Source organism: Melozone crissalis, unplaced genomic scaffold (genome assembly GCF_028551555.1).
Source record: "Melozone crissalis strain CALT ecotype California unplaced genomic scaffold, PUWL_Pcris_2 ptg000272l_1, whole genome shotgun sequence".
NCBI classification, from domain to species: Eukaryota; Metazoa; Chordata; class Aves; order Passeriformes; family Passerellidae; genus Melozone; species Melozone crissalis.
In genome coordinates, this window is record NW_026536026.1 from 992,522 (window position 1) to 1,064,067 (window position 71,546).

The following is a 71,546-nucleotide window of genomic DNA, read 5'->3' on the forward strand; positions in this document are numbered from 1 at the left end:
TTTGAGGAGCTTCCTGATATCTCTGTTGATTCTGTCTATCACTTATCGTTTTGGGATGCTGTCGGGGAAAAGCTTTATATTTTACAAACACAAGGGGTTTTAAAAGTTGGGAAATTTTATCTGTTGTTTCATTCAATTTATAGGATCATTTAAGGAGTTCATGGTTCCAACCCTTTTCCCTGGTTTATTCAACCCGCCCTTCACGTTCCCGAACCCAGGTTCCCTGAGAACAGGATGGGAGATGGCACCCGCCCTTTGGCACAGACAAGCCATCTGCTGTCTGCCATCTCCCCTCCTTTTCTTTCCTCTCCTCAGGGTGGTAGTGGCCATACTGCCTTGAGATATTCCCTCACCCACATTCCTTCATTCCCTAGTTCTAATCCTCCTTCCTATAAATCACAAGACGGCAATACTCCTGTTAGAGAGACCACCATTTTAGATTCCCTCCCACCTTCATCCCCATTTCCCACCTTTGCTTCAGGTGCCTCCTCTGTGACGGGTCTCACCTTAATGTTGAATTCCACCGCTGCATTGGGTCCCTCCCCTGTCATCAGAAAGCTCCTCCCCGGCGCAGGCTCCACCTCTCCACTTCCAGACCCCTTCTCCAGTCCAGCTTCTTCCAGTTCCCACATCACTGGAACCGGACATGGGGCCAACTGGAAGGAAGCCATTTGGGCTACCAAAGGCCTTCAATGCCAGGCATTGCCAGTCAGCAGAAAGGCCTGTGCCTCTGCCAGCAGACCTGCCTCCTCTACAGAGGAAAAGAGTGATAGCTTATCTGAGAGTGAGGATGAGCCCAAGGATTCTTGGCAGAGGATGCGGAGAAAAGCTGCAAAGGAGGGGGATTGGGAGGTGGTATCCAAGATTCAGGTGGTGTGCAGTATAAGCAGGGGCCAAAACCTAAATGGGAATCCATAGGGAATAGATTCCCATTTAGGCTTTGGCCCCTGGGAATCCATAGGGAATAGATTCCCATTTAGGTTTTGGCCCCTGCTTATACTGCACAGGTGCCACCTGAATCTTGGATTCCCTACCTCCATAGGGAAATGAATGACTTAGTAAAGGCTGCCAAGGATTATGGGAGGGGTTCTCCCTATTTTAACAATTTGCTGGACGTGCCATTTACTGCCCACACAATGGTATCACAAAATTTAAAACGGTGTATGAAAATTGTATTTTCACCTGATGAATTTATTTTCTGGAAAGGACTTTGGATAAATAAAGTTCATGAGTTACCAAAAGGTTATGTTGAGGAAGAAGGGCGACAACACCTCACAATGGACCGCATTACCAGGGAAGGAGACTATACTAGACTGCAGTATCAGGCTGAAGTCTTCCCCCAGTCAATACTGGAAGATCTCAAAGGTGCTGCATGGTCCACCCTCCTCCAAACACCTGATAATTCTACGCCCCACACTGACTTCACTGACATTCACCAGGGCCCGGATGAGAACTATATCAAGTTCATAAAGCACCTTATGAAAGCCCTGGAAAAACAGGTAGATGATCAAAAGGTCCAGGATGATCTTATTAGCAAATTAGCTTTCTATAATGCCAGTATTGACTGCAGAAAGGTTCTTCACAGCCTCCCCCTTGACCCTGAGCCTACCATTGCTCAGATGGTTGATGCTTGCATATTCCAAGCGGTCTCAGACCGTGACTCCAGCCTAGCCAAGGCCACCAGCCAGGGTGCAATTGAAATGCTGGTTGCAGCAAATGTGCTTCCCCACAATACAGAATGTAATAAAGGCAGTGGAAACTGTTATAACTGCAGGAAAACTGGACATGTAACAAAAGATTATAAATACAAGAATACTGTTCTGGTTTTTTACCCAACCCTCAGTCCTACAGCCATTACCCAAACTGTTCCTGAAGCCAACAGCACTACCAGCCCTCGGGAAACTCCCAGCAGAGCACGAAATGACACCAAATATGAAGTTATTCGGTCCTACCCTTCCATCGGTGAGAGATGACCTAGGTTACAATATAAAGCTGTACTCTATTCCCATCCTCAAGACCTGTTGAAACAGGAGGGGTATTGTTTTATTCCTTATCTCCTGTTAATAGGCCTATCAATGCCTTTCTGCATGACTCAGAGATAATGCCCTCCAGGAGCCATTTCTGTTTAATGGACCCACCTCATGACTCATAGAATGATATCAGCCCATTGTGAGATGCTCCACCCAGGGGGGAAGAGCTAAGCATGCCCCCCTGGATATTATCTGGGCTTTGGGACAAAACAAGCTGCCTTTCCACTGGATTCCCCAGAGCAACAGCTGCCATTTCCACTGGAACTTCAGAGGTAGGCTACACCCTGCTACAGGATCACTGCTCCAACATAACCACATCTGCCACTCCAGGAGGACTGCAGCCACCATTCCAACTGGACTGCTATCAACACCCTGACCAAGAGAGTGACAGGTTATATTCTGACTTTATCAGTGTTTTTTCTTATGTATTATTGCATGATTTTTGATTTTTTTTTCGTAATAAATCGTATTTCTGACATTGAGTCTCTCTCTGGTTTTGCTTTAAAACCAGAACAAATGGAAAACCCTGAGTGGGTTTCCTGAAAAACAAACCCACCTCAGAAACAACCTGCTCAGTCCAGGCTGCCTGGAATGATGTCACCTTTCTAGGAGGGACAGTGTGAGCAGAAATGATCTCTGGGAGCAGAATTGTCTGAGTCTTGCACCTGAATTCTCTGTCCCTGTCGTTTCCCTGGATCTCTGTTGCAGATGAAGCTGCTCCTGCCATCCTCACCTTTTACCTCTCTCTTGAATGCAAACAGATGTTCCCAGGTGTATTGATTTTTCAAAGTTTCTACAAAACTTTTTTGTTCCTCATGGAGCGAAGGGACCATTTTGGCACTGAGGAGGTGACGTGGAAGCAAGGAGTCAATTATGACCCTGGGGTCCCATGGAACCAAGGGGCCATGGTGACACAGCAGGGCCACGTGGATCCAGTGGTCCATGGTGACACTGTGGATCCAAGGAGACAATGGAGACACCCCCAGAAGCTCATGGAACCACAGAGTCCATGGTGACCCAGCGGGGCTGCATAGAGCCAATGGTCCATGGTGACACTGCCCATCCAAGGAAGACATTGTAACACTGCGGAAGCTCATGGAGTGAGGGAGGCCATTGTGACACTGAAGAACTTCATGGCACCAAATATCCATGGTGACACAGCAGGGCATCATGGGAACCAAGGAACCGCTGTTGGCAGTAGGGAAACTCATGGAACCAGGAGCCCTTGTGGCACTGCAGAACCAACAGAGCTGCTGGACCTTGTCCGCTGGCCCTTGTGAAGGTCCGCCCGAAATGAACGGGTGACGAATGATTTTTGGGTGCAAAAATAACCAACAAAGGCACAGGGGTTTTGCAGTAACAAATCAACAAGATGCAATTTTATTGATGATAACCACAGCTAAATATGCATTTGGTTAGGGGATCTGGGGAAGAGAAGTGTAGGACAAGGGAAAAAGGGAGGAAAGAAGGTTAGGGAATGGGGTATAGCTACCAAAACGTGATGTCTTCAGGGTCCCGCCGCCGAAACTTGCTGGTACACGTCTTGGGGAGATCTCAGAGAGGCAGTCGAACCGAACCCCAAGAAAAACTGTTCTTGGTTGGGGGAAGGGTGGCCAAAATTAAGTTTCCATGGAGGGGAGAAGAATAGGACCAGGAGGAGGGGGTGAGACTGTTCCATTGTTTTCATGGCCGAATGCTCACAGGTATGTTTTACTCTGGGCAGGTTTTCCCCCCTCCCTGAGTTGGGAGGGGGTACAGTCCCAGTCTCTGGAAGGAGGTTGCCATGGGGGTGCCATGGGGGTGCCAGTAGGGCGCCAGAGGGGTTCTTGGTTCCTTGATGAGGGGATTAGCATCTCTGTTGGTCCGTCACGGTGGTTGAAGACAGGCAAGAGGGGTCTTCTCATGGAGGGGGGGGGAGCCACCCCAGAGCTCAGTGCAACCAAGCCTGGAGTTTGGAAGTCCAGTCCAATTGTTCAGAAAAAGGGCAGCATGCCCCCTTCGAGTACAGCATGGCATGTTCTGCAAACACCACGTGTGAACACACGAAATAAGCATAAGACTTTCTTTCCCAACTGGCTCAACAGTTTTTAACCCTTCAGTGGTCTTTTTCTCATGACAATTGTGAGGCAAAAAATGAAGGATTTTCGGATGGACTTCCACACGACCCCGTGACTCACGATTGTCTTGAGGAATCTTCATCAGCAGTGCTCTAGAGTGTCTTTGAAACTCGTTGCACGTCGGTAGCATAACCCCGGAAAAGTAGCGGTGACAGGAGAGAGGGGATAAAAGGGGAAGAGAAGGAAAAGAAAGAAAGAGGGAAAGGGGGAACCAATAAACATAAACATAATTAATATTGATCATCATAACAATTTCACACGTGGTTATTTGTTATAACAATTTCAAAAAATTATGATTAATTTTACCAATTTCAAAAACATTAATCAATTAAAGCAATATCATTTGTTTAACAATTTCAAAAATGATTAAAACAAATCACAAATAATCAAAAAAATAAGCAAATCACAGTATAATCATTGTCTTTTAAAATTATTTTCTCAAAATTAAAGTAACTTTCTGTAAATCATACTTTATAATTAAGAAGTTTCTCTAAAGCACATATGCTTAATTCATAACTGTTTCGTATCAAGTGTTTTGGGGACATCTCTTGTATAGAGTACATCAGTTAAGCGGTGTGCATTGACTACAGTTGACAGTCTCTTAAGCTTTTTCATCATGTTCCAATTCAGAATGAATAGGGCTGCTGACAAGATAAAGCCAAGCGTAACTAGGATCAAAAGAACAACAATTGGATGGCACACACTGTTCAGAATACCTGTGGCAGTAGATGACCACCCAAAGAGAGTATCCCACCACCTATGCTCAGCATCTTGCTTTACCCTCTCCATAACCCGGTGTATTTGTCTCACGTTGTGATGAACAGTCACCAGAGTCTTCTGTCTGTTCTCCTTGATTTTCTCGAGGATGTCAACCAGGTCCCGATGGAGTAGCAGTTGTCTCACGAGGGTGAGGTTCATTCCGATAGGAGTGGGCATCAGCTTCTGGATCAGTGTGTAGTTGGATTGCAACAGGTGGTGAGAAGTAACTGGAGCTTCGTAAGAGAAATCACATCCTACTATCTTAGTAAAGTTACAAGCACAAAAGTTTGAATGATTCTTTGTATCTACCACAACATCTTCTACAAAAACAGAATCACATGTCGTTCTAAAGCATGCACAGCCATTGCCTATGTATATAAGAACTGTCTGGGTATCCTCATGTGGACGAATCTCAAAATGACAGATGTTTTGCTCTGTGTCCAAACAGATATCCTGAGCTACAATTGCACTGCTTTCACAGATAAACCCTTGCTGTTCTCGGACAATACAAGTTTCCAGATTAACAGTTTGCCATTTGTCATCGACCTGACGGGCCCATCCCCTATGTTCAGTAGGATAGAGAACAGCTCCGTCATGGTTTAATCCTAATGCAATAACAGGGAAGACCAAATGTACAGAGGCATTGCGTATGGTTAAGACAAAAGCAGTGGCTGTGTTTGAAATGGGGTTATAGGTAAAGTTCACCAGGTTCCACCAGGATTGGAATTCTCTTTCAAATTCAGTGGCACTGTCCCAGATTATCTTCCGAATTTCTGTGGGGAAGGTGCCTTCCTCACCCTCTCTTATAATTGCAGCAGAGACTGATTGCATCCACAATTGTGCCTGGATACAGCTGAGGGCTAAGGAAACATTGTTCTGTGTAGCACTAAGTGCATCAATTACCAATTTGTGATCATTCACATTCACTCTTTCCCAATTTGGCAAAATGTTTGACAGCAGCCACTGGTGCGTCCCTAAGGCTGACAGAGATGACCTCAGTGGTTGCTGCAATCTGGTCAGGTCTCTAGTTGTAGTAGCCAATTTGTTCATTAGTACTTCAGAATACATGCTATTCAGAATTCCCAATCCTGTACCCACAACACCGGTCACATCCCTTGGTGTTCTAGTTTTAAAGGAGCTTCATTTCCGAAGTCAAGTGGTCCAGCCTTCAAAAGAGGTTTGCAGGAACAGAGAACAGGCTGGCTGAATATCTGAAACATTGTTCTGCATTAGCAATTTTGCCTGTTTGAGAGACCATGCCGGATTGAACAATATTTGTTGTTGGCCAGTTTTCCTGATCACATAAGGCCCAATCTCGAAAATTATCGGGATGAGTATGACCGGTGGTATGGGTGAAGTGGTAACAGTGGTAACAGTGGTAACAGTGGTTTCAGCATTTATTACAAATTTAAAAGAAAGGCCTTGAGTATCCTTGGCCCAGAGACAAATTACCTCTGTAGTGTCGGTTAATGTGAAGCTGTGCCAGCAATCCTCTTACGCTTGGGTGCGTACAGATTTGCTTCTGTTCGTTTTCCGATCTGTGGAAGCACTGATTGACATTGCTTTGCTGTAATTAGACCCATTAACCATTCAACACCCAACACTAATTAGTTCACCTACTACTCCTTGAAGCTGCCAGGTTTTGTGTTTCTCCCATTCTTGTCTGGTGTACAACTTATCCTCATGTGTGACTACTGTTAGCAAGTTAGACCCGTGACATCTCCCATAGATCCGGTACATTGCAGGAAGGCTTAAGACCAGGGCCACTCGAAGGAGTTCCCTGCTGCCTCTGCCAATTGGGGTGTGACGTTAGAAAAAAGGTTCACACTTTGGGTCTGAGAGAGTGTAATTACAGCACTCGGTGTGGGTTTTGGTGCAGTGTTTATCTTGAATGTGTAAACCAAGCCTCTTAGTCCTAATGGACTAGCTGTGTCATTCTCCCAACGACATGTCACATAAGTGGGTTTGATCAAAGCAAAACTGTACCAGCAATCAAGTGATTCATCATTACAATCTTTTGTAATTGCAACATTGGTGGTTTTGGTACTAGAAACATAACTACCAACATGTTCCTGGTGGCAACACAAAGTAAGGGGACTTTCTTTTTTGGAACACCCCCATTTCTTTGTGGGACACAATTTTGCTGAGGGGATATCCAGATGATTCCTTCCACCTGCTTCCATAAAATTTCCAGCAACTATGATGGAGGTGGCCTTTTCATGGAGGGTTCCTTCCACCTTTCTGCATGTTACCGTAATTGACTCACCAACTGTTCCCGTCAGGGTTCTCATCAACTCATTCTGATCCCACCTCCACTCATTCGGGTGGTACACCTTGGAGTCATGCTGCACTAGGGTTGCCAGGCTCGGGTAACAGCCCTTGGGATAGGTTCCAAGGACACTGGTGTGCTGAACGATGGCTTCAGGCCACAGCTGCTCACCAGGGGGTTGTCCATGAAATTGCGGTAAAATGCAGAAAAGTATTAGCAAGGTTATCATGTTTTCAGACGATTCTCATGTCCCTCGGGGTTCACCTGTAAAAGCAAGAACAACAAAAAATCCGGCCACTGACAGGCAGAAAGGAGTTTAAAATGAGGGGATTATCCAGCGTGTGTGTATGCGGTGCTCTTTTCCAAGAGCGTCAGAAGCTACCCATGCATATTTATTCAGAGGGGTTTTCAGCACAAGTGGTACCTCGCCCACCGTGGGCAGGTCCACTAAGACAGGTTGTCCAGGGTAATGCGATGGATTGTTTGCATCGTCGGGACCTTCCAGTGAAGGGATGATGCTTGGAGGTGTGGGGTAAAAAGCAGTGACTTTGGGGCAGCCGTTCACTCCCCACCTGCTATTTACCCCTTTAACAGCCTCCCACAGCCAACAGTCCCAGCTTGCTTTCTGGGGCTTAAGGAACCACTTTAAAAGGCCATTTGTCCTTTCCACGATTCCGTTAGCCTGAGGGTAGTAAGGAGTATGAAAGGTCCACTTTATGCCTTCGGCTCTGGCCCAATCCTGAACCACCTTGGCAGTAAAGTGAGACCCGTTGTCAGACTGAATTTCTTGTGGCTTTGGAAAAGTTCCAAACCATCCCTGCAAAGCTTTAACTGTATTTTCACCTGTGGCCCTTTTAAAAGCATCAGCTCGTACCAACCCAGATACAATTTCCACTCCTACTAACACAAAATGTTTACCTCCTGATTTCTTAAAAGGACCAATATAATCTACCTGCCATGCATCCCACAAGCCTTTACCTTTCCTCAAATGCAGAGGATCATCCTCTAAAGGATGCCTTTCCAGTCGCTTGCAGCACTGTTCACAGGCCGATATGCATGTTTTACACATTTCCCTGGTGACTGGCCAGCCGTGGGCGTGTGCTTCCTGATACAGATCTTTGGCACCTGTGTGCTGCCTTTTTACATGTAACCATTCTAACAGTTGATTCCAATCCTCTGAAATAGTTTCTTTTTTCAGGGGGCTAAGCCTTGCTAGTTCATCAACTCTGTTGTTCCATTCACCTGCTTGATTCCCATCAGTTTGGTGAGAAGCTACCCAACCAACCAGAAAGTTTCCTTTACTGGTGATTTCTAGGATTTCTTTCCACTTATCTTTCTGCCACACTGGGATTCTGTTAACTTCCCAGCCATTCTGTTGCCAGAAAGGGAGCCACTCAGTTCAGCCTTTGTATACTACATATGAATCAGCATAGATGTAAACAGGAGAAGTGTTTTGTGCCTCACGCTGGAAAACACTCCAGAGGGCTATGAGTTCTCCTACCTGAGTGCTGCCGTCCCCTTCTGTGATAATCTTTTCACCAGATGAAATATGTAAGGCAGCCACCTTTTATTTCCAAATTTTTCCTTCCTGCTTTGAGGAAGCATCTGTAAACCAACAGTTTGCTGCTATTTCAGGTGAGAATGGTGGTGCTATTTTTATTACAGAAGCAGGTTTGTCTTGGCTACTATCCAGGCTCTCAGTGTCTTGTATTGCCAAGAATTTTGCAGCACCTTCTGTGACAGAAAAGCTATTGCAGTAATACTCTATTTGAGCATCCCATTTCCTGACTGACGACTTTTGGGCTATGCCGTCAGGTGGAGGGGTCCCATTTGTACCAGCTTTAATTACCTTGAAGGGACCTCTCAAGATGATAGCTTGCTGCCTTGTGATTTTCTCTACTTCAATGAGAGCTGAGCTAACAACAAACAATCCCTTTTCCCAGGTAGTGTATCTCTTCTCAGCATCTTTAAAACCACGGGAAAAGAAGCTGACAGGCCTTGTTGGACCCTCAGGACCTCGCTGCCAGATGTGTATTGATAGCCCTGAGGAGGCAAATCCCCATTCCACTTGGAAAGGGTCTTTAGGGTGAATGGGCCCCAATGCCTGATGTGCAGTGGCTTCAAAAATCAGTAATTGCAGTGCTTCCTGCTGAGAAGGAGTCCAATCCCATTTGACTCCTTTTCTCAGTAAATTGTAAAGGGGCCTAGCAATGATTGAGAAATCTGGGATGTGTTTCCTCCAGAATACTAACAGTCCTAAGGCTTGCTGGAGGTCTTTTTTGTTTTCAGGCATTTTCATCTGCTCTAGAGAAGTTAAAGTGTCAGGTGGGATGCATGTGCTGCCAGATTGCCACCAAATTCCCAGGAATTTTACTTCCTGAGAAGGCTTTTGAATTTTCTCTGAGGGAATCTTTAAATCAAGGCTCTCCAGATGAGAGATTATATTCTGCTGGAGATCCCCCACCTCTTTAATTTCCTCTCCTCCCACCAAAATGTCATCAATGTATTGGTACACAGCTACAGTGTCAGGTTTAGGTATTTTTTCTAATCCTTAGCTAAAGCATGGTGTGCTAGTGTTGGAGTTTGTATCCCTGAGGGAGTCTAGTGAATGTGTACTGCTGTCCCTCCCATGTGAATGCAAAGCGATCCATGTCCTCTGGCTGTATAGGTATCATGAAGAACATGTCTTTGACATCTATGGTTGCCATGATTGTGTGAGCCTTTTCTTGTATTGATGTTATCAGTTCAGCTAAATTTGGCACTGCTGCAGTCAGAGGGTCAGTGTTGGCATTCAGCCTACAGTAGTCGACCGTAAGCCTCCACTTCCCGTTAGGCTTTCGGACTGGCCACACGGGTGAATTGTATGGGGAGCGTGTGTTAATAATTATTCCTTGATCACGCAATTCCTGAATAACTGGTTTGATGCCTTCTCTAGCTCCAGAAGGCAAGAGATACTGTTTCACATTGATTGTTTTACTGTAAGGCAGTGCGGGTGCGGTCTGAAGCAGTTTAATGTTAAGTGGCGGAGTGCCAAAAGACCACAGGAAACCCTCGGTGTCTTCCCACTGCCTTCCTGAGAGGACATCCATCTCTAGCAGATTATTTGGTATGTCCCCAATTATCATTTTGACAACCAATTGATTTTCTTCTCCAGGGAGTGTTACTTTGACTAAAGCAACATTCATGGGTTCTATGGTTCCTAAAGCATTAAGAATGCAGCATTGCCTTTTTGTTGGAACAACTCCACACTTCTGGGCATCTCTATGTCTTAGTGCAGAAATCTGGGCTCCCGTATCAACAATGTAGGCTACCAGAACTTTTTTAGGGCCCGTGATTGCTGTAATTAACATGTCTCCTGATTTATTTTTTGTGAGCATTCGTAAGTAAACCCAACTTCCACCCCTTCGCTCACCTGTAAGCGGTGGAGATACTAGTTTCTCGAAAGCTCTGTTGGTGAAGATTCACTGTTTGTGTTTTGGGGCACGGGCGGGTGGGCAGTTATGTTGCTTAGATTCTGTGAAAGAAGTTGCGAAAGAGTTACTTCCGGCTCACTGCTGGTGCTTTTCAGGAGACACGCAGCCAGGGTTTCACTGTCCAAGTTCTGTGAAAGAAGCTGAGAAAGAGTTAATCTTGGCTCACTGGCTGTGTTCTGAGGGAGAGGCTGAGACGCAGCCTCACTGCCCAGGTTCCGAGGGAGAAACTGGGGAAGGGTTAACTTTGGCTCATTGCCTGTGTTCTGTGTGAAAGACTGTGATGTACTGTGTGTACTGAACTGTGTATTGGTAGGAGTATTTGTTAGTTTCTGGTGAGGGAGGGGGATCGGGGCACTTGGCTGGGTATTTGTTCTTCTGAAATTCCAGTTAGTTATGATTTTCTGCAATTTTTCAAGTGGTAAACCATCCATTATGTCCCGGGGAACCCCTTTCTTTATTCCCAGCATCCACCAGTGTTGTCTGTTGGAAATCTGTTTTCCTGGTTCTGTGTTTTCAGTGTTAGGGGTTCCCATAAACCGGACACCTTTTGTTTTTTCTGATTTTTCTTCCAGGGTTTTTACAGGCCCATACTGTCTACAATAGTTTATTAAATCAACTGCTACCTCACCCCATGTCCAAGTCTTGCGGCTGCTGCTAGATGTGTCAGATGGTGTTGTGGGGGTCTGTGTTGGTGTATAGGGCGAAGGTGCAGTGTCAGTGGACTCAGACTGATGAGTGGAGTTGTTAGGAAGTCTTTCTAATCTATCTATTGGGCTTAGAGCCATAACTGTTTTTTGAATAGTGAATGCTGTTGATTTCAATGTTTCTGGAAGCCCACAAATTAAAGGGGTCAGAATTTCAGGCTTCACAGACAATTGCATTGGGGATTCAAAACCAGGAATTAATTTTTTCTCATGAATCATTTGCAAACATGCAGTCTTTTGTACACTTTCTAGGATTTGGTCAGGGGCAGTGGCAATTGCTAAGGGATCACCCCTTTCCAGGGGATTTATTCCCCCAAAATGAATGGGTGACGAATGATTTTTGGGTGCAAAAATAACCAACAAAGGCACAGGGGTTTTGCAGTAACAAATCAACAAGATGCAATTTTATTGACAATAACCACAGCTAAATATGCATTTGGTTAGGGGATCCGGGGAAGAGAAGGGTAGGACAAGGGAAAAAGGGAGGAAAGAAGGTTAGGGAATGGGGTATAGCTACCAAAACGTGATGTCTTCGGGGTCCCGCCGCCAAAACTTGCTGGTACACGTCTTGGGGAGATCTCAGAGAGGCAGTCGAACTGAACCCCAAGATATACTGTTCTTGGTTGGGGGAAGGTGTCGGATTTTGGTGCTGTCTGGATGGTCTGGGAAAAGCCCAAAGATGGCCTTGGGCCCCCGGGGTTCGAAAGGACGAGAGGAAGCTTCAGAATTGTTCTCGGTCTCGGTGTTTATTAATTGCTTATCTAAAAGATTTTCTCTTGGCCTGACAGAGTTCTGCTCAGCAGTCAGCCATGGGCACACACTGAGAGCCCCTGGGGCGGTCACCTATCTTTATACCCGGAGTTACGTATACAATATTTATCATTTTTCTCCAATACCCTCTACCCTTATTAACCAGTGTTCCCCTAGTAAGGTCCAATCCCGGAGTGCCAACTCCAGCACAGAAGATGGAGGCCTAGAGGAAGAAGAAGAAGGAGAAGGGCACGCCCCAATTCCTCCATCTTACCTCTCTAGACCCCCCTGTACAGGGATCTTAAACCCTGTATCTCACACTCCAATTAACTTGTCCCTTCACCATTCACCCCAGTGAAATCCTCCCGTCCTCATACTGATGTCATCTCCCATGTGGGATCAAAGTCCAGCCACCAGACATTTCTGGCAACATTCCAGGACTCCCGAGCCCCCAGGGGCAGTCTTGTTCACCCTGCACCCCAGTTCTGAGAGACTGAGATCCCACATCTCCCCCTTCTGTTTGCACCAAAAAGATCTTTTTCGCCATCCGATTCATTGCATGTTTTAAACATGCAAATATGCATGGGACAACAAGTATGAGGACTAGGAGAACTATTAAAACATAAAGCCCTATCTTTAAGATTCCTCTCCAAATGGGAGAGATGTCAAAGAATTCTGCCAGTTGATCGATCCATGATCCTGTGATCTCGCCAAGCTTATTTATGCTGTCCTTTATATTTTTGATATTTTCATGAATTGACTTTGAATGATCTGAGAGATTCATGCAGCACATCCCCTCGAACTCTTCACACCCATGTCCATGAGCGAGCAATAGATAATCGATTGCTGCTCTATTTTGAAGAGTCGCCTGTCTCACACTACTGACGTCTTTTAACATGTCATCCAATGTGACAGACACAGACCGCGCATGTTTGCTCAACCAACAACCCATGCGGTCGATCTGAGTCAAGGCCACCCCCGATGCTGTCTGGACCTCCCGTGGCATTAGCAGGAATGCCGTGCCAAATTCTGTCCCCGCAAATTAAGAACAGACCCCGCGGCAATTGCACCGGAACTTGGATCGATCCTTTGGTAGTTCTCTTTGTATATTTACACCAAGCTGAGGCATTCTTATAAAATTCATGAGTGGGAGTTAAATCAATAGTTTTCACCTTTGTGACTTTCGGAGCTTCAAACTGCATGCAGAGTCTCATTGTCATGGACCCAAAAATCTCCAATTCCTGAGGTTCTGTAGAAGCCACAGGAAGCAGGTGTGTCCAAGCACACCACTCTTTTATAGGATTTTTAATGACCTGCGAAATGTTAATTGCAGAGTGCCCTGGAACTGGCCATTCGTCCACTGGCAATCCAACCATGCATGCTGAAAATGGTTTACCTGGTCTTGAATGTGTCAGGCAGATACTATCTAAATTCGCTGCCCGAGCTAAAGCCTCCCATACATTTTGCCTTGGTTGACTAACAGGTAAATCTCCCCCACTGCTTACTGCAATGAATGAAAGAACGATGCACATAAGCATCGTGAAACCCATTACTTCGCTTCTGTGTGAAAAACCCCCCAAGGTCCTTAGTTTCTTTTTTATTTCTCTTCTGGGTCGTTTTTCGCAGTCTGAGTCTCGACTTCTGTCTGAGTACTCGTCTCTTTGTTTCTTGGATCAGCGTTCTCGTGCTCTCGTGTTCGGAATGGCTTCACGTGCCGTGCCGACACCCACTTCAGACCTCGATCTGTGGAGATACAAGCGAAACCCTTTCCCCAAGAGATTAGTTTGAAAGGACCCTCTATTTGACCTGTTTCTGGGTTTCTGACCAAAACCAAAGGATCTCCCTTTAGCTTTGCCTGTGTGTTGTTTAGAAAATGTCTCACGATCGGTGGATCAGATTCCGAGGATGGATAATCCCTTTGTTGTGTTAACATTGTCTTCTTCGAGGTGCTTTTCTTTTTATATATTGTTGGAAAAAATTGCTGCATTGTTGCAGTCACGCCACGAGATGGCGCTGTGGCTCCGCCGAGCCGACCCGGCATGTCGTGTACTTCCGCCCTCCTGCCACTAGGTGGCGCTGTCACCGGCCTCCCTGGCTTGGATGACGGAGCAAGCTCGACTGCCCCACTTCCTCTTCCTGCTCGGCGTCCCCTGTGAGGGGAAGGGACTGGGACTCCGAGGCTCTGAACCAAAGGCACCAGATCTGGAGACGGTGTGGAGCCCCGGGACGTAGAATCCCTAACACGGCCCCTCCTCACCCGCGACGTCACAGGGGACCGGGCTCGGGTCCGCCCGCGTCTTACTTTCTGCGCATGCGTACTCTCCGAGCTGCTTCCTGTGTCCCCCAAGCTGACGTCATCGTCTCCCCCCTGTACCACCTCCGAGGTCCCCGCCCCTCGGTCTGTCCCTGAGTCCAACCCCTCCTCCTCTGACGTTGTGTTCGCCTCTCCCGCCGGTACTCCGGCTCTCCCCGCGATTCGAGCTGACCGTCGCACCGGGTCTGACGTCACAACCGCGCGCCTCCTGCATCTCACCGCGGCGGCCCTTTGAGCCTGCACATTTTCCCTCAGCCCGCCTTCCGCGCTCGCCGCCCCCGCGCCCGCGTGTGAGTCTATACCCCAGTTTTTGCGAGTTTCGCCCTCCGCGCACGTCTCCTAATCTTCACCCGCGCTGCCCGCGCCCGCCGCCGCCGCGTCGCCGCCTTCGCCGCGAACAGGCCCCCCCCCCCATTCCCTTATCTTCCTGCTCCCCCCCTTCTGCTCCTGACTCCTCCACACTCTCTGGAGTTTCAGGACGCCCTTGGAGTTTGTTGCATTTTTTGATCGGGGGTTTTAATATTTTTTCCCGCTCTCTTTTTTCGAGAGCCCTTTCCCCCTGGCTTTTTAAAGCCAGAGCAATTTTTTTCCCGGAGCTTTGCCACTCCGCCCCCTTCTCTGAGGGTACCGCAGCTTCTCGCTGCTTTTCCAGTCTTTTAGACTGCACTGAAATACCTTGTAACATGATTCTTGCCGGCGAGAGTAGCTTTAACGCTGTCTCATCTTTTTTTGTTGCTAAAATATATAAATGCCTATTAATTTCTTGCCAAAACCCCACTTCGAACAGCAAACATGTCTCTGCAAGTGGATAATTAAGCCTTGCCCATAATAACAGCTGTTTTAATTCTTTCTTTGGGATCCCTTCTGTATATAATTCTGCTACACTTTGTAAGGTGGATAAGATTTCCCGTTGTTCCTGGGAGAGTGAGGCCCCCATGATTTTATTTTGGCCTTCTTACCGAATCTGTCGTCAGAGTGGTCTGGAGGCTCCTGTTCTCCGTCCAGCAGATTACAAGAGATGGATCAGAGGCGCCTTTCTGGTCCCAGTCCAGGCCGCTCTGCTACGAATTGTCTTCAGCAGAAGCTGAGAGATGGGATTTCTCAGTGACTGCTGATTTTTGCAGCTTCTCCCGGCCGGTTTTTTCTTTTTCTTCTTTCTTTCTTCAGGCTTCTCTCCTCTGGAGTTATCAGTGCTGTTCTCTTGGCTCTTCAGCTCTTCAGGGCTTTTCCCCCCCCCCGAAAGGTTTGGTGGGAGATAGCCCGCACAGCGGACGCCAGTTGTCGGATTTTGGTGCTGTCTGGATGGTCTGGGAAAAGCCCAAAGATGGCCTTGGGCCCCCGGGGTTCAAAAGGACGAGAGGAAGCTTCAGAATTGTTCTCGGTCTCGGTGTTTATTAATTGCTTATCTAAAAGATTTTCTCTTGGCCTGACAGAGTTCTGCTCAGCAGTCAGCCATGGGCACACACTGAGAGCCCCTGGGGCGGTCACCTATCTTTATACCCGGAGTTACGTATACAATATTTATCATTTTTCTCCAATACCCTCTACCCTTATTAACCAGTGTTCCCCTAGTAAGGTCCAATCCCGGAGTGCCAACTCCAGCACAGAAGATGGAGGCCTAGAGGAAGAAGAAGAAGGAGAAGGGCACGCCCCAATTCCTCCATCTTACCTCTCTAGACCCCCCTGTACAGGGATCTTAAACCCTGTATCTCACACTCCAATTAACTTGTCCCTTCACCATTCACCCCAGTGAAATCCTCCCGTCCTCATACTGATGTCATCTCCCATGTGGGATCAAAGTCCAGCCACCAGACATTTCTGGCAACATTCCAGGACTCCCGAGCCCCCCAGGGGCAGTCTTGTTCACCCTGCACCCCAGTTCTGAGAGACTGAGATCCCACAGGAAGGGTGGCCAAAATTAGGTTTCCATGGAGGGGAGAAGAATAGGACCAGGAGGAGGGGGTGAGACTGTTCCATTGTTTTCATGGCCGAATGCTCACAGGTATGTTTTACTCTGGGCAGGTTTTCCCCCCTCCCTGAGTTGGGAGGGGGTATAGTCCCAGTCTCTGGAAGGAGGTTGCCGGGGGCGGGGCCATGGGGGTGCCAGTAGGGCGCCAGAGGGGTTCTTGGTTCCTTGATGAGGGGATTAGCATCTCTGTTGGTCTGTCACGGTGGTTGAAGACAGGCAAGAGGGGTCTTCTCATGGAGGGGGGGGGAGCCACCCCAGAGCTCAGTGCAACCAGGCCTGGAGTTTGGAAGTCCAGTCCAATTGTTCAGAAAAAGGGCAGCATGCCCCCTTCAAGTACAGCATGGCATGTTCTGCAAACACCACGTGTGAACACACGAAATAAGCATAAGACTTTCTTTCCCAACTGGCTCAACAGTTTTTAATGCTTCAGTGGTCTTTTTCTCATGACAATTGTGAGGCAAAAAATGAAGGATTTTCGGATGGACTTCTACGGTCCTGCAGAGCTCCTTGGGAGGCACAGCAGGAGCAGCACCCTGGGAGCCTCGGGAATGCCCCTCTGGGATCCATGGCACACACTGCCAGGGGCTGGAATTCCAGTTCCCAGGCAGGAAAAGATGTTCCTGCCCTGGAAGGCAAAGTTCTTAAGAAAGAGCCAAAGGCCAAGTGGAGCACGATCTTACAGTGACATTTCACTGCCAGCCTTCATAGCTTCACCTCTGGTTGTTGTAGCTCCTGGAGTGGGAAATAAATCAGGGCAGGGTCTTTGGTGGGAGCTGCCCTGGGTCAAGAGAGACACTGAGAGAGAAACAGAGCAGGCAAAGAAAGGCAGGAGAGAAAGGAGGGCACAAACACAATCAGCTGCGAAGGTGGCACTCTGAAAAACAAACTGGAACTGACAAAAAATGAATGGGACAGAAATCAGTCATTCTGGAAGTTTTATTTACTATCAAAATACAGGCCACACACCCAGCCCCACACAATCCCAATCCCACACCCTCAAATTTGGATGCCACTTCTCCCAATCTCCTTCCAACCCCCTCTCACCCTGGACACTGTGGAATCCAGTAGATTTGTCATGGGACTGAATTTTTCCTAGATGGGAATAAGGCATTTTGACATGGATTGGTCAATTTTGGGGTAAAATTGAGGTGTTTTCAATGGGGTTGAATCATTTTGAGGTGACAGACCAATCTATCTGGAATTCTGGAGTGCAAAGATATAGAGAACTGTTTTGTGGAGAAAAGAAGAAACCTCACAACTTTGTAAAAGTTGTAAAGCCCGGTATGCTTTTATTACGACGTGCGCCGGACACAAGTCCCCCAAAAAGGCATGCGTACCTCTGAAGACCTCGGGTCTTCTTTTATCCCCCTTCCAAATGCATATGCATACAGTTTCACAATAAGTTCATACATATTCATTCTGCGTGACATTTAGCACCAGTTCTTCTTTATCAAAGGAATTTCTAAGTCGGGGGCAAATCGACCTTGTGGTCTTTCTGTTTTTCTTTCTCTGTCTCCTTGCTGTCTCCTTGCTGTCTCGGCATGCGAGCTTTTCCTTCAGCTTTGGCCTCACAGACTTTTCACCTTTCTTAGACACTTCACCTAATTCAGAATGGATCTTTACTCTGTCTCAGAACACTTGCTGAAATCCCCCAAGAACCCACAAATCCTACAGAACAAATGTTCTCAAACCATAAATTCCACCTCAAATACCTGTTAAATGGTGGGACTTCAGACATCCTTGATCAATTACTTTCATTTTAGTCCTATTTCAGGTGTTTTTAGGTGATAAAGACAAATCAGAAGAAAATTAGGGCCAAAAGGATAACCAGTCAGGTGTTGTCCCAACATGGATCACTGGGAATGTGGGTCACCAGTGTTCTGACCAATGTGGGTCCTCCCATGGGGGATGAAGCTGCACCAGTGCACAAAGCTCCTCCTGCAGTTGGAGCACGCACAGGGCTTCCCTTACCGGTGCCTCCGTTGGTGTCAGGACAAGGTAGAGCTGTTTGAGGAGCTCTTCCCACATTGGGGACACTTGTAGGGCCTCTCCCCGGTGTGGGTGCGCTGGTGGATGCTGAGGTGGGAGTTGCGTTGGAATCCGTCCCCGCACTCAGGGAAGTGGAAGGGCCTCTCCTCAGTGTGAATCCGCTCATGCAGGAGGAGATGAGAGCTGATCTGAAACCTCTTCCCACAATGGGAACACTCGTAGGGCCTCTCCCCAGTGTGGATGCGTTGGTTCCTGATGAGTTCTGAGCTGCAGCTGAAGCCCTTCCCACATTCCTCACACTTGTAGGGCCATTGCCCGGTGTGGATCACCTGGTGGCGGATCAGGGTGCTGCTCTGCCTGAAGCTCTTCCCACACTCCAAGCACTTGTAGGGATTCTCCCCATTGTGAAGCTGCTCATGCACCACCAGCTCCGAGCTCTGGCTGAAGTTCCGTCCACCTTCCTGGCCCAGGGTGGGTCTTTCCTCCTCAGAGCACACTGGGCTGGGTTTGCAGCCCCTCTTCCTGTGGGATCTCCAGGGCTTTTCCTCTCCATTGGATTCTTGCGCCATGGAGCTGAGCAAAACAGCCTCTTCCACGAGGTTCTGCTGTGGGGATTTGTCCACCCTGGTTTCCATCCTCAGCTCCTTGTCTGGGGCAGGAAGGACAAAGAGAGGATGAGATTTGCCTCTGTGACAGAGGGAAGGGGAAGGAGGTCTCCCCAGTGCTTCCCCGGCAGGACGGCATCGGCAGTGAGGTTGTCCTGCAGCCGGGGGCTGTGCTGGGCTGGGAGATGGAGCAGAAGAAAGGGGAAAAGGGGCACTGACTTCCTCCTCACTCGCCTGGGTGTCCTGGGGCATTGTCTCAGTTTGAATAGACAGGTGTCTGCTAAGGAAGGCAAGAGCCTCCCTTCAAATGGAAAATGTAAACAACCTCCTTCCGAACTGTTATAATTTTGAAATTATGGGGCTCTAAGGAAACAGATATGGGAATAGGCATAACAGCTATTTAGCAGGAAAATTAAAATATAAACACAATAGTACAAAGAAAAAACACTGACAGATTCAGAATACGACCTGACACCCTGTGGGTCACAGTGGCGGTGGCAGGGATCCTGTAGAACAGTGGGGTTTTCCTCTGAAGATCCAGTGGTGGTGGTGTTTGGCCTGGTCTTCCTCTGGCAATCCAGTGGAAAAGGCTGACTCTGGTCTTCCAGCCCTCTGATTATATCCAGGTAGGAATGCTTGGCTCCTCCCTCTGGGCAGAGCTTCTTACAATGGGATGATGGAATTTTATCAGTCATGCAGTGGCACTCAATGGCCCATTAACAAAAGATATCTCCTGGGAGGGAGGATGGGTTGTGAAAGAGATAAAGAAAACTGCCCAATTAACATAAGATAACTGCCCCATCAGATAGGAATAGAATACACCCCCACTGTCCAACCTAAGACAGCTGGGAAATGCGTTGCAGTATTCTGTGTCTATGTGTCTGTGTTCGTGTGTATTTTACACTCAAAGTCCCCCAAGTTTCCAAGAGGTTTTCTTTGGGGTGTTGTCTTGTCCCTGTGTCCATCTGTACCTCCCGTCACTCTGTCACTGTCACCTCCAGCCATCTCTGAGCCCACTGGCGCCTCCAAGGTTTGCACTGAATCCCTCCCTCCTGCCCTCCAGCACCAGCAATGACCATGGCAGGGAGCTCAGAGCAGGAGCAGCCAGGCCAGGGCTAACGCCAGAATCAGGAGCACCTGGCAGAGGCAGGAGGAATTCCCCATTCCAGGGGCTGCAAGGGCTGCAAGGGGAGCACCCGTGTCCCCTCTCAGCCCTAGGGCTACAGACCAGGGAGGAGATGCCTCAACTGCCTCAGCTTAATTGCTTCCCTCAGCCCTTGGCCCGGGAAGTCTGTGGCTGGAGCACAACCTCTAGAGGAGAGTTTCCACAAGGAAGAGAAAAGAAAGGAACTGTTTCTTCCCTTTCTCTCATCCGTGCCCTGTGTGCTCATTTTCTTGTCATCTCTTAGCAAAACCAGCAAAAAAGCATCTGCACTGAGGTGTTTCCCAGGGTCGGTTGCTAAATAAGGCCAAAGGAAGGTTTTCTGCCATGGAAAAAGTGACAAATGTGGGATTTGTTCAGACAGTTGAAAACATGACAGTTTCTAAGCACTGGAAATCCAAAGACTACAAAAACCAGAGTTTGCAGTTGTAATGGTCCATTGTCCTCCCTCTTCCCACTGCTGATTTGTCACATCCCAACTCCGGAGGAGCAGATTATGGAAAGAAGACCCGCAGGGAGTGTTGGAGGCCTAATCCCAGAGACTGGAAGAAAGAGTGAAATCAAGAAAAGATTTACAGTTGTTTTCTTATCATATTGACCACAAATAGCTCTATAGTCCATATGCAATATCCAGATGAAGAAGCACGTTCCTGGTTTTATTTCCAAATTGCAGTACTTTGGAACATCTTTCTGGATGAGAACAAACCACAGGCCAATAATTGACCCACTTTGGTTCCCAAATCAGAAATCATTCAACTTCTACCAAGATGTCTTCCTCTGCAGGTGTCCCAGATTGCAATGCAAAATGGATTTTATTTGCCATCTGTATGGCAGTTTTCCTTATCTCTTCCACAACCACTCCTCCCTCCAGGGGTGAAGGCATCTGCTGATAACAGCCTATTGGATGTCACTGCATGGCTGATAAGAATTACAGCATCCCATTGGGAGATTCTCCGCCCAGAGGGAAGAGCCAAGCATTCCTAACTGGATAGAATCTGGAGATTCTGGAATAGCAGCACAACTTCTCCACTGGATTTCCCAGTGGAATAGCAGCTGCCTGTTCCTCCACTGGATCCTCAGAGAAAGACTACACCCTTTTCTACAGGAGCCCCTGCACCAACAGAACCACACCTGCCACTCCAGGAGGACTGCAGCCACATTTCCAATTGGATTGCTACCAACAGCCTGACCAACTGGGTGTCAGGTTGTGTTCTGACTCTGTCAGTGTTGTTTGATTGTACTGCATTGTTGATTTTATCCTTTTATTTTCTTCCCTATTAAATAACTGTTATTTCTGGCTCCTATACTTTTTATTTTTTGCCTGAGAGCCCCTTAATTTAAAATTATAGCAATTCAGAGGGGGAGGGTTCACATTCTCCATTTCATGGGAGGCTCCTGCCTTCCTTAGCAGGCACCTGTCTTTCAAACCAAGACAGCAGGACAGAAGGCACTTTGATTCCTTATGTCCCAAGTTTCTCCTGAGTTCATGACTCATGACTTCAGATGAACTGGAAAGGCCCCGACTGCACAAAAGCAGCCACAATGAGCAGGATCAAATGCCCAGGTCACCATTAATTGCACTCGATCCACGCCTTGCACAGCCCAGCAGCAATTCCTGCCTGTGTCCCCAGCTCTGGCTCAGCCAGAGGGGCATTGCTCTGGTGTGTGCGGGACCGGCTCCTGCAGGACACAGCGCTGGGAGCCGCTCTGTGTCCCACAGCTTCAGCATCTCAGGCACCGCTCCACAGCTGTGGGGCTGTGTCACCACTGTTCCATGGCTGTAGCTCCTGTGCCATCACTGTTCCATGGCTGCAGTTCCTATGCCACCACTGTTCAATGGCTGCAGTTCCTGTGCCACCACTGTTCCATGGCTGTAGCTCCTGTGCCACCACAGTTTCATGGCTGTAGTTCCTGTGCCACCACAATTTCATGGCTGTAGCTCCTGTGCCACCACTGTTCCGCCTTTTTCATGCTCACTCCACTGCTGTTCAAAAGCTGTGTGGTGCAGTTTCAGCACGGTTCCTCAGCTCCTCCACCACTGCTCCACTGCTGCTCCAACACTGCTCATCTACCACTGTTCCACTGCTCCTTCTCTGCTCCTCCCCTGCTCCCCTGTTCTTCCACGGCTGCTGCTTCTGTTTTAGTTCTGCTGCCACAGCTGCAGTGTCACAGAGAGGGGAACGTTCGGGCAGCAACCGCTGTAGTGTCATAGAAGGGACAACTGAGGCTGCCACAACTGAGGCGTCACAGAGAGAGGAACGTTGTGGCTGCCACCACAATGGTGTCATACACATGAGAATGCTGGGGGCTGGGGGCTGCCTCTGCTGTGGAGTCATAGAGAGGAGAATGTTGGGGCTGCCAAAGCTGACTCTGGGCCTTCCACTGCTCTGGTGTCACAGAGAGGGGGACTTGGGGCTGCCACAACTATGATGTCACAGAGAGGGAAATGTTGGGGCTTACACTGCTAGGGTTCCACAAACAGGGGAATTCTGGGGCTCCCACTGCTGTGGTATCATAGAGAGAGGAATGTTGGGGCTGCCATCCTTGTGGGCTCAAAGACAGGGTAATCTTGGGGCTGCTGCCCCTGTGGTGTCCTACAGAAGTCAATGCTGGAACTGCCAACTCAGTGGTATCACAGAGAGGGGAATGTTGGGGGAGTCACTGCTGTGGTGTCACAGGGGAGCATTTGGGGCTGCCACCCCTGCAGTGTCACTGAGAGGGCAATGTTGGGCTTGCCACTGTGGTGCTGTCATAAAGAGGAGAATGCTGTGGGTGCCACCTCTGTGGTGTCACAGAGAGGGGAACACTGGGCTTGCAATTGCTTTGGTGTCATAGACAGGGGCACATTGGTATTGCCACTGCTGTCATGTCATAGACAGGGGAACTTTGAGGTTGCCACCACTGGGGTGTCACTGACAGGGGAATGCTCGGTCTTGAACATCTGTGTTATTTTAGAGATGGGAACGTTGGTGTTGCCACCACTGTGGTGTCACAGACATGGAAACACTGCCAAACCTCCCCTGGTGCTGTGCCCACTCCAGTGCTGCTCCTCTGTGACACTGCACTGCCTCCTGGGGACATTGTCACACTGCAGTGTCTCCTGGGGACATTGTCACACTGTGAAGACTCATAGGACTGTAGGGGCCCTGTGACACTCCAGGGTCTTGTAGAATCCATGGAAGCAAGAGGAGACTGTGAAACTCTGGGACTTCATGGAACCATCCATTGTGATACCTCAGGGCCTCATTCTTTCCAGGAATCCTTGTGACACTGCAGAACTAAATGGAACAAAGGGGACATTGTGGCACTGTGGAGTTCATGGAACTGAGGGGATGCTCTGAGACACTGGTGCCTAAAGATGCTCAGGAACCATTGTGAAGCTGTCGCTTGTGGAACCAAAGGGACACTGTAGCACTGTGGAGTCTCAAGGAGTCCAGAGGCCCTTGTGACTCAGTGAGGCCAGTTGGAACCAACAATCCATTGGGATCCCCCAGAACCTTGTTGTGTCCCGGGATTCTTGTGACATTGTGGGGCCTCATGGAACCAAAGGGACACTGGGACACTGTGTGATCGCAGGGAACCAAGGGGACTCAGAGACACTGTGGGGCCTCCTGGCTCTCAGTAACTTCAGACACTTGTGTCCATCTACAAGGGGGCAAAAGTCAGCAGCCTGAGCCTGTTGATCCAGAATATTCCTATCTCCATGGAGGGTGTTCCTGCCAGCTGTGGTGTTTGTGTTCTCTCTGCTCTCTGGGGGAATTGCATCCTACAAGAGACACTGACCACTCCAGTAGCTGACACCACAGGGCCTCCTGTGTGGTGGGGGCAGAGGCATCTTTCACTCCATTATGTTGCTCAGAGCCCATCCGAGCTGGAATATTTCCAAGGATGGGGCATTCACTGGCTCTCCACCAAGGCTAACGGAGAAAGCAGGGCACTGGGGAAGGCAGCAGGGAGAGCAGACGCTGTGCTGGATGAGCAAGGGAAGAGGATGAGTGCAGAAGGCACAGCCCACCAGGAGGCCACCAGGCAGAGCCGTGGAGCCTCCCCAGGTGAGAGTGACCTGCCCAGGGAGTGCCCTGCTGCCCTCAGGACTGTGCTGCCACCCTTGGCAGAGGTGTTTTCCCAGCAGAATGTCCCCTGGTCACCTGGGGCCGTGCCGCTGCCCCCGGCGGGAGGGCGCCGTCAGCTGAGTGTGCCGTCCCTGGAGTCAGTGGTGGAGGTGCCCGGAGCAGCCTGGCTGTGTTAAATGAGCACCCTGCAGCCCCTCCGTGCCCTGCCGTGGCTGCCAAGACTCCTGAAAGGACTGGCTGCTGTGCGGCTGTGCCCTCTGCTGCCCACTAAGAGATGTCTGAGTGCTCAGCCTCATTCCTGTGCCTGCAGGCAGATCAGTCGATAGAGCGACTGGGAGATGGGGGTTCACTATCCAATAGAGTGGCCGTTAGCCACCCTGGGGGTGGGCGCCAGAAGCGAGAGCCCCCCTCAGGGTTTGCCCCCCCCGCCTCACAGGGTAAGTGAAAAAACAATCAGAGTAGTGGTATTTCACCAACGGCCGGGACGCCAGCGGGCGGGTCACCCCGCACTGCTGAGCGCATGCCCGGCCTCCCACTTATTCTACACCTCTCATGTCTCTTCACAGTGCCAGACTAGAGTCAAGCTCAACAGGGTCTTCTTTCCCCGCTGATCCTGCCAAGCCCGTTCCCTTTGCTGTGGTTTTGCTGGATAGTACGTAGGGACAGTGGGAATCCGTGCATCCATTCATGCACGTCACTAATTAGATGACGAGGCATTTGGCTATTTTTCAAACACATATAAATAATATATGTTCCTTTTCCGGGTTAAATAAAGGTGGCCCGTCCACCTTGAACAAATCCGGTAAATTGTTTCAAATACAGTAAATTGGTCTGAATCGGGTGGTAATTGATGCGTTATGAATTAAAGTCTTTGTCCCTACTCACTATGAGCTACCTAACTGGCTTGTGGCTTCCTTACGAACCTAGCTACTCTCTAGTTTATTAAAATGTAAAAGTGATGCAAAAAAAAAAAAAAATTGCATACAAAAATCAACATATTAAAACAGCAATAAAAATCTACAAAACATTACAAAGTACAAAAAATGCAAAAATTCACTACCCTGAATCATGTAATCTTCTGGCCCTACTGGTGAACATATGTACAATTTCCACAGACGATAGGAGTGCTTCTGTGGATAAAGTCTTTGTAACCATCGTTTGCCTCGATTTGGAGAGGCCAAGTGTACTCAAAAGTTCAAAGTTCCCCTTGTACCATTTCCCCCGCGCTCCAAGGGGAAAGCCCATAGTAACAACGTCCTTTGCGTTGGTGAGGCTTTGCACCTTGGTTTCCAAATGTTTGCACTTGTTTACTTTCTCTGCAGCCACTTCTTCCAGAGATGTTTTGGAGGCTTCGTATCGTACTGTCACTTTCACGATGAATGCACGTCCGTCCTTAACAGATATCAGATCTGGTTTGTACAGCTTCTTGATGGTTTCCCTTATGGGTGGTTCTTTGAACACTACCCAGTCCCTCTTCTTCGCCTCCTCAATAAGCCTTTCACAGATATGATTGTGCCTCTTGATTTGAGCGTCCTGAATCACTGGGCAGTAGCCGAGGATGAGGGCGCAGGTTTCGTTGTCCGCATCACAGTGCCTACAGGCCTTGATGTAATTTTCCTCTCTACCCCAGGAGAGAAATTCTCTTGTGGGGTAGAAGTTGGCCCTAAGTTGTAGTGTGTGGAAGGGTCTAGCAGTGGGCCTGTTAGCTAAAGGAGTGAGAAGTAAGAAGAAGAAGAAGCTGATAAGGAGCTTTCTCCAAGGCCGTAACCAAGGAGATCGAGAGAAGGAAGATAAGAGCATTCTGCAGCTGGATGAAGCATTTTTAGAAAGTTAGGTGGAGTCAGAGTAACTTTTCACCAATGGCATGGTATTGAAATCTTGTGGCCAATAGCTAAGGTAGAGGAAGGGTAAACAACTGGAAAGTGTATAAAAGATCAGCCATTTTCATTAATAAACTGTTGCCAAGTGTTACCAACTGAGACTGCTTGTGGTCTCTGCTGTGTCATGACCGCCTCAACTGCGACAGTAGTGTAGTGAGGAGTTTCCTGTGAGGAATGCATCTATAGTATTGGAGCCAATCACTACTAATTTTATCACCTTCAAAGCTTTTAATTCCACGGCCTTGGGATACTAATTTGGTCCATTTCTTGAATTCTTTTCTCCGCCAATCGCAAGGTTTAGGAAATTTAGTTTTAAGGGTCGGTGCTTCCCACTCCGAGGTTGTGTCTGCACTGTTGGATGGTTCATTCGCCAGTAGTGCTTCCCAAATTGAGGGTATCTTCTCGCTTTCCCCTCCAGCTTGAATCCACAATTTCTTATACAGTTGTTCCATTTCATCTTTCTCTAGGAACTCCTTCATTGTTTCATCCGAGGACTGTGCAATCCAGTGCAGTCTCCGGGCCTGTACACTGGGGATCAGTCCCGCCAACTTGGTGACGCCCAAACCGCCGTCCTTCGTGCTCGAGTACAAGATGGCACTGCAGGTGCACGGAGGTAGTTGCAGCCAGTCCTTGACCGCTGTTCGGATCTTCTGGTCAAGGGCTTCAAGGGCCCCTGTTTCATTTGTGAATGGTCAGCCAGGTAGGTCAGTCGAGGGATGGTGTATGTTTTGAGGATATCAAGTATTTGCAGAGGTTTAAGTGGAGCTTGATCAATTCATTCAAGCCAGAATTCTAGTTTTGTGGGGAGGTTGGCTTTTGCTATCCCAGTCCAGGGGTCAAAGTGTAGGCCAAGGTATTTCTCATATTCCCTGGGGTTGATCATGTTCAGGGGTGCGCTGTTGATGGTCCATGCAGCGCAGTTATTGAAGGTGTAAGAGTCTTTTGTGGGCTTGATGTAGAAGCCGTGGCACTTTTTCCCTTGTGTTTTGAGACCGGTGAAATCGCAGAAGGTCTCTAATATATTGATATTTGTTTTCATGTTTTCCCAGGAGTCGCTCAACAAGACCAGATCGTCGGCGAATGCCACTGCTGTTATACTACTCTGTCCTCGGTGGAATCCTTTACCACTCTCTTCCAGCTTGCACAACAGGGGGTCCATTGCCAGGTTAAATAAAAGGGGTGACAGCGTGTCACCCTGCTTTACTCCAACCCGGATCTGGATTTTGTCTGTGTGTGTGTTCATTTTTGTGGTGACATACATACTGATGTCTTTGTACATACTGTTCATCAGGCCAATGATGTGGGGATCCACTCCCCTCAGCTGCAAAGCATGTATGATGTGATGGTGGCTTATGGTGTCAAAAGCCTTGGCGATGTCCACAAATACAGCACCCAGTGGTCTGTGTTCACTTTAGGCAGTCTGAAGTATAGTTTGCAGGAGTTTCAGGTTTTCAGAGCATCCTGCTGCTCTAATAAAGCCTCTTTGCCTTGGGTTGAGGGGGCACGCTTTGCTCAGCCTTGCTTTTACAATCCTGGAGAACAGTCTCAACAAGATGGAATTGATTGTGATAGGCCTCCAGTTATTAATGTCCTTTAAATGTTCCGGTTTTGTAGATTTGGGAATCAAAACAATTCTGCACCCCCTCACCATGTCTAGGATCTCCCCAGATGTTAACCAGAAGTTGACGAGCTCAGCCGTCCGGGAATACCTGGGATCCATCTTTTTGATGTCCCCAAGAGTAACCCTATCTGGACCTGGAGTCGAGCCCTTGCTCATTTCCTGCACATTTCTTTCAATTTCTTTGGCCGTGATTAAGCCTCTGAAGGTGCCGTTGTCTGCCTTCCCATTAATTTCAAAGTCCCTGATGCCAGCAAAAGTACCAGGTGTTTCCCATCTGGCTTTAAATACTGAGTAAATTTCACTGGATGATATATCCCAGGACAAACACTCTACCTCATCCAAAATAATTTTTGCTAGTTTCCCCCTGTCAAGATGGAATAAATGCTGAAAGCAAAGGTAATTACCTTTTTTGATCGCTCTGTCCTTCATCCACCTCTGAAATGGCTTTCTTGGTTGCTTCTCCCGGGTATCCTTCCCATTTTACCACGTGTAGCAGTTCTTATCTGGCTTATTGATTCTAGGCATCCAAAGCAGTCCTGCACTGCCTGATTAATCATTGTCAGCATCTCCTGCCCGTCCATCAATTGCTTGAATGCTCTGGGGAAGTGGTTAATTGATCCAGCTGATAAGCGTTCCTTGACTGTCTTTTGGTAATGAGCCTGCAGCTGCCCCGCCCTCTGCTGGTTTCTGGCGGCGGTTGTCCTTATCAGGGTGTCATCTTAATTTATCCATTGTTTTCTCTCTGGCAGCTGGCCTCCCTGGTGGATGGTTCTCCCCAGGTCCATTGTCCACGGTTCTTGCCTGGGATTGCTGACTCAACCCAGGTTCAATTCCCATGCCCTCAGCTGCTCTCCTGGTGTGATGACTCACCTCAGGTCCTCTGTCAGCTCCATCTGTTGGTTTCCTAGGCAGTAATCTTCTTTTGTAACTAATTTGCTTAGCTGTTTTTGTTGTTATGTGTTCGGCGATAGGTTTATTAATGTTTGTGTTTCCCTTGAACTGTGCCTCCAGTCTTATCAGCAGTTCTTCCTCCTCTTTTGTCCAGCATCTTTTGTGGGCTCCTGGATTTGATGTTTCTTTCAGTTGGGAAGCAATGATCCTTTCTTGGTTTCTTATCAAAGGATGTGCCAATCTTTTGTGTTGTCCCAGGCCAATTTTGGTTCTGAAGTCTCTGACGCATACTTCACAGATCCACTCTCCAGCTGGAACCCTTTCAGTTTCTGGACCTCTGCATTTTGCAAAATGACAAATAACACTATGATAGTTAATATTTTCCTTTACACACTTGGCACACCGAAAGCAAACCCTCCTTTTCCAGTGTGACTCTTTTAGATGTTCAATCAGGCTTAACACAGAGTTTACCCGGGTACCACACAACAGGGACAAGGTGGATTTTTGTCAGGAACAGTCACCTTCACCATGTTATCTGGTGACTGCCCTCCATGTTCCCCAGGCACTGGAGGCAATGCCTCTGGTGTGCCTTCACTCACCCTTTTGCTGCTTCCCTCACCAAGCACAAATGGTTCAGTGTCTCGTGGGAGGCTAGGATCTAAGTCTGAGTGCCCACCGATACCCTGGACAGGCGTACTGGCAGCCCCCAGACCACCCACCCCCACCCCCCTAAGGACAAAATCCGGATTTTGAGCCATTGAATTGGGGCCACATTTACGGTGAGAACGGAGTGGGTGGTCACTCCACTCCGGAGCTCTTTGCCCCGTCTGCAACCGGGGAGCCAGGTTTCAAGCAATAAGCCAGGCGGCCTTTACCAAGGAATTTGTTTCACCGAATTTGGTAGGAGTTCATTGGTGACTTGGTTTGGAAAGACAGGAGTCTGCTAAGGAAGGCAGGAGCCTCCCCTGAAATGGAGAATGTAAACCCTCCCCACCCCTCCGAATTGCTATCAATTTTAAATTAAGGGGCTCTCAGGCAAAAATATGGGAGCAGGAAATAACAGTTCTTTAATAGGAAAAAAAAAAATAAAATAAACAATGCAGTACACTAGAACAACACTGACAGAGTCAGAACCCAACCTGACACCCTGTGGGTCAGGGTGTTGGTGGCAGTCCAATTGGAAATGTGGCTGATGCCCTCCTGAAGCGTCAGATGTGGTTCTGCTGGAGCGGGGGGGATCTGTAGAAAAGGATGTATTCTTCCTCTGAAGACCCAGTGGGAGAAGAGACAGCTGCTGTTCCTCTGGGGAATCCCGTGGAGAAAGCCGTGCTGGTGTCTCAAAAACCTCTGGATTATATCTGGGTAGCAATGCTTGGCTCCTCCCTCTGGGCGGAACATCTCACAATGGGATGTTATAGTTCTTATTAGTCATGCAGTGACATTCAATAGTCTGTTATCAGCAGATGTCCCCTCCCGAGGGAGGTGTGAATGTGGTCACTCAAAGAGAGAGATAAAGCAAACTGCCTACTTGACAAAGGTAATCTGCCATACAGATGGTAATGGAAAACATCTTGCATGCAATCTTCAACATTATCCACCCCTTTTTCTATTTCCATCTGCACCACAAAAACAAAAACAAAAACAACAACAACAAAAAAATTTCACACAGTTCTCACTTAAGACTAGGTCTCCCTGTTGTACACAATGGCTTTCTCCATCTTTCTGCATTACCCACCAAGTGTAAACAGGTCATTGAGCAAAAACAATTCCATGGATGGTTTTGTCTTTGCCTGTGATGGGATCAATCCAAACAGTCCTTCCTAAAATACCTTTCATGTGTACAACAGGGACTTTATTTCCATCCACTGTGTGCAGGGGTTCAGACTGGGCAGGACCAGCTTAATTGGTGTTGACCGTCCAGCTGGCTTTTGCTGAGTTCATTTCCCAATTTCTAAAAGTCCCCCCCCGAGTGCCTTCAGGGTTGTTTGAAGTAGTCTGTTACACTGTTCAACTTTCCCGGCAGCTGGTGCATGATAAGGAATATGATATATTCAATACCATGTACCCTGGCCCAAGCATTGATAAGGCCATTCTTGAAATGGGTCTCATTTTCTGACTCAATTCACTCAGGGGTGACATGTCTCCACAGGATTTGCTTTTCAAGGCGCAGGATGGTGTTCCAGGCAGTGGCGTGAAGCACAGGGTAGGTTTCCAACCATCCAGTGGTGGCTTGCACCATGGTCAGCACGTAGCGCTTGCCCTAGCGTGTCTGGGGCAGTGTGATGGAGTCAATCTGCCAGGCCTCCCCATACTTGTACTTGGACCACCGCCTACCTTACCAGAGCAGCTTCACTCGCTTGGCCTGCTTGATGGCAGCACACATCTCAGTCATGGATAACCTCTGAAATACTGTCCACGGTTAGATCCACCCCTTGGTCTTGTGCCCACTTATAGGTGGCATCTCTACCCTGATGACCTGAGGCATCATGGGCCCATTGAGCTAAGAACAACTCCCCCTTATGTTGCCAATTTAAGTCTATCTTTGACACCTCTATCTTTGCTGCCTGATCTACCTGCTCGTTGTTTCGGTGTTCCTCATTAGCCCGACTCTTGGGAACCTGAGCATCCACATGGTGGACTTTCACAGGTAGCTTCTCTAACCGAGCGGCAACGTCTCTCCACTCATCAGCAGCTCAGATGGGTTTTCCCCTAGGCTGCCAGTTGGCTTTTTTTCACCTTTCCAGCCAGCCCCAAAGAGCATTGGCTACCATCCATGGATCAGTATAAAGGTAGAGCTTTGGCCATTTCTCTCTCTCAGCAATGTCCAGGGCCAGCTGAACAGCTTTGAGTTCTGCAAGTTGACTTGATCCACCCTCTCCTTTGGTAGCTTGTGCAACCTGTCGGGTGGGGCTCCATACGGCTGCTTTCCACTTCTGGTTCATGCCTGTGATGAGACAGGAACCATCAGTGAAAAGAGCGTAGCGTGTTTCCTCTTGTGGCAGTTGGTTTTAGGGAGGAGCTTCTTCAGCACGTGTCACTGGTCCTTGTTCCTCTTCATCAGTCAGACAAAAGTTCTCACCTTTGGGCCAGTTTGTAATTATTTCCAGAATCCCAGGGCGATTCAGGTTTCCAACACAGGAGCACTGTGTGATAACAGCAATTCATTTACTCCATGTCGTGTCAGTGGCGTGGTGGGTGGAAGGAACCTCGCCTTTGAACATCCACCCCAGTCCCGGTAGTCAGGGTGCCAGGAGAAATTGTGCTTCTGTATCAGTCACCTCTGAGGCAGCCTGGACTCCTTCATAGGCAGCCAAGACTTCCTTCTCTGTGGGAGTGGAGTTGGCTTCAGACCCTCTGTATCTTTGACTCCAAAATCCCAGTGGTTGGCCTCGAGTCTCCCCAGGCACCTTCTGCCAAAGGCACCAGGACAAGCCATGGTTCCCGGCTGCAGAGTAGAGCACGTTCTTCACCTCTGCTCCTGTCCTGACTGGGCCAAGGGCAATCACATGAGCGATCTCCTGCTTGATCTGGGCAAAGGCTTGTTGCTGTTCAGGACCCCAGTGGAACTCGTTCCTCTTGCAGGTAAAGAGGGCTCACAATCTGACTGTATTCAGGAATGTGCATTCTCCAAAACCTATGGCACCCAGGAAAGCTTGTGTTTCCATCTTGCTAGTTGGTGGAGACATCGCAGTGATTTTGTTGATGACCTCAGTGGGAATCTGATGCAGTCCGTCTTGGCACTTTACTCCCAGGAACTGGGTCTCTCAGGCCCGTCCCTTGACTTTGTTCTTCTTGATAGCAAAGCTGGCTTCTAGCAGAATCCTGATGATCCTCTCTCCTTTCTCAAATACTTCCACTGCCGTGTTCCCCCACACAATGATGTCATCGATGTACTGCAGGTGCTCTGGAGCCTCACCCTTTTCCAGTGCAGCCTGGATCAGTCCATGGCAGATGGTGGGGCTGTGCTTCCACCCCTGGGGCAGTCGGTTCCAGGTATACTGCACTCCCCTCATGGTGAAAGCAAACTGAGGCCTGCATTCTGCTGCCAAAGGAATGGAGAAAAATGTGTTAGCAATGTCAATGGTGGCAAAGCACTTTGCTGCCTTGGACTCAAGCTCGTACTGGAGTTCCAGCATGTCTGGCACAGCAGCGCTCAGGGGTGGAGTCACTTCATTCAAGCCACGATAGTCCACTGTCAATCTCCATTCTTTGTCAGACTTGTGCACAGGCCAAGTGGGGCTGTTGAAGGGTGAGTGGGTCTTGCTGACCACCCCTTGGCTCTCCAGCTCACGGATCATTTTGTGGATGGGGATCATGGCATCTTGATTCATCTGATACTGCCGGCGATGCACTGTCTAGGTGGCAATTGGTGGTCTTTGCTCTTCCACCTTCAGGAGTCCTACTGCAGATGGGTTTTCTGATAGCCTAGGCAAAGTGTTCAACTGCTTGGTGTTTTCTGCCTCCACAGCAGCTATGCCAAAAGCCCATCTGAGTCCCTTTGGTCTTTGTAATAGCCGTTCAGGAGGAAACCTATGCCCAGAATACACGGGGCCTCTGGGCCAGTCACAATAGGATGTTTTATCCACTCTTTCCCAGTCAGGCTCACCTCAGCTTCTAACAGGGTCAATTGCTGTGATCCCCCCATCACCCTGGCAATGGAAATAGGTTCTGCCCCCACATGTCCCAATGGTATTAGGGTACACTGTGCACCATTATCAACTAAAGCATTGTACTTTTGTGGTTCTGATGTGCCCGGCCATCGGATCCACACCATCCAGAAAATCCAGTTTTCCCGTGCCTCTCACTGGCTGGAGGCAGGACCCCTCTAACCCTGGGTATTCATGGTAGAGGTACCTTCCAGGGGATCTGACAGATCATACTCAGCAGCTCGGTCATGGGAGGTTGAGGCTACCTTCACTTTACTGGAGTTCCCTTGATTTGTGTTTCCCTCCTTGAGCTGACGCACCCGTGCTGCCAGGACAGAAGTGCGTTTTCCATCCCACCTTCCCATGTCTTCCCCTAGGTCACGCAGAAAAAACCACAGGTCAGCCCGTGGGGTGTACCCCCCGTCTCTCTAGCTGGGGAACGTTGGGCTCTGACTCTGGGGCCTGTGACTCACAGCGGTGCAATGTGGGAATTGCTCCTCCTCACCTCTTCCCTCACCACCTCCCTCATCTCCTCTTTGAGGTCCTTAATCACAGCAGAGACATGAGCCTGCATCAGTCCATTGATCATACTTTCATAATTCTTAAGCTTGTTAGCTACAGAACCCACTGTCTCTTGGTTGTTATCAGCATTAATTGTTGCAATAAAGGTGGTGTATTGGGATGGTCCCAGGTTTGCCAGTCTCCACAACATTTGCCCTGTGCACCTGACTTTGTCGGGGTCATTATCATGCTGTCCATCCCTCCCAAAGAGTCCCTCCAATACTGCCACTTCTCTCAGCTGTTGGATCCCTTCCTCAAGGGTCTTCCAGCACATTCTATGGTGCTGGTCCTGCATTCTTTCTCTGTGTACAAATCTCTCTCTGACACTTATTAAAAGCCGCTCCCAGAGGGAAAGAGACCCTGGCTGCTTTACAACAATCTGATTGATACCTGAGTCGTGGGTCAAGGGTCCCAAATTCCTTGCCTCACCATCATCCAGCTGGACGCTTGTACTCATAAGATCTCAGATGCGAAGTAGCCAGGTTGGATAAGTCTCACGTCCCTGTCATACAATGTCTTTGTGAAGATTACAGAGACTTTTGTACGTCAGGGACTCGGTGATGATCGCAACCTCTGGCTCCCCTGTGGGTTGTGAGGGCCTTCTTTTATCTGGGTGCTCTGCTTTTGTCTTAGATCTCTTTGTTTCTAGAGGGGCAACTGCTGCTGGCTGTGTCTGCCTTTGCAATTCAGCCGGAACCTGGACAGTTGCAACATCTGTGGGTTCTGCTGCCGCACTATTAGACTTTCCCTCTTCAAGGCAGAGGAAGGGCTTCTCACCAGCTGGGGAAGTGTATTCCTTCAGCATCCGGCCCATCTCACGTATCTCCTTCACCAGACCCCCCAGCCAATCTGGGTAGTTCACATCTGGGGTGGGATGTGGGGCAGGGTCAGGCTCTGGGGCAGCAGCATCCCTAGACTCTGGTGGCGTATTAGATTCTGGGGTTGGTGTCAGTGTGGTTATCCAGGTTAGTCACCCCTTCTCTCTAAATGCTAAATAGAGCAGGCCTATCAGCAACACCAGCCACTGTATGATATCATTAATATTTAGAGTGGATCTGAACCCTTCAAAAACTGGTGGGGCGGACCCAAAGAGATGGCTAAAGGGTTTGGAGAAGATTTCACCTGGTGTCATTTCCTTATAGCAGGTGCCATTATTAAAGTAACCTCAAAAACATACTGTTAGTGTGTGATAGCTGTGAATCTGTGTGCCTGCTTTCCAGAGGAAGTTAAAAATCCATTAATTCCTCACCTTTTTCACCCATAAAACAAACCGGATAACAGACACAGTAGCCTTGGTTATAGGACCAATGTTTAGATAAGGGCCTATAAATGGGAGAAATACAGCCATGATCACATGCCACCCAAACCAGGGCCAGCTGGACCACATGGCGTCGCATAATGAGGTTTCTATAGCTACACACAAAAATTAGATTACTCAAGAACTGTTATTCCTTTTTTGTTTCTGTGCCCTCCAGCCGCACGTTAGGCGCCAAAATTTGTCTTGGTTTGGAAAGACAGGAGTCTGCTAAGGAAGGCAAGAGCTTCCCCTGAAATGGAGAATGTAAACCCTCCCCACTCCTCCGAATTGCTATCAATTTTAAATTAAGGGGCTCTCAGGCAAAAATATGGGAGCAGGAAATAACAGTTCTTTAATAGGAAAAAAAAAAATAAAATAAACAATGCAGTACACTAGAACAACACTGACAGAGTCAGAACCCAACCTGACACCCTGTGGGTCAGGGTGTTGGTGGCAGTCCAATTGGAAATGTGGCTGATGCCCTCCTGAAGCGTCAGATGTGGTTCTGCTGGAGCGGGGGGGATCTGTAGAAAAGGATGTATTCTTCCTCTGAAGACCCAGTGGGAGAAGAGACAGCTGCTGTTCCTCTGGGGAATCCCGTGGAGAAAGCCGTGCTGGTGTCTCAAAAACCTCTGGATTATATCTGGGTAGCAATGCTTGGCTCCTCCCTCTGGGCGGAACATCTCACAATGGGATGTTATAGTTCTTATTAGTCATGCAGTGACATTCAATAGTCTGTTATCAGCAGATGTCCCCTCCCGAGGGAGGTGTGAATGTGGTCACTCAAAGAGAGAGATAAAGCAAACTGCCTACTTGACAAAGGTAATCTGCCATACAGATGGTAATGGAAAACATCTTGCATGGCAATCTTCAACACCAACGCACACCAGATCTTGGAAGGGAATGTGCTGACACTGAGAAATTGTCAAATGTTAACTTTCTGTGCCAGCAAACTGCTGGAATTAAGCTGTGCAAGCATCTGAAAAATTCCAGATCTGGGCACTGGTGGTGTCAGCAAACACAAGATTGGGCTGGTGTAGGCACCAGGTATTTGCCTGGTTTGGCTTTCTTTGCCAGCAAATTGCTGCACTTGGGCTGTGGTGGCACAGGGAAATGTCCAGATCTGGGCATGGGCGGTGCCATCAAATACCAGGTCTGGGTGGTGACAGACTTGGCACCAGGAAATTGCTGTGTTTTTTCTTCTTTTTCCAAAAAATTGCTGCTCCCCTATTGGTGCATCCTGTGTCACCCCACCTTATCTCCAGCCCCGGCTCCCTTCTCCATTGCATCATTTGTGCCCTGACCCCTCCTGCCTTCCTCCAGTTATATACCCTGGCCCCAGTCCTGCTCCTGGCTCTTTGCCTCTGGTTCCCTTCATCAGATGTTGTGTTCCTGCTTGCTCCTGTTTCCCTCTGCACCCTCACTTCCCCTGGACCCTTGGATTTTCCCTTAGTAAACCCAGCTGGATCTGCTCTGCGAGGAGTCCTCTCGTCCCTCTGCTGAGGCTTTGATTGCACCATCCGGGCTTAGGCGTCTGCTGGGCTGGGGGAGTTGTCAAGGCAGCCCCAAGTGGAGACGCTTTCGGTGCTGCAGGCACCTGACAGCACCTGCCTGGGGAAGCTGCTCTGGCCACCCGCAGCAACCAATTCCTTTTTCCAAGCAGCAGCTCCCAGCGTCCTCCTCCGAAGCCCAGAGAGAGAGGGAGCAGCTGCCCTCAGCCCTGTCCTTTACCGCATCCCAATTCTCATGGAATGTCCCCCCTCGCAGAGAAACTCCCAGACAAGAGAAGTGCGACCAGATCCCCTCCTCCCCTGAGCTTGATCACTTCTTTTGTTTCTTAAGGATCCAGTCCATCAGAGCGGTGGTATTGCACTGAGAGCTGGGACACCAGCAGGGGATCACCCCACACTGCCCAGTGTGCACCAGGCTCAACAAGGTCTGCTTCCCCCCTGATTCCACCAGGCCTCTTCCCTTGGATGTGGTTTTGCTGGATAGTGGGTCAGGACAGTGAGAATCTCCTTCATCCATTCATTCACCATTTAGGACCCTGCAGACACTTCCTCAATTTCTCTCCAAGATGACCCCACCCACCAATGATGTCACAGCTCTTGTCCATCTGGTCAAGAATCCCCCATGAGGACACTATGGTGTCTTCTCCAAGGGCACAAAGCAGCAAAACCCCCATGGAAAATCTTCCCCCTTGGGCCCTGCGCCTCCTTGGGTGAGTTCCAGAGCAAACAGTCAGGGCAGTGGCCTGAAATGTTTTCCCAGCTGAGTCATAAGACTTCTCTGATGGATCCACATTGTCCCTGGGGAAAGAGATGTGCAGAACTCTTCACTAATGCCCTGGAATGTCAAACAGGAATCACAGCCATAGACAGCTCTTCAGAACCACTTCACCCTGGATTTTCCTTCCTGGAAGCCCAAGATGTCTGAATGTCCTCCTGGTGCCTCAGGCCCTGGGTAAACAGGGCTTGTCAGAGATGCTGGCAGGGCACCAACACCCCTCCTCCTCACAGGGCACCTCTGTTACCCCAATTAGCTCCGAGTGGCTGCCTGGGGACAGGCGCCCACTTCCCCATGTGCCTGGGATGGGCACATCCTGCTCGGGGCCAGTGCTGGCCTGGGCCCAGAGCCAGGGCCATGACCCAGGTGCTCTGGGAGGGCTCCGTGGCTGCGGGTGTGACAGGATGAGGGGCAGGGCAGGGCATATTCCCCTCTGGACAGTGCTCCGGGCATGGAACTTGGTCGGGTTTGGCATCTGCGGGGAAAGGGATATCGGGTTGTGTGGATGTGGGAATTGTCACTGCTGAGCCATTCCCCAGCCCTCAGCCTTGTCTGCAGGTGATCAGCATTGCCCAGTGCTCCCCAGTGTCTGCAGTGCCTGAGATGCCAATCAGCCATCTGATCACATGTCCCTTGTTCCCCTTGTTCTCCCACGTGTTGGGTTTGCGGCCGGGCTCAGCTCTGGGGTGTCCCCCAGGGAAAGCTCTGGGAGGGGAGGGGCAGCAGGAGATGGAGGATCTGGCCCTGGGGGCTGTTGGAGGATGGATTGTGTTGGACTGGGGGTTGTCCCCACAGGGTCCCCAGGTGCCTTTGGCTCCCTGCCTGCCCCCCTTGGCCCCCCAGGTGCCTGGGCCCTTCCAGGGGCAGCTGCCCCGTGCAGGAAGCTGGAGGCATGCCGGGCAAGGGGGCTGGATCCGTGCCACGGGTGGGGTGGGATGGACTCTGTGCCAGGGCTGGGCTTGTGGCCAGGGCTGGGGGCTGTGCCAAGCTGGGCTTTGGCCTGGGGGCTGGCAGGGAGGGTGCGGGGAGGAGTCCCGGCAGGGATAAAGGTGCTCCTCACCTGCTGCAGCCTCAGGCAGCGCTGCCCTGAGCGAGAGGAAGATGAAGGTGGCTGTGCTCAGTGTGGCCCCGCTCTTCTCCATCCTCCTTCATCCACAGGCCAAGGTAAGGCACCAGCCAAACGCTGTCCCCACATCCTGCCCTTTCTGGCCTCCCATCCCACCCTTTTGGTCCCTCCTCTATGTCCCATTCAGGGTCCCCAGCTGCCCTCCCACTGACCATTCCTGAGGCCTTTCCTTTCATGTCCCCCCTCAATCGTTTGCCTTTCTTTCTGGCCACTGCAGAGGGGTCCCCCTGTACAATTCCCTGACTCACCCCCCAGTCCCACACCATCTCCCAGTCCTGTTGGTTTTGTCCCCACCTGTCCTCATTCTCCTGTCCCCACCAAGCCCCTCCCTTGCACTCCCATGTCCCTACACGTCAATTCCTTTCTCCTCCCCTGTACCTCACACGCTGCTCCTTCCACACCCCTAGCCCTGTCCCCTGGACTCTCAATGTTTTTGGGTCTCCCCCCACCTCAAACAGATCTTTTTGGAGGCCCTGAATTCCCATCCCTCTGCCTGCACCCTGCTCCCTGCACCTGTGTGTCACCCCAGCCCCACAAGGTCCAGTCCGGACCCAGCCTTTGTTCTCCTTTCCAGGCACTCCTGTAAGGAACCCAAGATGATCTGCGGGAGGTGAGTGGGCTGCTGGCATTGGAGGGCATCCCCTAAGGGAATTGGGGGGCAGTGCTGTCCCCCCATCCCTTGCTGGCACCGGGGACATCCCAGTGACCAGCGAGGTCTCCTGGTCTCTCTGCAGTTGGATTTAGACAATGTCGCGGTCCTGGAGACACCTCTGGTGGGTACCACGAGTTCTGCCGGTGCCAGACCCTCCCATTGCATGGCCACCACAGCCCAGGCCATCCCAGTGTGACCCAGCACAGCCCAGTGCATCCCTCCTGACAGCCCAGACAATGCCCTGCCCCAGGGCTCCTCCCCAGTGAAGCCTTTGCCCAGGGCCCTGCTGCATTCCACCCCTGTCACCCCAGGACCCCCTGGATGAGCCAGGACGCAGCCCCTGCCCCAACTGTGCCTCTTGGCCAGGAGCCCAGTGCTTCTGGGCAGCAGCACAGCAGCTCCTGCACCCCATTGCTGCCACAGCCCCTTCCCCAAGGCCCCCCTGCTCTCCCCTGCCTCCCAGTGCAGCCCGCTGCCCCCATTGTGTCTCTAATGCTGCCTTTTCCCCAGCCCCCTGTGGCTGAAGAGCTGCGGGCTCTCCTGCAACAGAAGCGCCTGGCTGCCTCTCTTGATGCCTAGGTGAGCCGTGCCTGCAGGGACAGGGCTGGAGACAAAGCCCATCCATGTCCCAGTGGGCTCCAGAGGTCACGTTCTGGGGTTTGTCTTTTAGCGTGTGAAGGACCAGTGTACTTTTTCCTCTCCAGTGGCATGAGGAGATGATCATCACTGGACAAAACCCCTGAACTCTTTGAGCCCTGGGCCATTTCCCCTGAAGAATCAATCATCAAGAATCAATAAATCCTTTGAGCAAAGCTTTGCTCTGTGTCCATGTGTGTCCATGGAACTGGATTTCCTCCTTTCCAGTGGTCCAGGGAAGTCAGGCCAGGTCTGGGCTTTGCTACCTTTACACAGTCTGTGCCTTCCCCCAGACAAATGGTGTGTTGGGAGTTGTGCAGAGCCCAGGGGGAGTGGGTTGATGGGGGGGGTGGATGTCCAAGTGGTTAGAAAGGCAGTGGTTCACTGTCAGCATGGTAGGAATGACCTGGGTTTAAAAGAAAAAGAAGTAATTTCAAAGAAACTTTCTTTTACAACTTTTTCTCCCCGTGAGAAATCACCATTTACTTCTCAATATTTTGAAAGGTCTATTAAAAACTTAATAAAACTTACAACAAAAGGATTAAATAAGGAAAAAGTTACAGCGCTGGGAGCCTCCCCCACTTGGTGGCTGGTAACCACGTGGCTGGCTCATCCACACAATGGCTGCTCTCCCTTTTATATCCTTGCTGTTGCAACAGGCAGCCCTAGTTCCTTCCAAAGGCTGTCTGTTGACTCTTGGTCACTGTCCATTGGTGTAGACTGCTTTCGTGGAACTGCATTGGAGGGCAGGTGTTGCTAAGCCGTGCCTCTTAGGAACAATCTGCCCCTCCCCAAATGCCCAGACTACCAATATCAGCCCGGGATAACAATGCTGGGTGGGAGGGACACATTGCAGTAACATAACTATACATCTGTACAACTTCTCTTAACATACTTATCATGTTCACCCTTTAATTGGGAGAGCCAACCATCTCATTACTCATCTCAAACATTGTGGCATTCACATTCTCTGAAAAAATCCCTTTGCCCAGGATTTTTCTCCTGGGAAGCTGAGAAGCCTCAGAGAAAAAGGAAAACAATTCTTATCTCATTTGCTTTTCCTGTGTTGTGCTCATGTGCAGAATGTGTTTGGAGATTGTTTACCCACAGGTGATTGTTTGATTGGATTCTGGTGTGAGTTATTTTGACTCATTGGCCAATTATGGCCAAGCTGTGTCGAGACTCTGGAAAGAGTCACGAGTTTTCATTATTATCTTTTGAACATTCACTAAGAATCCTTTCTCTGTTCTTCAGTATAGTATAGTATAGTATAGTATAGTAGAGTATAGTATACTTTATTATAAGATAGTATTATAAAGTAATAAATTAGCCTTCTGAGAACATGGAGTTAAATGCATCATTCCTGCCTTCATTGGGCAACCCTGCAAATAGAATATTACATCCCCATAATTCTCGATTTACTCAAAAGAATTTAAATGCCAAAAAAATTCTTCCTATGTCAAAAGTATGTTGAAATTATTTATTGGTCTTGAAATTTGGTTTCCTGGCGGGATGGGGCTGCTGGGTCTACCTGTCTACGGGGCACTGTGGGGCTCTGGGGTTTCCTGGGTGAGGGGCCCTACATGGTCACCTGTAATGCCTAGCCACGGTGGGGTAGAGCCACCGCAGTGTCCTGGAAAAGGGTGAGTGGTTCTACCTGGATCTTGGGTCGTTCTTGGCCACTGGGTCCATCGGCTCCAGCAGGACTTGGGTGAATTTTGGGGTGGGCCAGGTGGATCAGTTGTCCCCGGCCATCCTGAGAGCTCACCAGTCATGTTCGCTGACTCCAGTTCCAATACTGAAGGAACCACTGGTGCCAGCATTGCCCCAAGGAAGCCTCACAGCAGAACTGGCACAGGGCATTCCCCTGGCAGAAGGGCAGGGAAAATGTCTTGGCCATGAGCAGCAGAATGGCCAGAAAGCTGCTGGTGCAGGAGTTGCCCACCCCAGCAGATTGAAGGCAGGTTTGGGTTGCATTCCTGGTGTCCTGGCAGTGAAATTCTGAGCAGAGGGCACAGAGGTGTCTTCTCCTCAGGGCTCACAGGTGACACCGAGATGCTGTGGGGGAGCTGAGCCCTGCCTGAGGGCAGACTCAGCCCAGCAGGAGCCCCGGACTGACACCGCGCTGGAGTACACAGCTGGCTCAGGGGTGCCGTGTGCCATGAGTGGGGAACAGCTTCCCCTGAAAAAGGGAGAGCTGAACCTTGGAGCCACCTGGTCCACAGCTGGAATGGTGTCAGTGTCAGAGAGCAGACTAAAGAGGAGAGGGAGGCCTTTGGTGTGAGATTCTGAGGAAACTTTACTCATCAGAGGGAACAGGCACCAAAGAGCTTCAAGCACCAGTGTGCTCAGGATTTTATAGAGCACTAGAACTGTGGGTGGGCATGATCGCTGAGCCAATAGGGAATCAGGGAGGGAGGAGCAAAAGGAGGGGAATACATCTCAGGGACCAATGGGATAAGGGGGTGGAGAGGGCAGGTCACATGGGCCAATGGGGCATCATCCATGAGGGGAATTCCCGAGGGGCGGAACCTGCAGGGGAGGGGTTTACAGGAGACTGACAGGGAAGGGTCCAGAACAGGGGCAGAGTTTACAGGGATGGATAGGGAAGGCACTGGAATACAAGGTGGGGATTATAATGATTGAAGGGTAAAAGGGGAGGGATATAACCTGGGAATAATCCAGCTTGGGGAAAGACAACATACAGGGGGTGAACTGGAACAGACCATCCAAAAAGCTATGAAATAAAAGGGCACTGCAACAGCGCCCGATATAGAGGGATGCAGGACACGTTTTATGGTGCAAAAAGAAAGGAGCGATCCTGTGCTAGTTTTATACGGTCTTTTTATAGGCCTTTTTGTAGGGTTTTTTAATAACATCTTCTGTCTATCCCCAGTTGGTCAGCAACAAGTTGTTACCCAGTATTGACTGGTCACTCAAACCCCTGGTGTGTATGTGCAGGAAAAGTTGTTTGTGAGAGATAGTTTTCATTTTTCTGTCTAAGAGGGAAAATACAGTTTATATTTATACAGGTGGCTGGTGTTAATCACAGTCTTACAACTCTTTTTCAGGGAGAGTAGGTTGTTTTCCACAGTCCTAGAGCTCTTTCTCAGGAAAAACAAGTTGTTTTTCACTGCTCCACATCTCGGTTCTCACAAAGAGTTGTCAGCTTTCTCATGGCTTCTTCCTCTTGCTGGGATTTATTAAAAGGCCTTCAAAGGAATCACCTTGAGCAGGACAAGAGCCCAGTTGAGGCTACACTCAAAATAGATGACTGGTCAGGAGTTTTCACACTTTTATAAGGTTTGGTCCATTTAAATATTGGGGTTAGTTGTCCAGTTACAGCCTCAGATTATGCAGTCCCATCCTCCCATTTTGCTTTCCTCAATTTGCTGTTATTTGCACTTTTTGTGCCTGAAACTGCAACAGTGTCCGGTTCTGGGGCTGGAAAAGGATTGTTTTGTCTGACTACACTGTGAAGAGAACTTGCTAACCCTGTGTATGAAGTCCAGAGTTACAGACTAATGCAGTAGAGAATCTGGAAATATGACAGCTAAAACTGAAGGCATCAGCCTGTTCTATGTTCCCTTGGTTCCATGGGGATCCACAGCATCACAATGGCCACTTGTTCCCACGAGATTCCCTGATGTCACCATGGTGTCCTTGGACACACCTGGTCACAACTGACCCATGGTTCCGTGAGGTTCCCCAGTGTCACCATAGTCACTATCAGAGGATGGATGAGATCAATATCCTGAGACACTGTGGGATGAGCTGTCAATCAGTCACACAGTGGGTACAGTGCTAACCCAGCCCTGATTGCCTGTGTGATCAGAAATCCCACCTGGGGGGAGGCCCACAAAGGCCTGGAGGCTTAAAAACATGGAGTGCAAGGTCAGCCCCTGGTATGGACTCTGCCTTCTCCTGGGGTTTGTGTCTCACACACGTTGGAACCCTAGGAGCTGTTAGTCATATGTGTGTCTTTCTATAGAGCTTCTGTCTGTCTCTCTCTCTTTCTTCTCCTTCTAATGCTCTTTATATGGAACATTTTTGGGTATCTCAACAGCTTATGTGTTCATTGATTTCTATGTCAAATGAACTAAGTTAATGAAGTTATTGCTATGATAAGTGTTTTCTTTGTAATTGGATGTTGCATGAAATCCTCTTCCAAACTTTCTTGGTTTTTTGTACTTTGCCTGTAAAAATTTATGTAATTCCTGACCTCTTGCAGATATCTGGCTGGTGTTTTCCCTGTGCACCAAACTCGAGTAAAGGTGGCAGGTGAATTTGTGAGTTAGCACGCAAACCCCAAACGGAGCTCCGGGTGCGTGGAGGATCGGGGCAGTGTGAGTCGCACACAATCCCTGGAGTGCGGGGACACGGGTCCCTACCAGGGTTTGGGGTGCCCCGAGTACAGCAGCAGCACTGAGTAGAGCCAAGAGGGCCCCAGTGCCCAGGGTGGAACGGCGGTGCTGGGGGTTCAGTGTGCCGCAGGTCAGGTAGAAACCGTAAACCCACTGGAGGCCCCTTGGGGTCACAGGGCAGGGCAGGGCTGTGCTTACAGGGCAGGGCAAGGCTGGACCTGCCCCTTCCTCCCCCACATACAAAATGTTTAGAGCCAACAATCTCCTCCAGTCTATCACAACAGGCAATGCTGGAGGTGAAATCCCAATTGTGGCCATGGGCACCTGGCTAAGAAGGACAGTTCTTTCCATAGGAAGGAAAGCACAGAGCCCCAAGATTTGGAAGGCAGGTGAGAGCCGCAGTAGGCCAAGGCCAGCTAGACTTGTCAGTAATTGCAGATTTTGGATTTAGGGAATTTGCAGGTGGAAACCCAATCTCAGCCATGGGCACCTGGAGAAGCAGGACAGTTCTTTCCCATGGGAAGGAGAGCATGGAGCCTCCCCCAGTGTTTTGGGGACAGATGAGAGGTGACCCTTGTGAAACTACTGCCAGCCAGACTTATCCTGGCAATATGCCTATGGGAACAATCTCTGGATATAAGGAACTTTGGAGGTGAAATCCCAATTCTGGCCATGGGTGCCTGGAGCAGAAGGACAGTTCTTTTCCATTGGGAAGGAAAGCACAGAGCCCTAGTGTTTCAGCAGCAGATGAGAAGTGACCCTCAACATGCAAAGGTCACTTGGACCAGTCAGGCAGTCCATGGGAAGCCAAAGCAGCCAGACCTGTTCTGTTTTCCCTTGGTTTTGTGGGGCTCCATATTGTCACAATGGTGCCTTGGATCCATGGGGCCCCGCAGTGTCATAATGGTGACTTGATTCCATGGGTTCCAGCAGTGTCACAATGGCCCCTTGATTGCAAGAAGACCTGCAGTATCACTGGCCCCCAGGTTCAATGGGGTCCCAAAATGTCACAGTGGCCCCCAGGTGTCATAAGGCCCCGCAGTGTCACAATGGTCCCAAGGATTCTATGAGCCCTTGCAGTGTCACAATGGTCCCAAGGATTCCATGAGCCCTTGCAGTGTCACAATGGTCTCCGTGGTTCCCCAGGCCCCACAATGTCATGTGACTCCTCTGTTCCATGAAGTCTGCAATGTCTCAATGGACCTTTGGACCCTGGGGCTTTGCTGTGTCACAATGGTCTCCTTTGGCTCCACAGTGTCACAATGGACCATTGATGACAGGAGGCCACTCTGTGTCGCCCTGGAGCTTTGGTTCCATGCAGCCCTGCAGTGTCACAATGGTCTCCTTTGGTTGCCCAGTGTCACAATGGACCACTGATGACATGAGACCATGCAGTGTCACAATGGATCTTTGGTTCCATGCAGCCCTGCAGTGTCACAAAGGGGTCTTGGTTTCACGCGGCCCCACAATATCACAATGCTCCTCCCAGGGTCACAATGGTCTCACTGGTTCCATGAGGCTTCACAGTCTCACAATGCTTTGCTTATTCCATGGGGCCTCATAGTGTCACAATGGTCTCCATGAGTTCCCTGAGTGTCACAATGGTCTCTGTGATTCCATGGGCCCCTCAGTGTCACAATAGCCCTTTGGTTCCATGAGGCTGTAAAGTGTCTTAATTGTCTTTTCATGGTTCCACGAGGCCTTGCAATGTCACAGTGAACCTTTGGTTCCATGGAGTCCCACAGTGTCACAATGGCTGCCTGGTTCCATGACACCAAAAAGTGTCATTATGGTCTCCATGGTTCCATGAGGCCCGGTGGTGTCACAATGGACCCTTGGTCCTATGCGGCTGCTCAATGTCACGATGATCCCTACATTCCATGGAGTCACACAGCGTCAGTACAGTCCCCTAAGTTCCATGAGGCCCAGCAATGTCAAAGTGGTCTCCATGACACCATGAGGCCTCACATTGCCAAAATGGTCCCTTGGTCTCACAGGGCCCCACAGTGTCACAATGGTCCCTTGGTCTCACAGGGCCCCACAGTGTCACAACGGTCCCTTGGTGTCACAAGGCTCCACAGTGTCACAATGGTCCCTTGGTCTCACAGGGCCCCACAGTGTCACAATGGTCCCTTGGTGTCACAAGGCTCCACAGTGTCACAATGCTCCCTTGGTTCCATGGCCCTGTGCTGCTGCATTCCCCCCTCCCCTTCTCAGGCCACCCTGCCAGCTGAGAAATGCTCCTTGGGCCTGGGCCTTGGCCAACAGCCCCTGGGCTCAGCTCCTCTGCAGCTCATCACAAACACTGTCTGCTCCAGGCACTGCTGCTGCCCAACCAGCTCCTGGTTCCTTTAGCAGCAGCCCTGGGAACTGTTTTTGTTCCCTCAGTGGCAAAACATCCCTGTTCTCACACTGCCAAAGAAAGCTGTTGATGCCAAGTGCGGCCAGGATGAACCATTGCTGGGACTGAAGCCCCTCTCTTGGGGCCCTGCACACAGTGCTCCAAAAGGAGCCCTTGGAGCTCTCCTGGGCCAGCGACTCCCTCTGAGTGGGGCCTCTCCCAGCCGGGAACTCTCCCGTTTGCTGCACTTGGGGATCCTGAACAACGACAGAGCCTGGGCCGATCCCCCCACTCCTCCAGGCTCAACCCTTTGCCCACTGGGGAGATGCCAAAGGATCCACAGTGAGCATTTCCTGCCCTCAGGGGAATTTCTCACAGGTGCCTTGCACTGACTCTTGGTGTCTGTGTGCACACAGGAGTGCCTGTGCTGGGGAAATGTGGCAGAAATGCTGCTCTCTGAGGGGTTGTTGTGCCTTGGATAGCTGAGTCAGTCAGGCCTGTGGGGAAGGTTAAATCACAAGGCCTAAGTTAAATTAAATGCTGCTGAGAGTTTTTCTTTTGCTAAGTGGTTACCTTTAATATAAGTTTTATGTTAAGTTCAATATTGTTAAATGTTATTCCTCTGTTAAATTGGGAAGTCATAGGTTTAAGTTAGGTTACATGCTGTTACGCTCTGCTCTTTTGCTAAATTGTGAGGTTGAAACTATCAGTTAAGGCTAATGTATAAGTAATGTCCGGTTAAGTTTGAGCTCTGTTAAGCTTTCAGGCCGTGTTCCTTTTATCCTTGCCCTTGCTGTCCTTGTGTCACACACACACACACAGAGGGACAGTTCTCAGTTCTCAGTTCTCTAATTTTTGGTTTGATTGCCTGGGTTCTGTTTGGTTTTGTTGTTGCTTTGTTTCCCTGGTGTGCCTGAAGAGTCCAGTCAGGAGCAGAGCGACTCTTGCCAAGGAACTTTGTGCTGCTGTTGGTTAATATAAAATCTGGTTTTTGCTGATCCCTTGCCAGGGATTTTTCAGCGCTCTCAAGCCTTCGTTCGTAACAGGGTGAAGGAGCCCTGGCCCAGGCTCTGGCTCTGGGGGACACAGGGACCCTGCCGGGAGGTCCCTGTCCCCCTGTGCCACCCCCAGGGCCCCGGCCCCCCGTCCCCGTGTCAGGCTCTGGGGTCGATCCCTTGGAACATCCTCTGGGGAGGCTGCGGGGCCAGGGGCAGGGGGACCCGGGGGGACAGGGGACCCCGCTGTGCACAAGCAGGGTTGGACTGCTCTGGGGGGAGCTGTGAGGGGGGCCGGGGCAGAGTGACCTTCCCAGTGACCTCACACAGCCCCTGTGATGTCACACAGCCCCCATGATGTCACACTGCCCCTGTGATGTCACAGAGCCCCTGTTATGTCACACAGCCTTCTCTGTGATGTGACACTGCCCCTTTGATGTCACAGAGCCAACTCGATGTCACCTTGCGATGTCATACAGCAGTGCTGTGACATCACAGAAGACTGATGTCACAAAGTCACCCTGTGATGTCACAATCTGTTCTGTGATGTCACAGCCTGCTCTATGATGTTCCACAGCCACCAGGTGATGTCACAACCAACTCTCTGATGCCACAGAGCCACCCTCTATGATGGCAGACTGTGTTCTATGACCTCAGACCCTACTCTGTGATGTCACAGCCAGCTCTGGGATGTCACAGAACCTTCAAGAACCCTCAAGAACTCAGTTCTATTGAAACACTGAAGTTTCTTGTACTTTGAAGAGATCCCTGTAAGGGACACGACAGGGAAAGTGTCCCCAGGCCCCAGGCAGAGCAGAGAACTGCAGGCACTGATGGCAGCTGCGGACAAAGAGAAGCCAAGTCTTGGTGCCCTGGGGCACAGCAGGTTCTGTGCCACCAAGGGCTGTGAGGAGATACCTTGTCCTGAGGCACTGGGGCCTCCTGGCACAGCCCCAGCCAGGCTGGGCACTGTCACCCCCTTGTCCTGTCCTCAGCATCTCCCCCTAGCCCACATCCCAGTGGCCTCAAGGATCTGCTGGAAGGAGTCCCTGGGGAGCCTTGCTCAGCAATGGCCCTGGGGGCTCCTGAATGCTCCTTGCAGGCACTTCAGGCTTTTCAAAGGACTTGGAGTTTTGCTTTTGCTTTGGAGTCTCTGAGAGCTTTGTGCAGTCATGGCCTCCAATTATGTGTTGTAGTTAGTTCTTAGAGAGGCTTTGTCAGTAACACCACTCAGTGGGGCTCATTAATGCTTCAAGGTACTTCAGTTCTTTTAAGGTACTTAGTGTTTCCCTTGGGATAGACTCTGGGAGATATTTGTCCAATCATGGCCCCAATTATCTGCGTTAATTAGTCCCTGGAGAGCTTTGTACTGACACTCCGTGGGGCTCATTAATGCTTTGAGACACTCAAGGTGCTGAAGGTGCTTTGGATTTTCCTTTCCACACTGAGTGTCTGAGAGGTTTTTGTGCCATCCTGGCCACCAATTCTCTCCTGCAAGGAGTCCATGAGGAGCCTGTGTTGGAGAGGGACCTCAGTGGGAGCCATGAATGCCTGGAGAAACTTGGGGTGTTTCCTCTGCCTTTGACTCCTGGCAAGGTTTGTGCAATCTCCTCCCAGGCCCTGATGTTCAAGGGCACAGCTCCAAATGCACAGTGAGGCTCATGAGGATCAAGCAAGTCCTGACAAACCCTGGCTCTGCCTTGATTTCCCTCTGCTCCAGTGCAGTTCATTAGGACGGTTTCCTTTGACAGTTATGGAGAAATAGTTCAAAGAGCTTCCAGGAAATATGTAGTCCTATTTTAAAGGGTGTCTTTTATTGCTGTTCCTATTACACAAGAGGTGATTGCAGCATTCAGTGACTGATATTGATCCAAGGGCTCTCCTAAGGAGCCCTGGCCTGCTCAGAGAAGCTGTGCCTTGAGCTCTGAGCCAGTGTAGACAACCTTGCTCCACATTCCCCAAGCCCATCGTGTCTCTCCTCACTCACCTGAAACCTGCTTTGCTTGGAGAAGTGGCTGCACACAGCCAAAGAGGGATTTTCCTTCTTTGATTTTTGAAGCAATCTAAAACTCCTGAGTTTCCCCACTGCAAACAGACATCCTCCTCAAGTGTGTGCCAAGCCCAAGGTGCCACCAGGAGCACTCCAGACCTGTCCCGGGCCAGCTGTGAGGGTGCATCATCATCCCAACATGCAATGGTGCCATTGCAAGGGACTGTTCCATGGACACTTCAGGGACCCCAATGCCGTGTCTGGGTGCCATGGCAACCCCCATCAGTTCAGGTTTCCTTGGAAACCAGCCCAAGGAGCCATTTCTGCAGCCAGGTTCCATGGCCACTTGCCTGCAGAGCTGTTGCTGTCCTCAGCAGCCATGGCAACCCTGGGACAAAGCGGTGCCAGGGCTGTTCCAGGTACAATTGCAGTGACACTCGTTGGTGCCACCAGGTGCCATGGCAATGGCCACAGGGACCCGTTCCTCGGTTTGGTGCCATGGCAACCAATGCCCGGAGCTGTTGTGATGGTTGGTGGCCATGGAAAGCTGCCCTGGCCCTTGTTCAGGGCTGGTGTCAGTGCCCAGAGCCAGAGGGGATCCCTTGCTGGGGGCTGTGCCATGGCCACCTGCCCTGTGCCGCGCTGGCCGCTCAGGCACCAGGAACCAGCAGCCAACGGCACTGCCAGGGCCAAAGGCCAGGTCAGCCAGACAGAAAGGGGTAGGGCTGGGCACTGTTTCCATGGCAATGGGAACTGGGGGGACACCTGGGTCACCTGGCCTGGCAGTTGCCATGGAAACCCCTGGCAGGGACTGAGGGCACAGCCCCTGGCACTGAGACACTGCTGGGCCGGGTGCTGAGCACAGGGCTGAGCACGCAGAGATGGTTTTGTTCTTGCTGAGCTGCAGCACAGCCAAGGCCTGTCCTGCCCCTCGTCCAGCCATGCTGGGGAGGGGCTGGGGCTGTGGGGGAGCTGGGCAGGGACACAGCCAGGACAGGGGACCCCAACTGACCCGGGCATAGCCCAGACCAGAGCACATCATGCTCAGGGTATGAAGGGGGGGACAGGGAGGAAGGGGGGAATTTTGGAGGGAGGGCTTTTGCCTTCCCAGGTAACACTTAGGCAAGAGGGGACCCTGTTTCTCCAGTGGGCAGGGTCACTACCAAAGACACAGACACCAACTGAAGGAATTGTGTCATTTATATCATCCACAGATGCAAAGATTTACAAAAGGATAAGCTCAGCAAAGCACATCATCATTAGCAATGAATTACAAAAGAAGCTCAGCAATCCATCATAACCCATCATTACATTTTGATGACCAATCCCTTGGTGAAACACCAGAGGTGTTTGTGGCAGACAAAGATTCTGGCTGACTATCAAGGTACACCTTACAGACATCAGCAGTACTTTAGTGACACCGTTCTTCATTCTTTTTTCCCAATCTCATTCCAATTAGGAACAAGAATTCTGTTTTGCATGGAGCTGGCACCTTTTTAATTCCAGAATAATGCCCCCAGGCCCTTTGCTATTCAGCTTTACCATGCTGTCTGCGGCTAACAAGGCTTGGGGGGAGCCCTTTCCCCTCTGGCTGGAAGGGGCCGGGTCCCAGTCCCTGAGGGGCACCCAGGCTCCTGGATGGAATTCCTGTGCAAGTCCCTCAGTGTCACAGCAGCCTTCACATGGAGCCCCGTGGATCAGAGCATTTTCCAAAGGGGTCCTTGGGGCATACGGGGAGATCTGGTCTGGCAGGATGTGTAAAACCATATGCTGTCAGATCTCCTTGTTCTCAGACAGAATCCTTGGATGCAGGGACACATTCCCATTGTTCCTGCCCAGGTTTCAGGACTCAGAGTTGTCTTTCCCAGGAGTTGCTCCTTCAGCTGCCTTGGGAGGGCCTTTTGGCCTCGGGACCCACACTCTGGCTCCATTATTAGGACTGCTGCACCCAAACCCTTTATTTGCACAAACAGTGGTTATTGGAGGTGGATCTCCTTTTTTCACAATCATTCCTAAAAATGCAGTATCAATAATTGTACTACCCTGTCACAGGGTTGACTAATCCAATCCTGGTCACTATTGTTTACAGAATTACTGTAATTTCTCCTTGATATTCTGCATCATTTCCTCCTGCCATGACAGGAACACTTTGCAAGGCCAAGCTCCAAGGGAGCAGTTACCAAAGCAAAGTGTCCTGGAGGAATCTGAATTCCTGTTTCAGTATTGACAGCTCTCATTTGCTTTGAATTTCTCCTAATGAACTCCAATGCATGAAGGCCCAGCCCTGCAGCCTCTGGGCTGGCCCTGCCAGGGGCCATCACAGCCAGAACAATTTCCCAGGCAGTCCAAGTCTCACTGCCCATGGTTGGATTTGCAAATTGGGGGCAGCCGTGCACAGCCAGGGGGTTTCATTTCCCCCGTGGGCCATTGTTAAGGGCATGGAGCACATCTGGGAGATGGGTTCTCCATGGGCAAAGGTTCCCTTCTCCTCATCTTTCCAACTGCTCTTTTAAGAACCCCTTCACCCTTTCAACCAATCCTGCAGCTTGTGCATAGTCTGGTACATGAAAAACCCTGCAGACAAAATCGCTATATTTTTCACATGAACAGACAAAACACTCTGCATCACAGTATCAGCACACCCTGTAAAAATAGCCAATTTCCTCCCTTCCTCCTTTTTCCATTGTATACAATCTCACAAAGTTGACCACTGACATTAGGGTCCTGGCCAATCCTGTTCTGTAGGGTATTTCGTGTTACATCCCTGAGCAGCCAAAGATACCAAATTAGTATTGTCAGCACTATTTCACATTATTATTATATGTACATATTTATATATAAATACAGATATAGACATGTAGATATAGACATATATACATTAAAAGCTATAAATATAAACATGAAGGTCTTATTATACTATAAATATGCATATAGTTATTTGTTATATTGATATTTCACTTGCACAAGGGCATCTGAGCTCAAGGTGAAAACCTTCTTCTGTTGCTCCATGTGGGAGCATTCCAACAATCATTGTTCCTTCTGAAGGTGCTGTTTCCTATGTACTCTCAACAAAATCATCTTTGTCGGCCCAAATCCACAAGGTCTTTTCCTTTTCCATTTGCAATTTTTGGATGCATTTGAAGCCATCCAGGGGTGCAGCTTCTTTTACCCAACAGTCTCACTGCTCACACGGGGCTCCAAACTCAGCCCACTCCAGAGCAAGGGAACTCCAGGGAAGGGCTTCCCAGCTGGGAATTTCTGATGGGACTGATTCCTCACACTGACACTGAACAAGTGACATTTTGTTGGGATCTGGCCAGACTGTGCCAGTTTTGTTTTACCAGTGGGCAGGGTCAGCACCAAAGGCACAGACTCCAACTGAAGGAATCAGTGTCATTTCCTGCAGTTCAGAGCAGCAAAGAATCACAAAAGGAGCAGCTCAGCAATGCACCCAACCATCCCCACCAAAGATTGCCTGCAGAGATTAAGAAAGATCCAGCAGCATTTACCCTCAGGCTTTACCATCCCCCAGACCCACACAGCAGCTGGGGAAGCTGTCACAGCCAAGGGCTGCAGAGCCACTCCTGGGCACTGGGCATTCCTGCAGGTGCCTCCAGCCCCAGGTGAGGCTCCAACCCCGCTGGGAGAGGGCCCAGCTCTGACAGTGCTGAATGAACAAACTGACAGCACTGCTAGTGTGGGAACATCTGCTTTCATGCTCCTCTTGGGTCCCTCCCAAAGCCTGGCCAGGGATCAAGGAGGAACCAAGGGAGCTGACTTTGACCATACAGCCCCAAACAAGGCCAGATGTCAGATTTCATGGCCTTGTCTGGCTTCTAAATACACAAAGGTCAATCCATGTCTCACTAATGAGTGGCTACATCTATCTCAGTGCTAATGACCATGCACATTTCATTAGGGAGCAGATACAAAGATAACGTTTGCTTGGAAGGTTCATCCAGAGGCCACCTTTGGCTCAGGGCCTGCTGTCCAGGCCTCACTCAGGGCTGGTGTCCAGGCCTTGGCACTTCAGGGACGTGGTTTAGTGCTGGGCTTGGCACTGCTGGGTGAGCGGCTGCACTGGCTGAGCTCAGAGGGCTTTTCCAACAGAAAGGATTCTGTGATTCCATGATTCTATCCACTGCATTGAGCTGGGGCTATTTTAGCAGCATTACTTTGCTCCAAAAGTTCCCTCTTGCCCAGCTCCTGTGGCCTGAGGCTTCAGCTCCTTCAGCTCCTGGTGCTGACCTGCTCATGCTCAATGTGACGACTCGGAGAGAAGAACACAGTCCATGCAATTCCTTCTGGGACACGGAGAGGGGAGGCTGTGCAAACAGGAGCATTGTTTGCTGTGGCCTCCTCTCTGCCCTTCACGCCTTTCAGCGCTTTGAACCAGCCAAGAGCTTTCTCCAAGAGTGCAATGGAGCAGCTGTTCCTGCTCCCAGGCCTGGCTCTCTCCAGTCTCTGCCCTTGCCTGGTTCTGTCCCTTGTGCTGTGCCCTCTGTTCCCCCAGGGGTCGCTGGCTGCTGCCCAGGACTGTGGCACTGGCACAGATCCAGTGCTCCAGAGCCTCCTGTCTGTGCCCTTGGAGCTGCCTGGGCACAGCAGCCTTTTCCATCTGGAAGCTCCCCATGGACAGGGAGTGCCCAGCTCCGTTCCCTGCACAGCCTCCAGGAGCCCAGGGCTGCCATCTCCAGTCCCTGCTGGCAGTGGGGGCTCCCAGGTGCCTCAGGCTGCTGTGACACCGCTGCACACGGGAGGGAAGAGGGGCAGGGGCTGTGCTCAAAGTCAGCTCCATCTGCTGCTGCTGCTGCTGCTGCTGCTGCTGCTGCTGCTGCTGCTGTGGGGTCATTTGTGCAGCCCTGGCCCGGAGTCAGGGATCAGATCCTGCCAGTCTCTTCCAGCCCTGGCTGATCAGAGTTTGGGCCTTGGAGCCTCAGGTGGCCAAAGGCAGCTGCTGCTGGTCCCTCTGTGTGCCCGTGTTCAGCAGTGCTGCTCCATCAGTCTGTGCCCAGCAACGGGGAAAAGCCTCAGCCCTGCAGGGCCAGGAGCTGCCGGGCTCTGCCTGAGCAGCTCAGCCAGCAGGAAGGGAGCTGCTCCACACGGGAACCAGGAGCAAAGGACATTCCTTTTATAGGACATGTTTTCTATTTAAAGGAAAAAAAAAAAGGAAAAAGGAAAAAAATTGATAAATTGTAAAAGATAAGAATAAAATCCTAGTGTTAGTGAAAAAACATAACATACAGGTAATGAGAAAAAAACCAAAACATAAATGCAAAGTTACATTATTTGCATTAAGAGGAAAATTATCTTTTTAAAGAAAACAACTCAGTTATTTACATTTTCAATGTGCTGATGGCATGGATCCATCTTTGTCACCTCAGTAGACTCTTAAAAGATTTTGGGCTTTGTTTCCAATATTGGTATTTGAAATTGTGGTCGAAGCAAGAGGAAATTGCTTTGTACCCTTCCAGATCCAAGCAGGACTGGGAATGGAAACTCTGTCAAACCCCAAATCCTTTAGAAAATGACCTTCCTTCTCAGCCTGGGAATGAGCTGCACATTCCCTTTGAAACTGGCAGGGATTTCTTAGAGACACAAAGTCCCACTTATGGCTTTTTGCTCTGGTTTGGCAGTGCAGAAGGGCAATTCTCCATCCACCAGCTCCAGACTGCACTGCCTCAGGAGCACGGCCCACTCGCCAGCTTTGGCCCACTCGTGGCACTTCTAGAGGAGGAACAAAGTGCAATTGCACAATTCCAGCCAATCAAGAAGGAAGAACGGGACAGACAAAACACCCTGTGCAGATCCAGGCGTTCAGCTGGGACTGTGGAGAGTTTGGGTCCTTGCCAGTTGGATGTGTGTCCCCAGCTGCAATCTCTGGGCCTGCAGCAGAGTCTCACTCACCTGCCAAAGCAGAAAGCTCAGGCACTGTGCTCGCAATGGGCTCGTCTGATGCAGAGCTGTCAGAGCAATGTGAGGGCAGAGCCAGCCCAGCTGGGCCCAGGGCTGAGCCCAGAAGAGCCCTGGCAGAGCCCAGAGCAGCCTCAGCACCTGCAGAGCCTGGCTGCAAGGAGAGAAAGCAGAAACCGCCCGTCAGCTGAGGGCTCCTGTGCCCTTGTGCCAAGGCCTGCGGTGCCCCGGCCATGCTGGCTGCGCCCAGAGCTGTGCCCAGAGCTGCCCATCCCTGCTGCCTTTGGCAGCAGAGCAGAAGGGCAGCACATGTGCCCAGCCTGCAGCCAGCCACGGCACATCCAGCCCTCAGCAGCTGCCCAGAGCAGGATGCTCCTGTGCTCACTGCCAGCTCCCAAAAGCTCTGATCCCACCCTGCCAAGCACACAGGGACCCACCTCACGCCAGCCACGGCTGCAAGAAAAGCTGCTCCCAAACCATGTCCTCAGCCTTCTCCAAGGGCATGGCCCATCCACGCCACAGCTGCTCCCAAGCACTTCCCCATCCACACTGGACCACGTGGAATGCTTCCTCTGGAAAAACAAACAACACATTCTTGAAAAGAGATGAGATGCAAAAAGGGAAAACAAGAAAAACAGTAAAAACTCTTATCTCTGTCAGGGCCTTGAGGAAGGCCCAACCCCTGCATGCCAGTGAAAAACCCAGCCACGGGTGAGGGAAGCCCACACTTTCTCTCTTCCACCCTGCACTGCCCCCCAAAATCACGGTGATCCCAAACCAAACAAGGGCAGTGGAGCAGCCCAAGCCCTTCCTTGCCTGCACAGAAAGCAGCCCCAGCACAGGTTCTGGAGTCCCACCTCTGCTCCCACCATGGGGCTTTGTTTGTGTCGGGCTGGCTGCCTCAGCCCCAGCCCCAGCCCGGGGCACGGTGGGTGCTGGGGGCTGTTGGCAGGGCCAGGAGCCCACTCCCATTTCGTACCCACCCCAGCCCATGCCCCAGCCCTGCCAAAAGCAGCTGGGCAGCAACTGAAGAATGAGCTGCATCTGCCCCAGCAAAGGGGGAGCCTTTGGTTCCCAGCCAGGCTGAGCCATGCCCAAATCTGGCAGAATTTCCCCAGCTGGGGAATCATCTGCAAATTCCCTGTGGGCTTTGGCTTTGAAGAAGGTGCCAGAATCAAAGTCCATCACCTTCAGCCTCCAGTGGCCAGGCTGAGGAAGAGCTTGTCATCCTTGATGTCACCCTCACTGTCTCCAGCAGCAGCAGCAGCAACAGCAGCAGCAGCAGCAGCATCCCCACCTGGTACAGCTTCTCCAGGGGCTCCTTCTCCTTCCCTGGGGGCAGACCAGGCTCTCAGGGCTCTGCCCAGGGCCCCAGCTGTCAGGGAACCAGGACAAACAAAACCAGATGGGATGGATACTCCAGGGACCTGGAGAGCCATTCCCAGCAATTGGGAAAATCCTAGGTGCTCCATCCACCCATAGATGCGGTCTCCAAATTTGCCCCAAAATTGGGTCCAGCTTTTAGAGGCCATAACGAGCAAGTCCAAGTGACTTGATGACATTTTTAGCCCAGAAAGCCCTGCAGCTGATGGCACACTTCACAATCAGCAGGGGACAGGGGACACAGCTAGGCCAAAGCCCAGACCTCTGCTGGGAGCCTTTCTCCTCAAATACCCTTCAAACAAACCTCCATGCAAGTCACTTGGGAAAGTTTCTTCAAATGATCCATTTCTGGCACATGACTACACAGGCTTATGTGAAAGATTCTAAAGCAACTGCTCTGGAGTCAAAGAGGCAGCACTAAGGGTCCCTGTCATCTCTTTGTAGCTAAATCCCACTCTGCAGGAGTTGAAGGAGTTTGGAACGAGCTAGAGAGCAGACCTCTGAGTATTTTACATGATGCCATTGCATTTTCTTCACTTCTACATAGACAGGAAGGGTGAGTTTGGCTCACATCTCCACCGCATGGCTCACAGGGCCGCAAGACTTGTAGTTACAAGAGCTTTGAAGGATTTCTTGGCCAAGAAGACACGGCCAACAAAGATATTTGTGGTTTGAAGCCAACCCTTCAATATTTCGTCTTAGGGACTCATGCTACAGTGTAAGCTTCCTTAGCCAATCATGTTATGACACACAAACCTACAGCACTGCATCCTAAGCTTCTTGTTTTCCATTGTAACTACTTTTATTTTTTCTAGATCTTGGACTCTAAAACTCTAAACTTTCCTCCACTTCAACATTCCTCCCCGTGTCTCTGCTATAAACTAGAAATCTGCATTCTCGCTTCTAGCACCTAAGTTTGGAAGCCCTTTCCAAGGTCTCAGATCAAATCCTGTGCTTAATTCTAAGCTTTGCTGACAAGACCAAAGGTCTGAGATTTCCCTGCATTTGGGTTTCCCATAGCACCAATGATGTTAGTTACACAGTGCCCGGGATCCCTCTTGCAAGTCAACTCTGTCAGGATCAAGGCAGCTGCTGGGGGGCTGCTTATGGCCTCTGCCAGCCCATTGCCCAGGGCTTGCCAGCGCCCCAGCCCCTCAGGGTCTCCCCCAGCCTGGCCAAGCTGCCCGGCAGCAGCGCCGCAGCCCCACAGCAGCTCCAGAGCAGCCCCATCCAGAGGCGCCTGGGAGCCCTCAGCAAGGCAGCCAGCAGCACGTGGCCAGGAGGACACGGATGGCGCTTCCTGCCTGGCACAGGGCTTGAGGCCATCTCCAGGCACCGCTCTGGTAGGGATCCCCGCAGCCCCGGCCCCTGCCCAGCTGCTCTGTGGGCAGCACAAAGGCTTCAGCAGAGCCACCAAAGGCCAAGGGGCTTCTGGCCATTTTCCCTGCAACACTGCACGCCTGGGCAGCTGGCTGAGCACAAGCACCCTTTTCCCCCTGCAGGGCCTCAGGACCCCTCAGCCTGCTGTGCTGCTGAGCACAAGCTCCCTTTTCACCCTTTCCTGCCTCTTGTCCTGCAGACCCTGGGCAGCAAAGAAAAGCTCCTGGCAGTCTGTGTATCATAATACATTCTATAATTATTTACAGTAATCTATAATCTATAATAATATATATAATTATATATACCCTATAATTTATTTATTTTCAATATAGATAAAACAATGAAAAGAAGAACAGAAAAATATTAAAGAAAAGGAAAATTACCCCTGGCTCAGGTTGCCCCAGCCTCCAGGATCAGCTCTTCTCCTAAGTCTTCTGGCAGCACAGCGAGCCAAGCCCCGACAGACGAGGCCGAGCCCTCCATGCCCTGCGCAGCTGATCTTGCAGCCTCTGGATGGTGGAATATCGCCCACGCTGTATTTCCCCATGGACATGCAGTGTTTCAAGTGCCAGCTGCGACACGGCACTGCTCGTGTCCTCCGTCAGGCGTTCCAGGGCTGCAAGAGAGAGGAACAGAGGCACGGTCAGAGCCGGATCTGTGGGGAGCCGAGGAGAGCCCCCTGCAAGGGCCATCCCAGCCGGCTCTTGCCGTGGTCAGGAGGGAGCAGGGAGCAAGGGGATCAGCCCGAAGCTGCTGGCCACAAATGGCCCACGGGGCCCTGAAAGCTCCTTGTGCTCTGCCCACGGGAGCTGAGCCCTCCGCAGCCGGGGCAGGGCTTGCAGCTCCCCCCAGCAGCCCCCGCTGTCAGCCCGCTGCCCTCACTCACTCACCAGTGCAGATCAGCTGCAGCTCTTGCTGCTGCCCCCTCAGGCGCCGCCCGGCCATGCCTGTGAACACAGAGCCTGTCACAGCCCCAGCGGCACAGCTCCCTGCCAGCGGCGCTGCCGGCGCTGTGGCCACACGGGCTGCTGGCCCGGCAGGGCTCAGCCCGGCCCTTGCTGCACACTGCCGCCCCAGGGCACGGCTGCCAGAGAGCGGCAGCAGCAATGCCCAGGCCAGGCGGGGCTCCACGGCGCCCCAGGGCACGGCTGGCGCTGCCGGGACAGCAGGCGGGGCCGGGGCCAAGCTGCGGCGGGCCGGGGAGGGGAGGGGCAGCCCAGGCTCGGGACTCACCCATGAACCCGACGGCCGCCTCTCGCAGGGGCTCCTGTGGGCTCTCCACGTAGTGCAGAGCCCGGCGCAGGTGCTCGGCCGCTCGGCTCCTGTCCTCTGCCAGCTGCAGAGAGCAGCAGGAAGGAAGGGTTGGCGCGGGCTCAGCCCCTGGGCCGGGCGCTGCCTGCGCCCAGCGCCGGCCTCCCCTGCCCGCACAGCCCTGAGGCGCAGCCAGCAGCCGCTGGCCAAGGGCTCCCGAGGGGAGGGGGCGGAGGGCCGGCTGCTGCCCGGGGAGCCCTGGTGCCGGCCCGCAGCCCCGCCGGGCCGGGGCTCCATGGGCACCCGGCTCGGGCCCACGGGAGCCTGGAGAAGAGCCCGCGGGGCCTCTGGCTGCAGCAGCGGGCAGGGGCACAGCTGCCAGCCCAGCACACTGAGCACCACCCTCAGGGGCCTTCTCCAGCCTGAGGCTGGGGCATGCAGGCCCTCCTTACCAGGAGTTCAGTGAACTTCAAGAGTTTCTGTTTCTTCACAGTTTTTTCAAGATCTTTCCTTTTCAGGAACTTGACTGCACAAAGCAGCGTTTCCCGAGAAGTCTGGAGAGCAGCAGAGATGCGGACATGGCCCCACAGCCCAGGGCACAGGAGCCGCAGCCTGGAGGAGGCTGCGGTCCAGCAGGTGCAGGGCAGGAAGCAGCCGAGCCCCCTGCCAGGGGGACAGCAGCAGCCCACGAGTCCTCACCTGTGCCACACGCAGATTCTCATCATGGCAGTGGAAGAGCAGTGGGAGCAGGCTCTGCCACACTTGTGTCATCAGGGGCTTTTTTCCTTCTTCTTCTACAGCAGAAATCAAGGTGTGAAAGACAATCATGGAGAGCTGCTGCACCTGGCTATCACCCTGTAGAACAGGAAGGCAGCAAGAGCTCAGCATCAGCTGGTTCTGGCCCACATTGGCACAGGCCTGCATCTGCACAGGGCCCCAAGTGTCCGGGCAGCAGCCAGTGGCCGTGGCTGGGGGCACAGAGCCTTACGTGGTCAATGAGTGGCAGGAACACCTTAGCCAAATGCAGGGCAATGGGACTGGGTATGCGGGCACCATTATCCAGGAACAGATAGCCCAGTAGCATGGTGGTCATCCTGACCCGCAGGAGCTCCACGAGCCTTTCAGTCAGGCTCCACATTCTTTCGGCCTGTGTGGAACACGACTTTGTGAAAGGCCACCCTGCTGCCGCAGGGCCCAGAGGCCAAAGGCCTGTCCTGAAGCACTGGGGCAGCTGAAGCGGGAGGCAGGAGAGCTGGGAGCAGCTGCCACAGCGCCCGAAGGCCAGGCAAGGCCAAGCGACTGCGTTGCCCAGCCCCATGCCGCCTGCACGGCTTCAGCCACTGCCCCCTTCTCACCAGCGGGGAATGGTCCCTGAGCGGGAGGAGGGCCCTGAGCAGCTGGCTGCCAATGTCTGCGCGGTCCCTCTGCAGGTGCCATGACAAGACAAGATCCATGATGCTGTCCCTGCATTCCCTCAAGTCCAGGCACTCGAGGACCTGCAAGGCACAGGGCAGTGACGGGGGAGCCGGCCGGCAGGAACCCGGAGCCGCACGGGGCTGGGCCCAGGCAGCAGCGCAGGGCACGGGCACCGTCCCAGGCGGCTGCGGCGACGAGAGGGCAGAGAGCTGGGAGGCAGCTCAGCCAGGCAGCGCTGGCCATCAGGCTCACCTCCACAAGGAATGCCAGGGCAGGGAAATCCCAGTATGGCATCTCTATGCTGAGCATCTCAAGGAGGCAGCATAAGATCCTTTTACACAAGGGCCTGGATGCATGGCACATCTCCCTGGAAGGTGGAAAGTGTCACTAAGACCTTGAGCCAGGGGGGGAAGCCTCTCCCAGCACTGACTCACATGGTTCTTGTCCTTCCCCACCACCCACTGCCAGGGGACCTGGGCCCTTTGAGATGTGGCCGCTCCTGGGCCACATCTGGCTCCCCCTTTTCCAGCCTTTTCCAGTCTGCTTGGCTGTCGCTCGTCCCTTTGACCCACAGCCATGAGGACTGTGTGGGACAGCCCGGGCACAGGGCACAAATGCCAGGAGCAATGGGGAGAAGGGGGTGTCTCACCTGGCTAGCAGAGCCACGGCAGAGTGATGGGTATCAACGCAGAGCAGCGTGTCCCAGCCACGCTTGCCTTCCATTGACACCACCACCTGCTCACACTGGAGAAGGCAGAGCAGGGACTTCAGGGTCTGCATTGCAAACCTGTGTGCACAGCAAAGCCCAGGTCACACTGGCAGCACTGGCTCCTTGGCAGGCCACGTGGCAGGGACAGGAGGAGTGGGATGGAGCACCTGTTGGGGCTGGTGGCAAGGCCGTGCTCTTCCTGGCATTGCTTCCAGAAGGTATCAACCTCCTCTGGCATCTCTTCTGTGCTGAAGAACACTTGGAAGAGCAGATGCACAAACAGGTGGGGGAAATGCGGCGCCACTATACGTGGGACAGGGGCCTCCTGAAGGATCTTCCACATCACCACAGTTGCCTGCAAGGGACAAAGCCCCCCGAGACAGCACTCAGTGCCGAGGGGTCCGTGTGGCAGGGCCCAAGCTTAGCAGGGAGAGGCCCCGAGAGACCTTGGCAGGGGGAGCACGGAGCCTGGTGGGCCTGAAGCTGCCCCTGGGCCAGGTTTCAGATCAGCGCCTGAGGCAGGGAGATGCAGTGGGGGAAGGAGGAAGGAGAGCTACTGGAGAGGGAGCCTTGGGGCCAGCAAAGGCCAGTGTCAGAAACTCACAGCCAGGCCAAAGACACCCGTTTTGTCCCTGTCAGAGGTGCACATGCTGTGCTCTGGCCAGCTCCCCAGCACATCCACGAGTATCAGCTGCACTGGCTCTGCAGTCCTGAGCGAGCACATGATGGTCTTCCAGATGGTCAAAGCAGCTCTGTAGGGTTAGAGCTCTGTCTCAGGGGGGGTCTCAGACACGGCACCATGGCCTGAGCATCCCTAGGGGCCCGGCTGACCACGGGCTCTGCCTCTGTCCACTGGCCCTGGCCAGCAGCAGCCAGGCAGCCCAGCCCTGTGGAGACAGGGCCCTTAGGGGCAGCAAGGCAGCACGGCAGCAGGCTCGGGGGCTGACGTGCCAGGGCTGGGAAAAGGAGCAGCCAGAGGGCCCTGGAACTCTCTGTTGCTCAGACACCTGGGCCAGGCTGTACAGGCTGATGGGCTGGGAAGGCCTGAGCCTTCTGGGCAGGTGGGCCCCATACCTGTCACAGGACGGGGCCACACGCAGGAGTGTCACGACTGCGTCACCCGGGTGTGCTGCGGTGAGATTCAGCAGGGCCTTGTCCAGCCTGTGCTCGGCAGAATCATTGGCCATGAGCCAGCGGTGAATGTACCTCACCATGGCGGGCACCTGGAGAAGGCACGGGGAGACTTGGAAAGCTGCCAGAGGGAACAATGTCCCCAGGGTCCCCAGAGAAGTCCTTCCCTTCCCAGCGCACTGCCATGGCCTCAAAGGCTCCCAGGGACCACCAGGCGTGGCTTGGGAAGGCACGGGACTCATGGCGGAATTGAAGCCTGGCCCCAGGCTGCTTACTTGTTCTGGCCTGGCAACACCCTTCTCCAGGAGAAAATCCAGCAGGGCGGCACTGGTCTCATGACTGAGGAGCTCTGAGTGTGCTCTGAGCCCAGTGCCCATGGTGCTGGTCTCTTCCTGCCAAATGCTCCTGATGAAGTCGCAAACAAGCTGTAGCAGAAGGGCAAGAAGCCGGGGATGTTGCACAGAATGCTGCACACAGGGGGCTGGGCTGAGCAGGGACAGCAGGCCCAGCCCAGGTGGGGGTGGCTGCAGGTACCTGTGCTGTGCTGCGGAAGCGGCCACGTCTGCGCTCCTGCTGCTGTGTGCGCTCCAGGGCTGCATCTGGCAAAGAGCGAGCACAGCCAGAGATGAGGGGCTGCGGGAGAGGCCGGAGAACACAGCCCAGCCCTGCGCTCCCCAGGCAGAGAGAGCCCCGGGATGCCCCAGGGGATGGAGCACGGCCACTGCGGGTGTCTGCCCGGCCCCTCTTCCGTCCTGTCCGTGGGCATTTCCCCAGGGGATGGGATGGAGCCAAGTTGGCTGCAGGCACCAGTCCTGCAGCCCAGCTCTGCCACTCACCCTCCTGCGGTGGATGGAATGGCACCGCCTCTTCATTCTCCTGTGCTGGAGCAGCTCCAGGGCCTTCTTCCTCCTCCTCCTCCTCCTCCACAGTGGCCAGCTTGGGCACTCTCGAGGCTCTCTGGCGCCCCAGCACCGAACGCAGCCGGTGCCGCTCCTGCAGGGCCTCCTGCGCCTCACCTGCGAGCGGGACGCGGCAATCAGCGCTCGGCCCGGGGCCAGCAACGGCCCCCGAGCGCCCCTCACCCGCCCCGGGCCGGCCATGCCCAGGCGTTCGCTTCCGGGAACGCGGCACGGGAGGCTCGGGGCCGGCGGCCGCGCTGCCGAGCGGCGGAGCTCGGGCCGGGGAAGCCGCAGCGGAGGCGGCGGGAGCGGCCGCGCCGCGTGTGTCCTCTGCGGGCCCCGGGAGGAGCCGGAGCCGGAGCCGGGGCCGGGGCCGGGGCCGGGGCCGGGGCCGGGACTGGACCCTGGGTCGGGGCCGGGGCCGGGCTCGGGCCAGGCGGAGCCGAAGGGCGGCGATGCCGCCCCCGCACCAGCCACTGATTCCCGCCCAGCAGCGCCACCGCCAGTACGGCCAGAGCCAAGCGGAGGCGAGACCGCGGCGGGACGGTCGGGGCCGGGCACGGGGCAGCCCCGCCCGGGGCCGGGGGCGGGCCGGGAGCATGGCCCGGCCCGGCAGGGGAGAGGGAGGCGGGGAGAGGAGAGGGATGCCGGGCAAGGGACCCCGAGAGAAGGGTGCCCGGCAGCGGGAAAGGGAGAGAAAGAGAAATAAAGGGACAAAGAGAAAGAGGAAGAAAAATAGGAGAAAGCGAGTTTTAAATTATCGGTTTCGCTGCTCTCGCCGCTGCTGCTGCCGCTGCTGCCGCTGCTGCCGCTGCTGCTGCTGCCGCTGCTGCCGCTGCTGCAACTGAAGCACCGGGGCCGTTCGTCCCCGTGTCCGTTCCCCGCTCGCCCCACGAGCCCCACGTTCGAGCCCCGCGCGCCCCGGGGACAGCCCCTCCGTCTGCCCAAACACGGGAACTTTGCAGCCTTGAGCCCAGATGCAGAGCCCTGACTCCTGCGCACTGGCACAGCGATCCCCTCGCCTGCTGATGTGCATTGTCCCTGCTGAGGGTCAGACACCGCCGGGCCACCTTCCCTTGGGGTAGGATTCCTACCTGACCCAAGCACTGCACTTACATCTCCAGTGTTGCTTTCCAGTAAAAACAGGGGAAGGAAAACTGTGTGTGGCTCATGGGATTTTAGAGTGTCTAAAAATCACTAAGTCATCGATCTTAGAGATGAGGTGCATCTGGAATTACTGGGATGCAACATAAAAAAGGGGAGCATAGAAATAGATAGGGGAAAACATCTTGGATTGTTTCTTTCATTTTCATTTCACTTCTGGAAAGCTGTTTCAGTTTTCCAGGAATCTTCTCCTGTCTGCTCTTCCCAAGAATCTCTCATGGAGAGCAAGGTCAAGCTTCTGTCGCAAGATTTTCCACCAGGAAATTATGCCACTGGTGAAGTTTTCATTGTGACTGTTTGTGCTACTTTAGGGCAAATTTTGGGAGGAAATCTCCAAAAGGGGTCCATCTAGAAAGCAAGTTCAAGCGTCCCCTCCCCCTACTAGTTCAGGGAAAGACTTCCCTTGAGAAAAGTGAAAAAACCCCAGTTTATTTAACAAGTAAAGTATTCACAAGCATGAAAAATGAATAATATTAAATAAAACCTCTGACAGTGCTGAAGAGATGTCACATTCAGAAAGTCCTTTTTGTGGGTTGTAGTTGGCTCACTCGGTCTCTCCTGAGTCCCTCTGGTTCTGGAATGCAGCGTCCCAGAGCTCGGGGGGGCACAGGTGTGAGCTGCCGGTGTTTGTCTGGGTTTTCAGTCCAGAGCAGGTTTAAACAGTTCCAAGAAAAAGGAAAGTCACAGCCCGAGGAACTTCTCTGCCCCAGCTAGCTAAAAAACAATTGCTAGACCTGGGCTGTGAAGGCATCAGGAATTTTCCAAATCTGGGCACTGGCGGTCCCAGCAAACACCAGAGCTGGATGGTGCTGGAGCCAGAACCTGCAAATTTCCAAACTTTGTCTTTCTGTGCCAGCAAATCACTGGACTTGGGCTGTGCCAGCACCAGGAAGTTTTCAGATCTGGGGCTGGCGCTGCCAGCAAACACCAGATCTGGGTGGTGTCATTGCCAGCGACAGAAATCTGCCGGATTTAGGCTCTGCTGGCACCAGGAAATTTCCAAATCTGGGTTCTGGTGCAGCAAACACAAGATGTGGGCAGTGCCAGACCCAGTAGCAGGAAGCTGCCACGGGCTTTGGATTTCTGTGCCAGCAAATTGCTGCCCTTGGGCTGTGCCAGAATAGGGAAATTTCCAGATCTGGGCACTGGCAGTGCCAGCAAACAGCCCATTTCAGGCTCCAGGCTCCAGGAAGGACTGGATCTGGATGCCTTCCTCTTTTCTTTTCTTCTTTCCTTCCTTCTTTCTTGGGATCCTGCTGCCAGCAAACTCCAGATTGGGCAGTGCTGGCAAGGGGAAATTGCCAGGTTTTAGCTTTCTTTGCCAGCAAATTCTAGGCATGGGTGGTGCCAGAAGAGGGAAATTGCCAGATGTGGGCACTGGCAGTGCCAGCGCACACCAGATCTGGGTGGGGAATGTGCCAGCACCAGGAAATTGCCAAATGTGAACTTTCAGTGCCAGCATATTGCTGGAATTATGCTGTGCAGGCATCTGAAAAATTCTGGATCTGGACACTGTGGTGTCAGCAAACACAAGATTGGGTTGCTGTAGGTACCAGGTATTTGCAAGGTTTTGTCTTTCTTTGACAGAAAATTCCTAGACTTGGGCTGTACTGGCACTGGGAAATTCCCGCATCTGGGCACTGGGGGTGCCAGCAAACACCGGATCTTGGCATTGCCAATGACGGTAGCAGGGAATTGCCAGATTGTGGCTTTCTTTATCAGAAAATTGCTGGACTTGGCTCTGCCAGAACAGGGAAATATCCAGATGTGAGCACTGGCAGTGGCAGCAAACACCAGGTCTGGGCACCTGTATTGGCATCAGGAAATTGCCAGATTTTGGCTTTCTGTGCCAGCAAATTGCTGGACTTGGCTGTGCCAGCACTGAGAAATTTCCAGATCTGGGCACTTGTGCAGCAAACACCAGACCTGGGTGGTGCTGGCGGCAGCACCGGGAAGCTGCTGGGTTCTGGCTTTCTTTGCCAGAAAATTGCTGCATTTAGGTTTTGCTGGCACTGAGAAATTTCCAGATGCTAATTTTCCAGTGCCAGCAAACTGCTGGAATTAGGCTGTGCAGGCATCTGAAACATTCCCAGTCTGGGTAGTGGTGGTGTCAGCAAACCCGAGATCGGGTTGCTGTAGGTACCAGGTCTTTGCTTGGTTTTGACTTTCTTTGCCAGCAAATTGCTGCACTTGGGCTGTGCCAGAATAGGGAAATATCAAGATCTGGGAACTGGCAGTGCCAGCAAACACCACATTTCAGGAAGGACTGGATCTGGACCCATTCCCTCCCTGCCTCCCACCCTCAGCAAGGTGCCAGAGGGGCTGGAGAGCAGCCAGGCATAAAGGGACCTGCAGGGACTGATGGACAGCAGGCTGGACATGAGGCAGCAGTGTGCCCAGGTGGCCAAGAAGGCCAGTGGCTCCTGGCCTGGATCAGGAATGGTGTGGCCAGCAGGAGCAGGGCAGGGATTCTTCCCCTGTGCTCAGCACTGCTTGGGCAGCACCTCAAGTGCTGTGTCCAGTTCTGGGCCCCCAATTTAGGAAGGACATGGAGGGGCTGGAGCGTGTCCAGAGAAGGGCAACAAGGCTGGGGGGGGATCTGGAACACAAGAGCTTTGAGGAGCAGCTGAGAGAGCTGGGCTTGTTTATCCTGGAGGAGAGGAGGCCCAGGGGAGACAAGGCGGTGTCAGGGCACAGGTTGGACTTGATGATCTCCATGGCCTGTTCCACCCTTGCTGATTCTGGGATTCTCTGGAACCACCCTTGGAGCAGTTGCAGGATGAGCCCTGGGCCTCCTATTGAGAAGCTTCAGCAGCCCAGGTCCCTCAGCTTCTCCTGCCAGCCCCAAAGCCCATCCTGTCAGTCCTGCAGAGCCTCTGCAGCTCCTCCTCACTGCCCAGAACAGGGAGCGCCAGAGGCAGACACAGCAGCCCAGATGTGCCCCCCTGGCCTGGGGTGCCTCTGGCAAGGGAGCAGCACCAGGCACTGCAGGAGCCTGCAGACAATTGATCTGAAGGCCAAACCTCCTTAGCTCCTTCTGGAAGAGCAGGAACAGTTCCTCATTCGAGTGTGGTGGAATGCTGGGCACCACAGCTCCAGGTGAGGACTGGACACAAGTTTGCTCCCACTGAGTGCTGTGATGGGTTCTGCAGGAGCTCTGGCCTCCTCCTGTGCTTGCCAGGCACAATGAGGAGAGAAGGAGCCAAGTGCACTGATGTGGGAAATGGATTTGTAGAAAGCTTTTAGGGCCTAATAGAAGGCCCACAAAGTATGCATCTGTATATAACCCTTGAGACAGGAAACGCTAACTTAAAAATGCCATGGAATAGGACAGATATTGTTGAGAGAGAAATGGAGCTGGAAAAAAGTTTCAAAAGATGGCCTTGCAAATAAGACTTTGGAAAAACAGCTATGAAAGATGCATTGTCGTGGGACACACAAGAGGTAGTTTTAAATAATTGGCTTTAAGGCATCTACAACATGGCATGGCAAAAAGCTGATAGACCAAGAAATACTGTAATTAGGAAATAGTTGGCTTCTTAACTGTGATGGCGTGAATTATAACATCTGTATTGTCTCACCCTTCTAATGAGACTGAAAATGGAATAAAAGTTATTAAAACACCTCTCAGTTTCCCCATCTCTAGGTCAAGAAAAGAGTATTATCCAACACACTGACACACCTTTGCCCTGAGCATAACCCAGCCTGGACCAAACACATTGAAAGGTTTCCCCTGTGGCCCATGTCTCGAAACATCAGGTCTGCTGTTTGACAACTCAGGTTGGTTTGGTGTCAAGGAGTTCCCTCAGAAATACTGGGTTTGTCTTCCTCTGTGCCTTCCCCTCAGCAGCCTTGGGGATGCTCCTGTGTGAAGCCATCTGTCTCACACAGTTTGAGACAACTTCAAACAGGATATTGTGCAATAAGTCGTCTCCTCTAAAGTGTTCCAACAATCCCTTTCCAGCAACAGGAAATTATTACTAATAGATGAAAGTGGAAAACTCCCAACAGTTTATTAACAAACAGAATCCCCCCATGGCACGTGTTACAAGAAGGCGCCGGGGTCTCTCTCGGAAGAACAGGAGCTGTCACGGAGCAGTTCCAGCAGCTGATGGAAGCTCGGGGGCTCGTCCAGCGTTGGCTTTCTCCCATGGCAGAGCTCCATGGAGCGGGCAGGGCAGTGAAGCAGCTGGGCTGGAGCCCCTTGCTGCCTTTTCTCCCCGGCGTGGCTCAGCTCACAGACTCTCGGGCTGGGAGCGGGGCCGCTCCGCTCCGGCCGGCACCGTGTCCCTGGGCTTGGACAAACAGTTTCCTGCCAGGAGAGCCCTGCACACTGCTCCACAGATCTTTCATAAAGGCCCAAACCAACTCCAAACACTCTGTCTGCAGCAGCTTTTCACAAAGGGCTGCAGAAATCCAGGACAGCTGCACGTGAGTGTTGGAAGGCTCTTGTCTTGTTCCTGACATCAGAATTCTTGGTGATCTTGTGCAATTTTATTCAGATGTAACATGACAGCTAAGGTTTTTTTGTTATAATACTTTATGATGAATAACAAGCCTTGGGAGCGTGAGGTGCAGGACTGACATGCGAAAGCATGAGCATATCCTCCAAAGTGGCCAGTTTAATTGTCCATTTTATTACTCTTATATTTACTCCACACTAATAAGGAAAACCCAGCTTTGCTTGGAGGCAAAACAGGCATGGGATACACTACAGTCCCTCACAGGCTCAGCAGGGCTGGCAGTGACACAGCAGGCAGTCTTCTTCATTGTGAACCACTACAGAGCTACATCCCAATCTAGTTTAAGTAGCGTGGTATTATTAAGAGCTCCTTTTCTGCATGAGATACAAAAAGGAGATCCCAAATGATTTTCATGCAAGCATGCAGTAAAGAACTGGTCCTGCTATCCTAACAAAGCATTTGCTTTGGCAATTACACTCTTCCCATTCATCTTTTGATGCAGGCACTTCAGGTTTTCCCCCACACCCCTGCAAGGCTGGCAGTCGCTGTTTCCCATTTCCTGTTCTTCCCTAGAGATGGTGCAGTGGCTGCTTTGAAACAAAAAAGCCCTGAGATCTGGACAGCTTGAAGGAGCATGAAATTCTAATTAGGTGCTCATATTGGTAACACCCAGGTCTGCACTGCCCAGTCCTCAGAAGCAGCAGCAGCAGCAGGACCATGCATCATTCTTGTTGGTGGATGTTCATGCTTCTGGTGTGCAAGAGCAATGACTTTGAGGAGGGACAAAAATGCCCCTCTTCAAACAGTGGCTGTGCAAGGAGGTGTGAAGTTTCACAGCCTTTTCTAGGATATTTTAGAAACATCTAAGAGAATATTGTGGCATGGAGTAGGTCACTAAATTTGCCTCCAGAGAAATCCCCAAAGGGCACATTCACTCTGCTGCTGATGGCAACCCCATAAGCTCATGGACCAATTTTCCCTGCAACGTGCCACCCTGCCTGGGCTTTACTAGGCTGGGACTAGACCCAGAGCTAAGCAAGCACATGCAGCCAGGTGACATTGTGTGACAACAGAAGCTGGCAACCATGAGCACTTTGCTGTCAGAAGGTTACAGTTTGCACTGGGCCCAGAAGTGTTTTTCCCTAAGGCAAAGCAAATTGAAATGTGAAGTTTCAAAGCTTCAAATGACTATGAAAGGAAACTGCAGAATAATTTCTGGAAGGGCAGCATTGTCAATGATCATGCAGCCCACCAACAGCTGGAGCTGAATCCAGAATTGCTTCTTCCAACTGTGCAGGAATTCATTCCCCTGGCAAGCACTGGTCCATGGGAACAAATGATCCCCTAGCTCTGGGCTGAATGGCAGCCAGGCTGCAGTGCAGATTGGAGGAACCCTTGTCACTTGTTATTGGCCTCCCAGTGCACTCATCCTTCTGCAAACAAGGGGCAAACAACACAGCTGCACTGCTGTCCCCAGTAATATACATACAGGTGGCTTTTCCAAAGCAGTGCATCATTTCCCAGTGAAATACATGACCTCTTCATACCTATCGAATTGTGATTGAAGACACCTGTGAGCCAGATCTGTGGGAGATTGCAAAGGAGCAAAGCTTTGGGATTTGGGCACACTTCTCTTGGTTTCTTTGCTCAGGCCTTTGGTGAGCACAGAACACACCTAGGTAGAAAACCTTTGACTAGACAGGATCTTTTGGATCCATTGTCCCCCAAATGTGTGGCCCTCTTACAATGACAAGTTTAAAATAGCAGCAGAAATGACACAAAGAAAACATGGCCAAAGAGGAAGAGGAGAAGCCCAATGAGGAAAGGATGTGGTGAGGCACTGGCACATTGAGTGAGCTGCACTCCCATAATCTCTAGGCTAGCAGGTCCTGGTCTCACATTCTCCTTTTGGTTTTTTCAATTTTGTTTATTTATTTACTTTTTTTCATCATCAAACTAAAATATATAGAATTAAAAATATGTCATCAAAACTTAAAGACAGAATCAAAACACATTAATTCATAACTACATCTAAAGATCAGAACATATGTACAGCTGTAAGTATGAAGCCTAAAACATCAATCCTATTCTTCAAACACTCTTCATACAGGCAGGAGCTTCTTCCTGAGCTTGGAGGAAAGAGAGCTCCTCTGGATGGGAGGCGAGGACTTTGTGGGTAAGGGAACATGGGAAGTGTCCGAGAAAACTTCTCGGTAAGACTGTAACCAGTCAGCTCTGCAAAATGGAGACCCAAAGTTTAACAGAGGCCACCATGCAAACCTAAAGCAGCTGAAGCTCCATATTTCATGGGACACATTTCCTGGAAATGTCTATACA